The sequence below is a fragment of the Boleophthalmus pectinirostris genome, unplaced genomic scaffold (genome assembly GCF_026225935.1).
Source record: "Boleophthalmus pectinirostris isolate CB_2022bp ecotype Guang Dong unplaced genomic scaffold, ASM2622593v1 HiC_scaffold_6, whole genome shotgun sequence".
Lineage (NCBI taxonomy): Eukaryota > Metazoa > Chordata > Actinopteri > Gobiiformes > Gobiidae > Boleophthalmus > Boleophthalmus pectinirostris.
This window is the reverse complement of record NW_026571447.1, coordinates 37,507,765-37,579,853: the sequence shown is the minus strand read 5'-3', so window position 1 is coordinate 37,579,853 and position 72,089 is coordinate 37,507,765.

The following is a 72,089-nucleotide window of genomic DNA, read 5'->3' as shown; positions in this document are numbered from 1 at the left end:
AGTCGTGTGTACACAGTAAGTCGTAAGTGAAATTGTCAAAGTAAACTCAGTTTATACTCTGCTTTTCTTTTGTTGAATTCTGTCAACAGGATTAGGTTTTGTAAATACTTTTTACTTCAGCCTAAATCCTTTCGGTCATGATCCATGGAGGTTTGTTTTATGTCGTGCTGCAAAATGATCAAATAAATATTATTATTACAACTACTACGACCATTAACTACTACTACTACTACTACTAGTACTACTACTACTACTTGTACGACCACTACTACTACTCCTCCTCCTACTACTACTACTACTTCTACTACTACTACTTGTATGACCACTACTACTACTACTACTAGTACTACTACTACTTCTACTACTACTACTCCTCCTCCTCCTACTACTACTACTACTTCTGCTACTACTACTTGTATGACCACTACTACTACTACTCCTACTACTACTACTTGTACTACTACTACTAGTACCTGTACAATCACTACTACTACTACTACTACTACTACTACTACTTGTACGACCACTACTACTACTACTTGTACAACTACTACTACTACTACTACTACTTGTACGACTACTACTACTACTGCTACTACTACTCCTACTACTTGTATGACCACTACTGTTACTATTACTCCTACTCCTACAACTACTACTACTACTTGTACAACCACTACTACTACTACTACTACTACTTGTACGACCACTACTACTACTACTACTACTACTACTACTACTTGTACGACTACTACTACTACTGCTACTACTACTCCTACTACTTGTATGACCACTACTGTTACTACTACTCCTACCTACTCCTACTACTACTACTACTACTTGTACAACCACTACTACTACTACTACTACTACTACTACTACTACTACTACTACTACTACTACTACTACTACTACTTGTACAACCACTACTACTACTACTACTACTACTACTACTACTACTACTACTACTACTACTACTACTTTAGTCACTGTAAACTTCACTCTGGTCTCTGAAAATCATGAAACTTGCTCAAAAGCTGAAAACTGTTTAAACTGAACTGGTTCTGATTTCCACATTTTTATATAAACATGTGTCATGGGCAAAATTGTTGGTTCCTTCTGGCAATGAAAGAAAAATCAACAATCATCACTGAAATAACTTGAAACTGATAAAAGCCATAATAAATCAAAATTTACTGAAAATTGCCCAATGAAAATCAACCACTGTTTTTCAGCTGTGGTTCAAACAGAATTATTAGAAAAAACAAAATAATGAAACTGGCCTGGACAAAAATGATGGTTCCCTTAACTTAATATCTTGTTGCACAACCTTTTTGAGGCAAACTCTGCAAACAAATGATTTCTGTAACTGTCATGAGACTTCTGCTCTGGTCAACTGGTATTTTGACCCACTCCATGTGAGCAAACTGTTCTTGTTGTCTTAGGTTTAAAGGTTCCTTCTCCAGACGCATGTTTCAGCTCCTTTCATAGATGTTCAGTAGAGAACGCACAGCATGAATCTTGGACTTCCGGTCATTGCGCAATCCACACTGGGAAGGATTTTCCGAAAAAGTGAGCATCAAACCGCCATGTTTGTTTTCCCAGTGGGATGTGTCTATTGACAAAGTCGATCTTTTCAAGTCTTTTGAACCATATCACTTTTGTTTCTGGTTCTGATTTTGTCATATTTTAGTTTAGGGATTCGGACATCGTTAATTGTGTGGTTGTTGGATCCTAACAGCGGAAAATGGCTCAAGAAATTTGTTAACGAACTCCATAAATGCAAAAGGGAATCAGATGTGTGTGACTCAAACCTCTGTTCAAACTGTTTCCCTTCCCAACGGAATTAAAAAATAGTGAAAGGTGAAGGCGATGGGCAGGATTGATCCACGGGAAGGACCAAAAAGGAAACCTTTGGCTGCCTAAATCATCCTTGTCGGTCGGTCTCTTGTAACTCCAGACCCCGTCCCTCCTATAGGCGAGTTTCAGCTGACGTCATTGTTATTAAAAGCCCGCGTTGCTGCTGGGAAATATTTTGGTCGGAGGCAAGAAACACGGATAGCGTCAAACACAGTGCGTAACCTCGCGTATTTCTCCCCGATAATGGTAAATTCCTGCTGCATTATCGGAGATGCACAAATAGAAGCACAGAAGAAGGAAAATGTCTTTTTCGTATTCTGAGTGAAAAGAACCGCTAACGGTGAATTAAACGACTTTCAAACATCCGCAGAGCAAACGCAAACGTAGAAGATCCTAACAAACCGTGGACTCCAACAAGTTCAACAACACATCGAGACTCTTGGAGGTTTTCATCTTTTCTGCTGTGAATGGCCCAGGAGTTTCCACCAAGTCATTGTGGATATCGCCCAAAGTGAATATTTGTCCAGGTAGTTGGCGATTCTGACCAGAAATTTGGTTTGGTCCAGGCTTTTGTCGGGGTTGAAAAGGGTGATTTGGCTCCATCGATGCTTATGACCAATTTCTGGTCAAATCGTCTTGGGTCCTCTGCCGTTAGAGTGGATAAATAACCGGGATCAAGACCCTTTGTCATGTCATGTTGAATTAGTGTTTCTTGCCGCCGACCAAAATAATTCCCAGCATGCAACGCGCGCTTTTGTCAACAATGAAACTCGCCTATTCCCTCACTCTTTAATCCTCCTTTAGTCCTCCTTTAGACCTCCTTTAGACCTCCTTTTAGTCCTTTAGACCTCCTTTTCCTCCTTTAGACCTCCTTTAGTACCTCCTTTAGTCCTCAGTTTAGACCTCCTTTAGTCCTCCTTAGTCCTTTAGACCTCCTTAGAGACCTCCTTTAGTCCTCTCCTTTAGACCTCCTTAGACCTCCTTTAGTCCTCCTTTAGACCTCCTTTAGTCCTTTAGTCCTTTAGACCTCCTTTAGTCCTCCTTTCCTTTAGTCCTCCTTAGACCTCCTTTTAGACCTCCTTTAGACCTCCTTTAGTCCTTCCTTTAGACCTCCTTTAGTCCTTCCTTTAGACCTCCTTTAGACCTCCTTTAGACCTCCTTTAGTCCTCCTTTAGACCTCCTTTAGACCTCCTTTAGACCTCCTTTAGACCTCCTTTAGTCTTCCTTTAGACCTCCTTTAGACCTCCTTTAGACCTCCATTAGACCTCCTTTAGACCTCCTTTAGTCCTCCTTTAGACCTCCTTTAGTCCTCCTTTAGACCTCCTTTAGACCTCCTTTAGACCTCCTTTTAGTCCTCCTTTAGACCTCCTTTAGTCCTCCTTTAGACCTCCTTTTAGTCCTCCTTTAGTCTTCCTTTAGACCTCCTTTAGTCCGTTAGACCTTCTTTAGTCCTCCTTTAGTCCTCCTTTAGTCCTCTAGACCCCGCCCCTCCGTCCCCTTTACCCCTCCAGGTATCGCCCTGTTTCGCAGATCTATTTGAAATGCCGTTCTGTTGACGTTTAGGTGTTTAGTCCCATTTTAAACTCATTTCAGAATGTTTCTTATGTAACTGGAGGTCAGTACACAGAGTACACAGAGTACACAGAGTACACAACGTTCTGTGTATCATGTGTAATGTTTAGACCAGTGTTTGATCATGGGCTTGTTTTCTGTGTCTATCTCACAGTTTGTTCCAGACTCTTTTCTTACATAAATCGGAGGCACAAATGGTTTCCGGGTGATGGTTTTTGGCTGCTTCACTTTTAAACTGGATAATCTAAAAAGTCCGGCCTTTGCACTGTCACAATTAATCCTGCATGTTCTTACACAACACAAGAGGGGCGCATCACTTTTTAATATATACTCACATTACGGTTACAGGCAACATCAAATATGCCACGTTTACACAATGTTTTTAAATTCTGAATTAATTGTTCTGAATTAAATAGTTCGAAATTAAAACTCTCCTTCAAGTTTACATGGAAATAATAATTCTGAATCGAGGTTTACATGGAAAACTCGTTAAATCCTTTTTATTTTATTCCGTTCAGCGTCTGCAGGTGGGGAAAGGTTCTGATTGGAGCCCAACGTATTTACGTCGACCGGAAGAAAACACACACTTCAGCCGCTACCGTTTATTTCGTCGTCTCGGTTTGTCGTTACGCCACGGACACAAACATGATCCAAACTTTTGGCGTAGTCGTTCCGATGATAATTGTGCAGCAGCTGGAGAATTCTCTCATCGCGCTTTACGTCTGTCGGCTGAGGAGGAGAAGGGAAGAGCGTCGGAGAAGGAGGAAGAAGACAAACTGAGTGTGAGGCTGCTCTACCTCAGCCCACTCCCGCATCCCGCTCACAAATCCAAAGAGACGTGGATGAAAGTCCGAAGCCAGGACTGGTGGAGCCGGATCGTCGGGATCGCGTCAGAAGGGCAACTGTCACCAACGACCATGCGCTGAACGACTGGAATTATGTTTTAAGAAGAATAAAAAGGTTACATGATCGAGGAATATATTAATTTGGTTTTAAAATCAGAATAAACTGCCCACTTACTTCAGAATTAAGTTTAATTTCGAATAATAATTTTCCTGAAGAGTTAAATGTTAACATGGTCTTTTTAAAGCAGAATTCATTTTATTATTACATTATTTTTATTCGTAATTAAAGATAAATGAAAGAAGCATGAAGTAAAACACATGTCCTGGTGAGTGTTTGATGAGGGAACAATGCTACGATGCTCAGGACTGAACAAGGACTGGACCGGAACTGAACCAGGATTAAACCTGGACTGAACCAGGACTGAGTGTCGGGACGGGCCCAGAGGTGCACCCCCGTAGACCTTTGATTGGAAACTAAAGGAGCGGCTCAAAGGTCTGCACCCTGAAGGACTAAGCGCAGCCGTCGCCTGATCCCCCTTTGAGGACAACCTCCTCCACGGGCTGAGGGGGGTTCTGTCTCTCTCAAGTCCAAGATTTGACCTGGTTCAGTCCTGGTTTAGTCCTGGTTTAGTCCTGGTTTAATCCTGGTTTAGTCCTGGTTTTGTCCTGTTCAGTCCTAGTTCAGTCCTGGTTTAGTCCTGGTTTAATCCTGGTTTAATCCTGGTTTTAATCCTGTTTAGTCCTGGTTTAATCTTGGTTTAGTCCTGGTTTAGTCCTGTTCAGGCCTAGTTCAGTCCTGGTTTAGTCCTGGCTCAGTCCTTGTTCAGTCCTTGTTCAGTCCTGGTTTAGTCCTGGTTTAATCCTGGTTTAATCCTGGTTTAGTCCTGGCTCAGTCCTTGTTCAGTCCTTGTTCAGTCCTGGTTTAGTCCTGGATTAATCCTGGTTTAATCCTGGTTTAGTCCTGGCTCAGTCCTTGTTCAGTCCTTGTTCAGTCCTGGTTTAGTCCTGGTTTAATCCTGGTTTAATCCTGGTTTAATCCTGGTTTAGTCCTGGTTTAATCCTGGTTTAGTCCTAGTTCAGTCCTGGCTCAGTCCTTGTTCAGTCCTGGTTTAGTCCTGGTTCAGTCCTGGTTCAGTCCTGGTTTAGTCCTGGTTCAGTCCTGGTTTAGTCCTGGTTTAATCCTGGTTTAGTCCTGGTTTAATCCTGGTTTAGTCCTGGTTTAGTCCTGGTTTAATCCTGGTTTAGTCCTGGTTTAGTCCTGGTTTAGTCCTGGTTTAATCCTGGTTTAATCCTGGTTTAATCCTGGTTTAGTCCTGGTTTAATCCTGGTTTAGTCCTGGTTCAGTCCTGGTTTAGTCCTGGTTTAGTCCTGGTTCAGTCCTGGTTTAGTCCTGTTTAGTCCTGGTTTAGTCCTGGTTTAGTCCTGTTTAATCCTGGTTTAGTCCTGGTTAATCCTGGTTTAGTCCTGGTTTAATCCTGGTTTAATCCTGTTTAATCCTGTTTAGTCCTGGTTTATCCTGGTTTAGTCCTGGTTTAGTCCTGGTTTAGTCCTGGTTTAGTCCTGGTTCAGTCCTGGTTTAATCCTGGTTTAGTCCTGGTTCAGTCCTGGTTCATGTGATGGAGTCTATGCTTTATGTTCTGTAGCTGATCATAAACGGGTTTTTTTTGTTCTCAAAATGATGTGGAATCATGTTATTTACATTAATGCCATCAAATATTACAGATTTTTACTGGTCTGGCACTTTTATGTTTGTTTGGGAGGAGATCACATCGATGACGTCACAAATTGAGTACGACCACTTAAAAAATCCCCACTACGTCACTAATGCGTCGTCGTTGTTCGCCTTTAAGTTTTCGTCTTTCTTGCCTTGATAGTTGTGGATAAATTCTTCTTGTTTATCCTCTTTTTGACCTCGGTGGTTGAATATTTGGTGATGAGGCAGATTTATGAAGCTCCGACACATTTCCACCGAGATTTTGCCACAGAAAACCACGAACCCGAAGTTTCGCAAACCTTCCGTTCGTTGTGAAAAAGGTCTATATATCGCACTTTTAAAGCTCATAATACGTGTCCTTTTAATGTGGTACAGATTGAACACAGAACAGCGTGTTCCCGGAGACGAAAACAGCTGAAACGTCACCGCTTCAGAGGTTTTTTTTTTACTCCAGACGTCCCGAGAGAAGCAGCGCCCCGTAACCAACAGGAGCCCCACCTTCAACAAACTCGCTCCTGATTGGTTTTCCGGTTGCAAATATGGAACTTTATTCTACGACGTGACGGTGCGAGGAGCTCAAGGCCTCGCTCCCTCCTCTCCGCTCTTCACACATGTGGGCCCAGTCCTCACATGAACCTGCTCCGAGCCCGGGGGGGGGGGGGGGTGCAGAGGCCTTCACACACCAGAGGAGAATAAAGTGCTAATCTTTACGACACAGACTGAAGTTCGGCTTTTACGGCCGCGATTTTCACTTTGGCGTTTTATGGCCCCGCGCTGGTTTTGGTTTCTTCGGGGGGACAGCGGAGTCGCCTGCTGAAGCTCCGCGCGGGGGAAAAACATGTGGGGAAGTGTAGAGCGTTACGACGGACTACAAAGCGAAGCCACTGCGCGCTGGAACGCTTTCAAGTGCCGTGTTTTTCAGCTTTTCTTTCACGCACATTTGCTTCTAGATTCTAAATTTACAACAGCAAAATGACGTCAGTATTAGAAAAATCATAAAAACCTGTCACTTTAAAGAGCCTGGATTGCACTGTTTTCCGTTCTATGTTATTAAACGAGCTGTTAACTACCACTGCGTGACATCACAAAGTGGAACAGAGCCTTTTGCATCCTGCCTTTAGGCCAGTTAATAAGCAGCAATAATGTGTCCTACCACAATTATGCAGATTTACACTCAGATCTACGTCTCTCTGGCAGCAGGAGACTATGGACCAGTGGACTCACTCTGCCACTGCATCCAACAGATCAGTGTGTGGACGCAAAACAACTTTCTCCAGCTAAACTCAGACAAGACTGAAGTCATAGTGTTTGGTCCACAGAAACAAAGGGACAGTGTCAGCAGTCACCTCCAGTCTCTCTCTCTAAAACCTTCAAATCAGGCAAGAAATCTCGGGGTAATAATGGACTCAGACTTGAACTTTAACAGCCACATCAAATCAATAACATCTGCAGCCTTTTACCATCTGAAAAACATAGCAAAAATCAAAGGTTTACTGTCTAAATCAGACTTGGAGAATCTTATCCATGTTTTTGTCTCCAGTAGGTTAGATACTGTAATGTTCTGCTCACTGGTCTCTCCAAACGAGCTGTGAGACGCTGCAGAACATCCAGAACATCCAGAACATCCAGAACATCCAGAACGCTGCAGCTCGGGTCCTGACTCGAACTAGGAAGTACGAGCACATAAGCGTCCTGTGCTCAGGTCTCTGCACTGGCTCCTGTGGCTCAGAGACTTTAAAGCGTCTCTGCTTGTACAAGTGTCTCCATGGCCGAGCACCAAAGTCCATCTGTGACATGTTAGTGTCATATGAACATCTCACACTCTGAGGAGCTCAGGGACCGACCTCCTGCTGGTGCCCAGAGTCACGACTAAACAAGGGGAGTCAGAGTTTCAGGTTCATGCAGCTAAAACCTGGAACAGTCTGAACATGTGAGACAGACTCTTCTGTGACGCTGTTTAAATCCAGACTCAAAACATTTCTGTTTAACTGTGCAAATAACTGAAAGGTTTTCATTCCGCACTCTTCTCTCCAATTTATGTCTCTCTTTTTTAATTTTAATCTTCATGATTATTTATGTTTTGATTAGTTTTTATTATGATTTTAATATAGTTCTTATTCTGTAAAGCACTTTGAATTACTTTGTGTATGAAATTGTGCTGTACAAATAAACTTGCCTTTTGAGCTTTGGAGATGTAGACAGACTAATAATTACTGTAAGTGTTACTCAAACGTCTGAATGAAACTGTAAAGGTCAAGTTAGATTTTATACATGTAAAAAAAAACAGTCCATGGCATTTAAGAGTAAAATTATGCTTTTATTTTGGTGTGACAGGAAGTGATGGTTAAATGTTAAGTTGCTATACAGAAAAGACGCAAAGTAAAGACAGTAATGTTTAACAGTGAAAAACAAAAACCACATTAAAAAGTTATACAATCCCAAAGATCAGAACAATCAGACAGAATGTTTAAACGTTGTTTTGGGTTGATGGTTTAAACCCGAGTAGGGCTGGTATCATTAAGAAGTCGCCTGATACGATACATGCCTCGTTACAGTGCACTTTCCACTTTCGGTTCAATATGATATATTTCAAAATGATTCGATGGTTCAATAAAAAATGTCTAAATCATGTCTGTGATACTAAAAGTCTTTGTTAAACTAGGGATGTCCTGATCACATTTTTTTGCCCCCGAGTCCGAGTCCTTTGATTTTGAGCATCTGCCGATATCGAGTCCCGATCCGATACTTCTGTAAAACATTATGAAATTAACTAAGACCAAAGAATAAGATCCAGGATGTGTGCAGATCAGATTGTGTTGATTTCATGTGTAGTATTTGGGCTGAACTTAATGTGAGAAATCAAATGTCCAAAACTAAAATTTTATGAACTTTTCTAACCATGAACCATCATTGTTGAAAATCTTTAGTTTTACCACAGTCTGGTCTTGGAATGTGTAACTTAGTAAACTTAATGAACTGGACAAAACAGGAACCAGACCAGAACCAGATCAGACCTGAGACTCGACTCTGCACAATCTACACTTTGTAGATTTGATATTATATGTTTTCATGTGAATTATATTTGAAACATTTAAACTCGTCTATGAAATCCAAATAATACAAAATCTTACCAAATAAAAACGAGATGACAGAAGCTCCACAGCGTCTCTCCTCCGCACCAACACCACGTCCACAAACAACATCGGTCCCACCGCTCAATAAACACTTCATGCCGCTGGACCCACCCTCTCCGCCAAAAGCGCCAACTCCACAGCGCAACATGCAAACAAACAAACAGCACCGTGCGCCGACGCCATCGGCCGCACAGGTGTGAACACGGACTACAGAACCACAGGTAACAGCGCCCGAGTACGACACGGCCCAAAAGTCCAAGCTCCTGTAGTACAACAGACAAACGCCTCAAAAAAAACAACAAAACAAAAAAAAACAGTTGTATGCTGTGTGTCCTGTGTATTATAACGTATATTATTTATCCGATACCTGATCGGAACATAGCGGCCGAGTCCGGATCGAGTCCGCAGTCACGTGATCGCCGCTGGTTTCCGTTCACGTGATCGGATCGGGAAAACTCTACATGAAACACAAACATTTGAATCATAAACTGTGAAAATGTCAAATGTGTTGCATAAATGTTTCCTTCCTCTGAACAAACAACTAAACTGTCGCTCTGTAACTAAATAATTTAGTAAAATGCACCAGAAAATACTCTTGGCGATATATCGATACAGCAGCTCACGATATCGATACTGTATCATCACAGTAAATTATACAATATATTGATATTTTGATATTTTTGCACACCTCTAAACCACCCAGAGACACAGGGAGAACAAGCAAACTCCACACAGAAACTCCTGGGACCGTCTGTGAAGTAAAAGTTTTTGTCGTCATAGAAACAGGAGAAAAATGCTCCGTGTTGAATGTAGTGATGTGACGTTTGTGAATGAGTCGGATCTTTTGAACGGCTCCTTAACTTGAAACGTTGGAACTGAATCTCATTTTTTAAAAGAACCGAATTTTTTTCATATTTTTACACTGAACCAACCCAAGAATCAGCACAGAACTGGAGCAGGCAACACCACTGAGGCTTTGTGCACAATAAAAACAAAACAAAACCCATTTGACGTCTTAATAAATAAATAAAGTTATTACATCATTATTACTGTAGTCCAACTTTTTATTTAGATCATGCATCATTTCAAAGAGTAAACACACACTCTTAGTTTGAAGCATTTTAAACAGATCTGAGCCCGGGTCATTTCTCTGCGATGACTTAGTAGATAAAATGAGTTTTTCTCCTTTTCTCTTTTCTTCTGTCGTATAAATAAATATAAAACGAGTCTTTTGAACGGCTCTTTAAAGTGAGCCGATACTAAAGATTCAGATCTGATGAAAGAGCCTAAAGTCACATCACGAGTTTAAAGGTTTTTATGATTCTCAAATGTCTACAGAATTTGGTGGAAAAATAATAATAATAATATATGTTGTAAATATAAATGATCAAGAAAAGAGTTGAAAATGACAGAACGTAGAGAATTCTCCTTGAGAGATTCGCACACTGATAAAACCAGTCCAAATGTTTGGCACAGTTTACACAAAATGAACTTTTTTTTTCAGATAAACAATTGCTTCAACAAAATAAAGGTGTTTTCTTGTATTTTTATGTGTCAAACCGTGGGGGGCATCAGGGCCTGCGATGCCTAAATGCCTGCTGACCTAAAAAAAAAGAGAATATATTATTATTATATATTTCCAAATGTTCTGTCCGCTTCCTTTCAGAGCTTTTTCTGATACTTGTGCTGCTTCCACACATGGATTTTCATATTAAAGCATTCGACCAATCACATTTCTGCTGTCATTTGTTGCCAGGCAGAGTCAAAGTCAAAGACGTCTGAGGCCTTCACTGTCTGTTCTGCAGGAACTCGAGCACAAAACAAATGTCCATCAAACTGTTGCTTCAACCAGTCAGATTTTGAGTTGGTTTTGTCAGGGCCTTTAGCGGCGAATGACAACGTCACTGGATTCAGACTCACTGATTGGACAAGAGAGCGAATCAGCCTAAACCAGGACTAAACCAGGACTAAACCAGGACTAAACCAGGACTAAACCAGGTCTACACCAGGTCTAAACCAGGTCTACACCAGGACTAAACCAGGACTAAACCAGGACTAAACCAGGTCTAAACCAGGACTAAACCAGGTCTACACCAGGTCTAAACCAGGTCTAAACCAGGTCTACACCAGGACTAAACCAGGACTAACCAGGACTAAACCAGGACTAAACCAGGACTACAACCAGGACTAAACCAGGACTACACCAGGACTAAACCAGGTCTACACCAGTACTAAACCAGTACTAAACCAGGACTAAACCAGGTCTACACCAGGTCTAAACCAGGACTAAACCAGGACTACACCAGGTCTAAACCAGGTCTACACCAGGTCTAAACCAGGACTAAACCAGGACTACACCAGGACTAAACCAGGTCTACACCAGGACTAAACCAGGTCTAAACCAGGACTAAACCAGGTCTACACCAGGACTAAACCAGGTCTAAACCAGGACTAAACCAGGTCTACACCAGGTCTAAACCAGGACTAAACCAGGTCTACACCAGGTCTAAACCAGGTACTAAACCAGGTCTAAACCAGGTCTAAACCAGGACTAAACCAGGACTACACCAGGACTAAACCAGGTCTAAACCAGGTCTAAACCAGGTCTAAACCAGGACTAAACCAGGACTACAACCAGGTCTAAACCAGGTCTACACCAGGTCTAAACCAGGACTAAACCAGGTCTAAACCAGGTCTACACCAGGTCTAAACCAGGACTAAACCAGGACTACACCAGGTCTAAACCAGGTCTACACCAGGACTACATCAGGTCTAAACTGGGTCTATACTAGGACTACACTAGGTCTACACCAGGACTAAACCAGGACTAAACCAGGTCTAAACCAGTACTAAACCAGGTCTACACCAGTACTAAACCAGGTCTAAACCAGGTCTACACCAGGACTACACCAGGACTACACCAGGTCTAAACCAGGTCTAAATCAGGACTAAACCAGGACTAATCTTGGAGACAAGAGAGAGAACCCTGAGCCCGTGGAGCAGGGTGTCTGCAATGACAGAGGTGTGTCCGTGTAGACTGTCGGGTCCCGTACGGTGTGGAGCCCCAGCCCCGGCGCGGTCCTTTCACCTGCGGTCACCTGACACGGACACACCTCCGGGCCTCTGCCGACACTCCGCCCTGGTTTAGTTCCGTTTTAGTCCTGGTTCAGTCCCCCCAATAAATAGTTATTGAGGAGTGGATTGTTTCAGACGGAGCACTGCTGAAGGCCTCGTTGTGAAATGCACGATCTGCCACTGGTGTCAAATCATCTCTGCACATTAGAGGAAACAAACAAAAAAAAAAAAAGATACAAGACACAAAACACAAGTCCAAGTTCTGCCAAAACTACCTCAAGAAAAAAAGAACAAGATGGTGAACTTGTGCTGATGAACTGCCCCCACCGATGCATGGGGACCAGGTTGCCGTCTCTGATTGCGCTTGTTTCCTGCGAAAGAAAGAAGGTTGGGCACAGAGCGAGCGTCGATCCATCGGAATTAGATCGGGATCTATTCCACAACCCAGGAGGACGACTTAAACTTTATACCTTTCTAATGACGGTTGATGTAACGAGCTGGCGATTTCGAACAGTTTTACGACGTTTGCGCTGTTTAAAGTCGCCGTGATTATATTGTAAACTGAATAACACCATCCGGATCAACCCCAATCACCTAATCACCAATATGAACGGACAATGTGCCAAACAAAGAACCCGTCCATATATTCGCCGCGTCGTTTGATTGGCCGCAGGGTTCGACGTGCGAGAAAAAAGTAGCGGCTTAAACACAAAGTATGAGGAACACTAAAGTATGAGGAGCTTAGGCAAAACAACAACAAAAAAATCCAACATGTTAAAACCAGGAAACAAGAAGTGAAACCGCAAAAAACACATTTCACAATCAAGACAAGTCAAAACGTGACAACTGAAAGTTGAATGACCTCTTTTCCAATGAAATACCGAAGAATAAGTCAGTAATTTCAGATAAAGAGGAGGGGTCAAACTGTGAACGTGCGATGTCTGATTTCGGTTTGTTTATTACTGTGTTCATTATTATAAATATTATCGTTGTACTAATCTATTTTCTTTACTTATTTACTGCTATTTTATGGTTTTTGCTTTTATTTTTTGACTGGTTTTATTGTTTTAGGACTGGTGTGACCACATTTTAGCAATTTACCTTTTTGTTGTCTTTATTTTATGATCTCTGTGCAGCACTTTGTAAAATGTGCAATAGAAATAAAGTGGATTTGTATTTGCCATTCGAGACACTTTTTTAATAATTCCTGAAACAAACATGAATACACTGATTCGCTACCAGACACAAGTTCTCAATGCACACAGCTTTGAGCACATTTGTTTACGTTTTACACAAAAATGAAACTTAAAACCACATGGATAATTTGCATAAACTAAGGCTACGTTCAGACTGCAGGGCTTAACGCTCAATTTGGATTTTTTTGTGAAATCCGATGTTTTTGCGAGGTCGTTCACATTTCCAATTAAGTGTGACTTGTATGTGACTCCAGTGTGAACAGTAAACGGCCCGAAAGTGTCCCACATGTGACACTGGAGACACGACGACGTCAACCGCAGCGAGCGTCTCTGTGTTTACAGAAGTTGTCCAAACATGGACGCAGCATCGAGCACCTGGAGATTTTAAAGTTCCTCTCGTACTTGAACAACTTGCTTGTTTTAAGGAGATTGAGAAGGAGAAGGACGAGGTTTTTGGCCGTGGTGTTTTGTGGTTCAGTCCGTTGAAAGGAACGTGTGGATGTGGAGACGGAGCCAAGAGTGGTGAGTGGTGATGTGCTTCACTTCAGTGACACAGGAGTTCATTAACAATTTTCACCTACTTCAGCGCAGAATAGTGACGTTTGTGTCTTGTTGATAACGTGTAGGTGGATGAATGCACTTTGGCCGTTCACACTGAAGTCACATGTCAAAAGACCAGATATGTACCAGTTTCAGGAGCAAATATCCAAGTGTCCTGGGTCGCATTTGAAAAAATCGGATCTGTGTCGTTCAGACTGTCATTAAAAGATCAGATACAGGAACATAGTAGTCAAAAAATCTGATTTGGGTCATTTCAGGCTGCAGTCTGAATGAAGCCTAAGCGCTCAAAAAACAGCTCACTATTGTGCGCTGAGGCGGTTCAGCTTCAGTCGGACTAAAGGACACGACTCAGTGGAATATGAGTGTTCTTTCTGTGACAGAGGGGTGTTCTGCTGATGGTGAGTCTGTTCTGTGTTTCTGTCGCGTTGGAGATGGTTCATGTTAAACTTTTCAGAGATTATACGTCTGCAGGTCGTACACACAGACCATATATATGAATGGACATACATCCTAACCTCGTTTTGGCGGTGAATTACTTCATAACGCACAGACCTACATTATAGTATCAGCGTTTTCAGGCGTCCACACAGTGCTGGATCAGATCTGTACTCAGATGAACTCGTGGGAGCTGGAGGCACCGGATCGTTCCGTCTCTGGAGCCGTTTTCAATCGGATTAATGTGGACGAACACTGCACCCACCACGAAAACAACTCAAATACGTGTGAATGGAGATTTACATACACTCCCAGTCTGATTTGATATTGTATAAAAAGTATACAAAGTTGGAAAAAAAAATCAAAACCAACTCAAAACTCAAACATTTTAAAAGATACAAGATGAAATGGCCCCATATGCATTTTATGACTAAATAACTGATAATTCTGTATTCGATTTCTGTTACAGCGGCTGATTCAGAGCTCATCTTGGGTTTAATTGGAAGCTGACGAATTGAGGAAGTTTTTCTATTTACATATTAAACTGTAATTTCGTGCCAGTGTGTCACAGTCAGTTTGTTTGATCGACAATCACATTAACTCCTTTCCAGCGAAATACAGAAGAATAAAGTTGAAGGGGAGAGGCCTGTCAGACAAAAAATAAATAAAATAGAATCAGCCTGTGAAACTGAGACGTCTGATTTGGTTCTGATGCTTTGAGACACTTTCTGAATAATTCATGAAATAAACACTAATACACTTATACGCCGATACACTGGACACTGTATTTATTTATTTTTTTTTTTTTTTATAATAAATTACCTAATAATTGTAAACAGAAATGCATAAACCCCTGGAAGGTTTTATTGTTGTGTTCCTCATCGTGTCAGGATTCTTTGTTCCAAATTTCACGACTCTGACCAATGTTGGGAAGTTTACTTTTAAAATGTAATCCCCTACAGATTACAGATTACACACCCCAAAATGTAGTTTGTAACATTAAATTACTTAAAGTGAGTAATGTAATCTGAATACTTTGGATTACTTGATTTTCTGTAGAGAAGCAAAGACGAGGAAATCTTCACATAAGAAGTTTTGTCTGATAAAAGAAAATAAAAAGCCCAGACTTTAGTTTACTGTATTAAAAATATTATTGATAGAAGAAGAGGAGACACGGTTAGACCTGGTTTAGTCCTAGTTTAGTCCTGGTTTAGACCTGGTTTAGACCTGGTTTAGACCTGGTTTTAGTCCTGGTTTAGACCTGGTTTAGACCTGGTTTTAGTCCTGGTTTAGTCTGGTTTTGTCCTGGTTTAGACCTGGTTTAGACCTGGTTTAGACCTGGTTTTAGACCTGGTTTAGACCTGGTTTTAGACCTGGTTTGGACCTGATTTAGACCTGGTTTTAGTCCTGGTTTAGTCCTGGTTTTGTCCTGGTTTAGACCTGGTTTTAGTCCTGGTTTAGACCTGGTTTTAGACCTGGTTTGGACCTGATTTAGACCTGGTTTTAGTCCTGGTTTAGTCCTGGTTTTAGTCCTGGTTTAGACCTGGTTTAGACCTGGTTTTAGACCTGGTTTTGACCTGGTTTTAGACCTGGTTTTAGTCCTGGTTTAGACCTGGTTTTAGACCTGGTTTTAGACCTGGTTTAGACCTGGTTTTAGACCTGGTTTTAGACCTGGTTTAGACCTGGTTTTAGTCCTGATTTAGACCTGGTTTTAGACCTGGTTTTAGACCTGGTTTAGACCTGGTTTAGTCCTGGTTTTAGACCTGGTTTAAGACCTGGTTTAGACCTGGTTTAGACCTGGTTTTAGACCTGGTTTAGACCTGGTTTAGTCCTGGTTTAGACCTGGTTTAAGACCTGGTTTTAGTCCTGGTTTAGTCCTGGCTTAGACCTGGTTTTAGTCCTGGTTTAGACCTGTTTAGTCCTGGTTTAGTCCTGGTTTAGTCCTGGTTTAGTCCTGGTTTAGTAGTCTGGTTTAGTCCTGGTTTAGTCCTGGTTAGACCTGGTTTTAGTCCTGGTTTAGACCTGGTTTAGACCTGGTTTAGTCCTGGTTTAGTCCTGGTTTTGTCCTGGTTTAGACCTGGTTTAGACCTGGTTTTAGACCTGGTTTTAGACCTGGTTTAGACCTGGTTTTAGACCTGGTTTGGACCTGATTTAGACCTGGTTTTAGTCCTGGTTTTAGTCCTGGTTTTGTCCTGGTTTAGACCTGGTTTTAGTCCTGGTTTAGACCTGGTTTTAGACCTGGTTTGGACCTGATTTAGACCTGGTTTTAGTCCTGGTTTAGTCCTGGTTTTGTCCTGGTTTAGACCTGGTTTAGACCTGGTTTTAGACCTGGTTTAGACCTGGTTTTAGATCTGGTTTTAGTCCTGGTTTAGACCTGGTTTTAGACCTGGTTTGGACCTGATTTAGACCTGGTTTTAGACCTGGTTTTAGACCTGGTTTAGACCTGGTTTTAGTCCTGATTTAGACCTGGTTTTAGACTGGTTTTAGACTGGTTTAGACCTGGTTTTAGTCCTGGTTTAGACCTGGTTTAAGACCTGGTTTTAGACCTGGTTTAGACCTGGTTTAGTCCTGGTTTAGACCTGGTTTAAGACCTGGTTTTAGTCCTGGTTTAGTCCTGGCTTAGACCTGGTTTTAGTCCTGGTTTAGACCTGGTTTAGTCCTGGTTTTAGTCCTGGTTTAGTCCTGGTTTAGTTCTGGTTTAGTCCTGGTTTTAGTCCTGGTTTAGTCCTGGCTTAGACCTGGTTTTAGTCCTGGTTTAGTCCTGGCTTAGACCTGGTTTTAGTCCTGGTTTAGACCTGGTTTAGTTCTGGTTTAGCCCAAAATGTGAAAACAGGAAAATACTGCTGTGTAATCCATTTATTTCAACAAAGTAACAGTAATCCAATTACCACTCACTGAAACAGTAACTGTAACTGAATACAGTTTCTCAGAATTTGTACTCTGATTACATAACTCCGGTACATGTAATCTGTTACTCCCCAACACTGCCTGTGACACTGTATGTGATTATAGCAGCACTTTTAACAGACTTTTCTCATTTCACACAAGGTGGGTCCCAAAAAAGCGATTTTAAGTCCCAAGACCAAACAAAAAACCCTGAACTCGTCTTGTCCCGAGTTGTGACCATAAACTGTGTAAATATTCCAGAAAAATCACTGAGAAAAAAAGAGCAGAATAATCACGGCGGAGGGTCTGACTCCTGGACTATTTGTGTATAAAATGTAGAAAGTCGTAAAAATAAAGAAAAAAGAGAATGTGTTGATCCGTGTTGGTGTAAGTGATTTATTTTTATTGCGACATAGATTCTGACTTAACCCTTTACTCCCATAGTGACTCTTTTCCAATAAATGTGACCTCACTGTCGACCTCTGTGTCTGTGTCTGTGTCTGGACTCACGTCTGAGGGTTTCTCTGGGACCAGCTTAGGCAGATCCAAAAACCAAAGCCGGTCCAAACCAGGTCCCCTGACTCAGGACTCTCAAGTGTGCGTGAGAGGCGGGGCTTAGGTCATGTCATGTCATGTACTGCACGTCTCTGTGTTCACCTGATCTCTAATTATCCATGACTCAGATTCTTCACTTGGCTGACACCGTGTGGTTCTGTTTTGGTCCTGGTTTGAACCCGGTCTAGTTTAGATGTAGACAGGTAGGTTTAGTCCAGGTTTGGGATCAGGTTTGGTTGTTCTCTATGTATCGAAGTATGAACGCACTTTAAAGGTCCTATATTACACAAAATTGACTCTTGTGAGAATGTTGTTACCTAAAATCCACAGTGGAGCACTTCCTGTATTATCACCTGGCATCACAAGGTAAAAAAGATTGTTTTTAATTTGAGAGAAGAACTTATCCACAGAGAGTCAAACATAATAATAACAATAATAATACATCAGACGCTCAAAAACGTGTTACAGTTTGTTGTATTATTCATTCACTAAACTCTGTGGTGGTAACGTACTATTGTAGCCACAGCTGCCCTGAGACAAACTGATGGAAGCAAGGCTGCCAATCTGCATCATCAGCTGATCAGGCCCAGTCTTGCTCAGCTTCTGACGAGGAGGTTTGGTCACAACACGTGTGAATGAAACAAAACACAACTCCAGGTTTGTTTGGAATCAGAAAACAACATTATAACATAGATTAGAAAACAGAATAATATTGGCCCTTTAAATATGTGATTGATTTGATTGACTAAATGTGTATTAAGACTGTGGTGCAGTGGTTTAGACAAACCACAAGGTGAAAAAATACTGGGTCCTGGACAGAATCCTAAGTTTGCATGTTCTCCCCAGATCTTTTACTCTACAGATCTGTGGAGCGGTGACACTGTTCACCGTTCAAACATTATTTTGATGTGAAATGTTTGTAACAACATATTAAGTGCATGATTAAGTAAATGACTGAAGGAAAATAAACTACTACTAAAAACATGTATGTATGTCCATTTTTTTTTTTGTGTGCAAAATTTTTCCGGACACCATTTGAACGCGTATTGTGGGGTAGTAATTACACTGGGTTTAGGACTAAACCAGGTCTAAACCAGGACTAATCTTGGATTTAAGAGAGAAAACACTGAGCAGTTTGTCAGTTTGTCTTTAACTCCATGAGGTGCAGAGCTGAGCTGGTCCTTTCTCCTGTGGTCACGGTGAGTCCTGTTTCAGTTCTGGTTTACTCCTAGTTCAGTCGTGGATTAGTCCTCCTCTTCAGTCCTGGAATCAGTCCTGGGTTAGTCCTGGTTTAGTCTTGGTTCAGTCCGTGGCGTAGGCAGCGCAAAAGTTTGATATAATCTCAGGTTAACGGGCAGGTGCGGTCCTGTCCTGTGCGGTTGCGTTGTTGTACTGAGGGTCTCCAAAATGGGACCTGTGTAGGACTCTGCGCTCTAAGGCTCCATTACGGAATAAATGAATCTTCAGTTTGTTACATAAAGAAGGAGGAAAATAACACAAGGACGACAGCAGAAATAAGTTTTAAGAAGGAAGTAAAAAGGGTTGCACCTGTCGATCCTGTCTGAGAAAAGTGTATAAAGTTTGTGCTGAGGTTTAACAGCCTTAACACAGATAGAATAATTGTAAAATATAAAGTTGACTACTTCACGGATTTCACCTATCGAGGGACACTGTCCTCTCACCTCGCAACCTGTGCACATGGACTCACACTTGTCCCGACTGAGACGGAAAACAGAGAATTTCTTGTACAAGTCATTGTTAAATGTGCATTTGTGCTTCGGTATGTTGCAGACTGACCGACTGTTTGTGTCTCGCTCCTTCTGAGTCACAGACGCTACAAGAGACGCTCAGTTTAATGAGCGGTAATGAAAACCTGGACATTTGCATCACTTTATAAAAAAAAACTAAAAAACGGACGCCCAGGACATGACGCAAAATACGAACATGTCCGGGGAAAAACGGACGTTTGGTCACCCTATTGTATGTTGTATGTAGTTATAAACTCTGACACCAATGGATCGTTATGTTTGAATTTTAAATTCTGCTCGAAAACAATTTAACAAAAGAAACAGGTCCGCTGACTTTTGTGTTACAAAAACTGCAATGCCCAATGGGAGCTGGCAGATTTTTTTCATCCATCCATTCATTTTCTTCTACTTATCCGGGGCCAGGTCGCGGGGGCAGCAGTCTAAGCGGGGACTTTTTTTCATTTCTACCAAAATGACTATGTGACGCAGCCGAATCCTACATGTATCACAAATTAAAACAATTAAAATGGAGAACAAAGTGAGTACAGAGCAGTGGACGTTTACCTCTGGCAGTGAAAATTATAAAAATCAGTGACAGGCAACCTTAGATTAGTTAAATGAAGGTGTGACAGTGGGGTCCCTGCCACAGTCATTTTAAATGATTTTCAATAAAGTGATGCAAATATATATTGTATGGACATAAACATGTTCACGGTTCATTCATCAGGCTGTACTACAGTGCGTTCAGTTCACGTTTGCCCAAAATATGAACATTTTCAGGTACAACATTGGCTGTGGACCCTTTTAAAAGTGGGACCAGTGTCTTTTGTTTGCTAAAAGTGGAATAAAGCTGCAAGGTAAAGAAACTATCCTGGGCTGTGGTTCTTACACTGATGGATCCAAGACGCCTCGGCCACCCACAGAAAGTTCAAACTGCCAAAAAAATCCTATGTACGTGTATTTGGAATGAACGTTTCACTGCTGATGACACAGATAGAGGAATTCGGATTTAAAGCTCACCGCTACTTCCTGTATTTTTGTACTTCTTTTTAACTTTTTAACCACAAATTGCCGCTTCCCTGATGTAAAACTATCCCACCAAACCAAACCATGATTAGCACGTGAAAACCGGGAAGTTCAGCTCAAACTGTGGAATTCGCCATTGGGCTGCGAGCTCGTGCCGCACACTCCCGGTCTGTTCCTCTCTGGCCTTCAGGCTCTGGTGGTTTCCCTCGGTCTAATTGTCTTCCCGTCCTCCTCCTGAGTTTTCTGCAGCGATCCATCAAACGTGTCAAACGGCGGGACAGCGGCTCGCCCGGTCGACCTTCTCACGCGCTCAGACGCAGGAGGAGAAGACAGGAGATCTGATTTAGAAACGGAAGCAGCCGCGCAATGTCACGGTAAAGTCAGACTAGGCCGTGCAGAGCTGAGATTTAAACACTTTAATTCGATATCCTCTGTGTCTGCAAGGAATATGGATCATGGGAGCATTTAATTTAAGCATCAAGGACATATGAAAGCAGACAGGTGAATCTCAGACACTGTGAAAGGCCGTTTCTGTCTGAAAATGTGAAAAACGAGTTAATTTCAAATGGTCTGCAGTGATCCAAAGTTATTCCTCACTTCCCTTACATTGCAAAAACTAAAATATAGCCAAGTTAAGATCACTGGAATTAAGGTTTGTGTTGAGTAAAATTGAGTAAAGTGGTTATACGCTGCTGTTCCGCTGTGCATGTTCCCTCAGCCTTATGTTCTCTCAGTTCTAAGTTTGTTTTTTGTGTTTTTTTCTTTGCGAAATCAGGCTCTGTGTTTGTACATTTCCTTTATCATCAATTTGCTTCAGATTTTAACCCCATTTCTCCCAGTTTGGTCATCAACTACTAGCCTGATTCATCAGCCGGTTTCACTTCATGGAAACCGTCTGACCTTGCAGCATTACGATTCGTTCACTCGACAGTAGACAGGTACTTTTTTTATTTAACTAATCACTGCTGTTTGGTCATGACATGTGTAATGCTTCAGGAAGAAGGACAATAACGTCTTTCCCCTTGATAAAATTCACCAAACATTCTCTTTGTTCCGGCTTTAAATCCTCGATCTCGGGAATCGTTGCCAACACAGAATGTCTGTCTTTGTCTACATCCATCTCGACGCTTTGTTTACTAATTAATTAATTAATTAAATAATTATTAATTGCATTTGTATAGCGCCTTTCAAGATCCCCAAAGCCCTTTACAGATCATTATTCATTCAGTCCACACTTGGTGGTGGTAAATTACTATTGTAGCCACAGCTGCTTCTTTTTCAGACACAAATAAAATCTGCATGACATTTATTTTCACTTATTACAGAAAAAAAAATTACTTTATGTGTTATAGCTATGTATTTATGTTCTCTATGCATGTTCTATGTATTACTGTCCGAATAAACATTCATTCATTCATCTGGCCTGGGACAGACTGACGGAAGCGAGGCTGCCAATCTGTGCCATTGGCCTCTCCAACCACCACATTACTCACACACCACTTTCATACTAGGCAATGTAGGTCAAGTGTCTTGCCTAAGGACACAACGACAGTTATTGCCACTGATGCCTCACTCAGACAGACGCGACGAGTTTGACGTCATGACTTCACAGCTCTTCACTGATTGGCTGGTGCGCAGTCTACAACTTCCGGGGTTCTCACAAACCGTCTAGTGTGATTTTGACTCGTGACCTAGTCGCTAGAGAGAAATGAAATTGAGCAGAGGCACTTGTTGGCACCAGCCATCGATTATACCCAAACTCTTCTCCAGCAGCAGTGACTACAGATGTAATGTAGAGTCCGGGTGCCAAGGATCCTAGGTTGAAATTAAACCTGAATCATCCTTTTAAATGTGGTATACAAATAAAAATGACATGAATTTGAGTTTCATTTTGCAAAAAAAATTGAAATGAGGGAATATAGGACTGGGAAAACAGAATAATTTTCAAAATTTTCAGAGGAAAAAAAAAATCTTAGAAATGTGGGAACATACGTCTGACTCCATTTAGACACTGACTGACGTCTAATTGTCGGAGTAGCAGTATAAACATTTTTCATGCCTCCCACTACTTTGCCTTTTTTTTTTTCCATGCAGCACTTTAAAGGCCCAGCCTTTGGGAACAAACGGGGACAAAACACAGAATTCGTACTGAAGACACTGTACTGATGTCTAAAGTTCTACTCGCACAGGATTAGTATGAGCTGTGGACCTTTGGTGATTTGTAATAATTGTGGAGGATGCCTGAGATCTTAATCCTGCGCAAATGCTCCATGTCTGTAATTTGTCAAGTAAAAATTCCGCTGCAAATTACCTACTCTGTTTCGTCTCCTGACGCAGACGTCAGGTGATAAATAGTCCCGTGTGAATCTCCATCTCAGTGTTTGTTGTTGTAATTGTGCGGCTTTCTGTCGCTTTCTTTTCTTTCCACTTTCTTTTCTCTTTCAATTTCAGTCAATGTCAGTTTGCTTATCCCATGCAACTAACACAGAGGTGGGGCGATAATTTGCAAATTACCAGACGTCCCCAGGTTGTACTTATCCTGTGTGAATGTGCTGAGAGTTTATGAGGTAAATTCACAATTGCAAAATGGATTGAATTCTGTCAACTGGACCATTTGTTTTAGAGTAAACACGTTTCGCCGTTTATCCAAGAGGCTTCTTCAGTTCTGACATGAAGAAGGGCGTTGTGATTCCATCTGAAACCAAGCAAAGCACTAATATCTCCACTGGGACAAACAGGTGGAGAGTGTTAAATTGTACATAATACCACAACTATTACTTCAACTAATACTGGACGTACACTGTGCGATGTTTTTAATGGTTTCTCTCAGCCCCAGTTCAAACTGTACGACCAAATCACAGGGTTTAAAAGTTCACAGCTCACGATTCACGGTCACACACTGTACGAACGACTTCAACAGTGAAACCCTCACGAGAGGCGACTGGATTTCAAACAGGTTGGATATTCTTGCGACCTAAGATTGCCAATCGGGAGCTGGTCGTGAGGTATTAATCGGTTCTCGTTACCCCATGTTTACTACACGAAGCACGACACAAAACAGTAGCCAGACTTGTGTGAAGACTCCCTCAGTCGTCCAAGTAGAATCCATGGAGAGGAGAAAATTCAGTTTGTTGACTGGACAAAAGTTAGTTTGGTTGAAGACGTTTCACAGCTCATCCAAGCTGCTTCTTCAGTTTTGGACACTTCCTTATATCTGCAGGGAGGAGCTAATTAACTAACTAACTACTCTGAAACTAACACACCCACACTTGTTTACGGTTTCTGTTTGTTAGTTCGTTCTATTGACCTGTGCAGGGTGTGGGGTCTAATTATCAGAACAGTTCATGGCCATAATGGAGCTTCCACACCTCTGGACCTGACCTGGCTACACCTGTTGTTCTCTTGTTTGTTTTGATTTAGGTTTGAGGACGGAGTTGTAAATAGGAGATAGATGGTGTCTGAGTCTCCATTTCTGTTTAGAGAAGGATTTTCTTTCTTAACAAAAACGTCTTCTTTCACTTTCCTCTCAAACCAATTCTTTTCTCTGGCTAAAATCTGCACCTCGCTGTCCTCAAATGTGCGACCCGTGGTTTTTAAGTGGAGATGTACAGCAGACTGAGTATCCAGGCTGGCACCACCTAGTGCCTCCGCTCAATTTCATTTCTCTCCAGCAACTAGGTCAGGAATCAGAATACACTAGACGGTTTGCAAGAACCCTGGAAGTTATAGACTGCGCACCAGCCAATCAGTGAAGAGCTGTGAAGCCATGACGTCAAACTCAAGCGTCTGTCTGTGTCCCTTTTGTGGAAAAGCACAACAGTAAACAAAGCGTCGAGATGGATGTAGACGAAGACAGACATTCTGTGTTGGCAACGATTCCCGAGATCGAGGATTTAAAGCCGGAAAAGGAGAATGTTTGGTGAATTTTATCAAGGGGAAAGACGTTATTGCCCTTCTTCCTACTGGATTTGGTGCATTACATACGTCACAACTAAATAGCAGCAATTTGTTAAATAAAAAAAGTACCTGCCTACCGTCGAGCGAACAAATCCTAAAGCTGCGAGGATGAATCAGGCAACAAAAACAATCGCACGAGTGAAAAGTCGTCCCAAAAAGGACCAAAAATCAAATAGTGTACACCAGTATACTGGCCTGATCGATCAGCTGGTTTCACTTCGTAGAAACCATCTGACATCACAGCATTAGAATTTGTTTGCTCCACGGTAGGCGGGTACTTTTTTCATTTAACCAATCGTGACATATGTAATGTTAACGGGTCTAACTGGTGTATTAAACCTTTTCCAAATCCCGTAGGAAGAAGGACAATAACGTCTTTCCCCTTGATAGTGTCTGGGAGTAACAGATTACATGTCCTGGAGTTACATAATCAGAGTACAAATTATGAGTAACTGTATTCGGTTACAGTTACTGTTTCAGTGAGTGGTAATTGGATTACAGTTACTTTGTTGAAATAAATGGATTACACAGCGGTATTTTCCTGTTTTCACATTTTGGGCTAAACCAGGACTAAACCAAGTCAACACCAGGTCTAAACCAGGTCTAAACCAGGACTAAACCAGGTCTAAACCAGGTCTAAACCAGTCAACACCAGGTCTAAACCAGGTCTAAACCAGGACTAAACCAGGTCTAAACCAGGTCTAAACCAGGACTAAACCAGGTCTAAACCAGGTCTAAACCAAGTCAACACCAGGTCTAAACCAGGTCTAAACCAGGACTAAACCAGGTCTAAACCAGGTCTAAACCAAGTCAACACCAGGTCTAAACCAGGTCTAAACCAGGACTAAACCAGGTCTAAACCAGGTCTAAAACCAGGTCTAACACCAGGTCTAAACCAGGTCTAAACCAGGACTAAACCAGGTCTAAACCAGGACTAAACCAAGTCAACACCAAGTCAACACCAGGTCTAAACCAGGACTAAACCAGGATTAAAACCAGGTCTAAACCAGGATTAAAACCAGGTCTAAACCAGGTCTAAACCAAGTCAAACACCAGGTCTAAACCAGGTCTAAACCAGGTCTAAACCAAGTCAACACCAGGTCTAAACCAGGACTAAACCAAGTCAACACCAGGTCTAAACCAGGTCTAAACCAGGATTAAAACCAGGACTAAACCAGGTCTAAACCAGGATTAAAACCAGGACTTAACAATATGACACTAACAGTAGGTGGACATAGTTTAAAGCAGCAGTGATCTCATATAAAAATCATTTCTCTACCAATAATATTTTTAATATGTTTAAGGAAGGTCTGGGTTTTTTATTGTCTTTTAACAGACAAAATATCTTATGTTCAGATTTCTTAATCTTTTCTTCTCTACAGTAAAACAAAAGTCTGTTCATGGAGACTTGGGCTCAACAACCAATTTAAAGAGAACAAACATGAATTTTCAGGATGTGGTTGGTACATTCATGTAGTTTTAAAAAACACGACAATATCAAGTCATCCAAAGTATTCAGATTACATTACTCACTTTAAGTAATTTAATGGATTACATTACAAACTACATTTTGGTGTATGTAATCTGTAATCTGTAGGGGAATACATTTTAAAAGTCACCTTCCCAACACTGCCTCTTGATAAATTTCACTAAACATTCTCTGTTCCGGCTTTAAATCCTCGATCTGGGAAATCGTTGCCAACACAGAATATACGGCTCTTCGCTGATTGGCTGGTACCCGAACTCACACTTCTGGGGTTCTTGTAAACCGTCTACTGTATTCTGATTCCTGACCTAGTCGCTGGAGAGAAATGAGATATAGCAGAGGCACTAGGTGGCACCTGTCATGATAACAAATTTAGAAGAACGATTTATCACTACAGAGATAAACTGCGATAACCAATAATACAGAAACTACTTAAAGCCACTGACTCAGTAACAATAATGTAAGATAATCGTAGTAAACCATTTTTAAATAGATAGTATCATTAAAAGACACGAGCCGAAACAGATAAACAACAGAATGATCCAATAATGAGTCATGGACGTTACTCTACAGATCAGATTTTATGGCATTACAACAAAGACGCTCCAAATCTCCACACTTTTACAAACAAAATGTACACATGATAAATACTAAGCCCCAGGATATACTGTTCCACTTACGCATGTTTAACGATAAGTGGGTATAGTGATTATCGTGAATTACTTGAGTAAAAGTACGCAGACGGGCAGGATTAGAGCAGACACAATCCAGTCAATGATTCAGAAGAGGCATAAAGTTTGGTTGGTCTAAAACTGTAATGAGTAACTGCTGTTTACAGTTTGAATGATTCAGCACTATCACTGCTACCACAGAATCGGCCTGAACCTGCTGTGTGGTCCCAGACATGTACGCAAACGCCAAACGGGAAGTGTGTGTGTGTGTGTCTGTGTGTGTGTAGTGAACCATCATGACCAAATATTATCTCTGTCATAATGTAGTTTCCTCATCATAAACATGCTCGGAGTTGTGTTTTGTTTTGTTTTGTTCACATTTAACACACAAATGTTGAATATTTAGGCTGAGTTCTTCTTGAAAACGATGATACAGGAAGTGCTCCACACTTCACTAGAATCATTTGGATAATTTAATTGCCAGTCTTTACTGAACTAGCGGTAAAAGGAGCTGTTCACTTGAAAACGAACCCTGCATGACCTCACAAGGTGGAAAAGAGCATTTTGAGCTTTGGAAATGTAGACAGACTGATAATAAAAATATAATATAGGGTCTGTAGATTGTCAAAGGTACATATACTTAAGTAACTTAAAAGAAATTGTGCTTTTCAAAGTACTTTTCCAGCAGCATACTTTTACTTTCACTTGAGAAATATATATTTATTGCAGTAACAGTTACTTGAGTTTTGGTTCCTCTTCCCATTTTGAGCGAGTCTAAAAGTGTCAAAAGCTTCATGTGACAAATGACACGTTTACATGAGAGCTTTAATTCTGAATAAAATTGTTCAGCTTTAAAAAGAACACGTAAACACTTTTACTTTCATTTTCTAAAGAAAATGATTATTCAGAAATAAACTGAATCAGAAGTGGGTGGGTGGTTGTTACGATCCAGCTCGTTTGGGTGAGGGAAGTAACAAAATAAAAAACAAGATGTAAAATGGAATAAATTAAATAATGTTTAAGTAACAGGAATGTAAAGGTAAATTAACAGACTAAAATATACAGAAAATAACCTAAACTATGAAACAGAACAACAGAATAAACAGAGTTTTGTGCCACAAAAGGGTCACGCAGGCTTACACAAAAACGAGTGGTAAAACTTAGGGACACACACTAAACTAAACAAGTTCCCCAAATTAAACCACATAAACCCACAAACAGAATCGAGTGACCAAATCAAAAAAGGCACAAAACAGAACTAAACTAAACTACACACACGAAACAAAATGGCAGACTGTCCACCAAGGCCAGCAGCCCCGAACAGGTGCTGGTCGTCTCCTTAAATAGGGGGAGGTGGCTGCAGGTGAAGTGGGCGTCGACCTGCCCCACCAATCACGGACCAGGGCTCCTGCAGCAGGAATTCAGAGAACTCTGCAAAAATCACACAAACTAATTAGAACCAAGGCCTGGGGCCGTAACACCTTCCCCCTTAAATTACAAAACTAGTTTTGTAATAAATGTTGATATACTCACTGAAGGAGCAGGTGACTGAAAGGTGGAAGGTAAGTCAGTGCATGAGCCAGAGCTGTAGGTCACCAGGGAACAGTTCAAGCAGCAGTGTTAGCTGTTCCACTACTCCAATGAGACGAGCACCAGGAACCAAGCCCCATCCCAAGGAATCTGTGTGTGAACAGGTGATCAGGCCGGACACAAACCACACCTGGAGCAACTCAAACAGTCACACATAACTGGCACCAAACGTTAGCCACAGGCAAAATTAGCACCTGTTCCACCACCAAATCACCAAATACCAGACACCAAATTCAACATTTCAGAAAACAAGCCAATTGGAAAAACTTACCTGATACAAACCTATTAATCATTACCAGTTTATTTGAGGTGGGAATGGGTTTTACAATCCCGGACGAGCCCCCAATTTGTTACGTCCCCTTTGCTAGGGGAGAAAGGGAAGTAACAAAAAATAAAACCAAGATGTAAAATGGCCGTAACAGTGGTTTATTTAGATTTTAAGGCCAAATTTATTTATTCTTCTTAAAAATAATTCCATTCATTCAGCGCATGTTTGTTGGGTCGCCCTTCTGATGTGATCCGGCTCCACCAGTCCTGGCATCCCTCCATTTGGAATAATTATTTCCATGTAATCAGAACCATGTTAATTCAGAACAATTAATTCAGAATAAAAAAAAAAAAAAATCTGGTAAGTAATCTGTCAGTGAGATTGACAGGTGCAGCGTCTGCAGTGATGCGGTCGCTGTATCGGACCGTTGTGTCAGTCTTCGTTCCTCCCCTCACCTCTGGTCATGAGCTCGGGGTAATGACCAAAAGGACGAGATCGCTGATACAAGCGCTCGAAATGAGTTTCCTCCGCAGGGTGTCTGGGCGTCTCCCTTAGAGACAGAGTGAGGAGCTCAGTCACACAGGAGGAGCTCGGAGTAGAGCTGCTGCTCCTCCACATTGAGAGGAGTCAGCTGAGGTGGCTTGGGCATCTGCTCCGGATGCTTCCTGGGCGTCTCCCTCGGGAGGCCCCGGAGAAGACCCAGGACACTCTGGAGGGACTATGTCTCTCGGCTGACCTGAGAACATCTGGAGCTGCAGGAAGTGTCTGGGGTGAAGGAAGTCTGGGAGTCCCTGCTTAGACTGCTGCCCCCGCGACCCGGCGGAAGCGGAAGAAAATGGATGGATCATGTAAGTAAGTTTTTTATTTATATAGGACTTTTCACAAACATTTGTATTTGTATTGTCACAAAGACACTTTACATTATTCATTCACTTCACACCCAGTGGTGATAAACTACTACTGTAGCCACACCGGCCCTGGGGCAGACTGACTGAAGCATGGCTGCCGTGTCAATCTGCACCACCGGTCCCTCCACCACCATCACACTCACACACACACACACACACACTTTCATACTTGACAATGTGGGTGAAGTGTCTTGCCTAAGGACACAACAACAGTTTTTGTGACTGGCGCCCCCTTGTGGCTCCTGATTTTCCCAGTGTCTCCATCCAAGTCCAGACCAGGTCCACTCCTGCTGAGCTCCTGAGGTCTGACAGGATCAGGCTGTGATAAGTCGGTGTGGCCACTGTGTGAAGGTGTTCAACATGAAATGATCTGAACATTTGCTTTTCTTGCTGCTCCTTCAGATTTGATTTAGTTTGTTGTTTAGTTTTGGTGTCTGTCCTTAAAAAAACCAAACAAGTTTTTTGTAAATTACTGGTCTCAGGTCTCTGCACTGGCTCCTGTGGCTCAGAGACGTTAAAGTGTGTTATAACCAAGTTTTTTAATGTGACTTTTAAAATTAAGTTTTGAGTCAAGTAAGAAACCTAAATATTTAAATGCATCTACATTCCAAATTTTTTGTCCATTTACAAAAATTTCATGAGCCTGTGGGGATTTACGCTTATCAATATTTAAAGTAAAACAGGAATTTTGAAGCCAATTTACAACCTTTTCCATTTCTCTTGTTAATTTTTCTGTTACCTCCAATTCGTTTACATGAGCAGTCGGCGTTTCAGTTTTCTGCGGCTAAAACCTGAAACAGTCTGAACATGTGACAGACTCGACTTTTACTCTTTTTAAATCCAGACTCAAAACGATTCTGGACTCTTCTCTCTCATTTAATGTGTCTCTCTTTTTAATTTAATGATGATTATTTCTGTTTTGATTTGTTTTTATTGTGATTTTAATGTATTTCTTATTCCGTAAAGCACTTCGAATCACTTTCTGTACGAATTGCGCTTTATAAATAAACTTGCGTTGCCGTAGCGTCGCTGTTTAGCCGATATAATCCCACTTTGACAGAACTCATTCGATAATTCCAAGAAATTTCCGTTTTGTTTGTCGAGCAGCTGCTTCTACCGCCGAACGCACTTAAGTAAACGTAAGAGAAACTGCTCGGTGAAGTGGCACAAAGCGGTTGGCACTGGGCTGAGTGTTTGGACAGTCAAGTGCCCGGGCCTTTGAAATGGCAGAGGTAAAGACGGGAGGAATGCAGGTCAGAATAACACCGCGGAATAACACTGGAGAAAAACACTCCAGAGCGCAGTGTCAGCCCCCTCCTCCTCCCCTCGCCGAGCACGGACCGGTTTGAGGTCGGACTCACGCCGACACGGAAATTAATTTTGTGTTGTTGTGAGGCCCCGGACCAGCAGGGGGCGGTGTAAACCTGAGGCCCAAACGCCGGAGCAGAGGTTGGGTCGGTGACCGTTGGATCCGGGTCAGAGGTCAACAAGGGGGTTAAAGTGGGACTAAAGTCTGTCCACAAGCGCTTTTCAACCACCTGGCAGTACCAGGAGGACTAAAAGGGAGAGTGAAATGAGGTGAGGTCTGGAGACTAAAAGGGGAGAGTGAGGCAAAGATGGGTCAGGAGGACTAAAGGGGAGAGTGAAAATGAGGTGAGGTCTGGAGGACTAAAGGGGAGAGTGAATGAGGTGAGGTCTGGAGGACTAAAGGGGAGAGTGAAATGAGGTGAGGTCTGGAGGAGTAAAGGGAGAGTGAAGGCAAGATGGGGTCAGGAGGACTAAAGGGGAGAATGAAATGAGGTTGAGGTCTGGAGGAACTAAAGGGGAGAATGAAATGAGGTGAGGTCTGGAGGACTAAAGGGGAGAGTGAAGAGAGGTGAGGTCTGGAGGACTAAAGGGGAGAGTGAAGGCAAAATGGGGTCAGGAGGACTAAAGGGGAGAATGAAATGAGGTGAGGTCTGGAGGACTAAAGGGGAGAATGAAATGAGGTGAGGTCTGGAGGACTAAAGGGGAGAGTGAAATGAGGTGAGGTCTGGAGGACTAAAGGGGAGAGTGAAATGAGGTGAGGTCTGGAGGACTAAAGGGGAGAGTGAAGAGAGGTGAGGTCTGGAGGACTAAAGGGAAAAAAAGGAAGGAGAGATGGGGTCTGGGGGATTAAAGCGGCGAGTGAAAAGAGGATAGGCAGGGTCTGGAGGGCTAAAGGGAAGAAGGAAGGAGAGATGGGGTCTGGAGGACAAAAAGGGAGAATGAAGATGAGGTGAGGTCTGGAGGACTAAAGGGGAGAGTGAAATGAGGTGAGGTCTGGAGGACTAAAGGGGAGAGTGAAGAGAGGTGAGGTCTGGAGGACTAAAGGGGAGAGTGAAATGAGGTGAGGTCTGGAGGACTAAAGGGGAGAGTGAAATGAGGTGAGGTCTGGAGGACTAAAGGGAAAAAAAAGGAAGGAGGGATGGGGTCTGGGGAATTAAAGCGACGAGTGAAAAGAGGATAGGCAGGGTCTGGAGGGCTAAAGGGAAGAAGGAAGGAGAGATGGGGTCTGGAGGACATAAAGGGAAGAATGAAATGAGGTGAGGTCTGGAGGACTAAAGGGGAGAGTGAAAAAAGGAGAGGATGAGGTGAGGTCTGGAGGACTAAAGGGGAGAGTGAAGAGAGGAGGAGCAGGGTTTGGAGGGCTAAAGGGAAGAAGGAAGGAGAGACGGGGTCTGGAGGACTAAAGGGGAGAAGGAAGGAGAGATGGGGTCTGGAGGGCAAAAAGGAGAGAGTGAAGAGAGGGTGAGCAGGGTCAGGAGGACTAAATGGGAAAGTGAAGAGAGGTGGGCTCTGGAGGACTAAAGGGAAGAAGGAAGGTGAGGTGAGGTCTGGAGGACTAAAGGGGAGAGTGAAGAGAGGACAGGTCTGGAGGACTAAAGGGAAAAAAGGAAGGAGAGATGGGGTCTGGGGGATTAAAGCGGAGAGTGAAGAGAGGAGGAGGGGTCTGGAGGACTAAAGGGAAGAAGGAAGGAGAGACGGGGTCTGGAGGGACTAAAGGGGAGAAGGAAGGAGAGGTGAAGTCTGGAGGACTAAAGGGGAGAGTGAAAGAGAAGAGGAAGACTAAATAGGAGAGTGAAAAGAGGAGAGCAGGGTCTGGAGGACTAAAAGGAAACAGGAAGGAGAGATGGGGTCTGAAGGATTAAAGGGGAGAGTGAAAAGGGGAGAGGCAGAGTCTGAAGCGCTAAAGGGAAGAAGGAAGGAGAGACGGGGTCTGGAGGACTAAAGGGGAGAGTGGAAAAGGAGAGAGAGAGGGACTAAAGGGGAGAGTGAAAAGAGGAGAGGAAAGGTCTGGAGGACTGGAGGGAAGAAGGAAGGAGAGACAGGATCTGGAGGACTAAAGGGAAGACGGAGGGAGAGACGTGGTCTGGAGGACTAAAGGGGAGAGTGAAGAGAGTTGGGCTCGGGAGGACGAAAGGGGAGAGTGAAAAAAGGAGAGGAAGACTAAAGGGGAGAGTGAAAAGAGGAGAGGAAGGGTCTGGAGGACTGGAGGGAAGAAGGAAGGAGAGACAGGATCTGGAGGACTAAAGGGAAGAACGAAGGAGAGACAGTGTCTGGAGGACTAAAGGGGAGAGTGGAAAGAGGAGAGGAAGACTAAAGGGGAGAGTGAAAAGAGGAGAGGAGGGGTCTGGAGGGAAGAAGGAAGGAGAGACAGGATCTGGAGGACTAAAGGGAAGAAGGAGGGAGAGATGTGGTCTGGAGGACTAAAGGGGAGAGTGAAGAGAGTTGGGCTCGGGAGGACTAAAGGGGAGAGTGAAAAAAGGAGAGGATGAGGGGTCTGGAGGACTAAAAGGGAGAGTGAGGAGAGGAGGGCTCTGGAGGATTAAAGGGGAAAATGAAGACATGTGGGCTCTGGAGGACTAAAGGGAAGAAAGAAGAAGAGACAGGGTCTGGAGGACTAGAAGAGCCCACGGAGGCTCGGAGTGGATCCATCTGTAGTTGAACAGTAGCCAGTGATTATTAAACAAATATATGAAGTAAGTGAAAGTGTGATTTGCTTCGTTTAGTTGTTTTTTTGTTTTGTTTTTTTTAATAAATGATGTCATCATAGCCACCAGTTGGTCCTACTGAAGGCCCAGGGTCCAGGTTCATGGTTCGCCACTGATGAAAACTGAGGTATGGTTGGAATTGTTGATTAGTCGAACATAACAGAACACTACAGTGACATTTAGATGAAGAAAACCGGGCCATTTTCTCATTTATCCAAGATTTTGTGAGATTTATCACTGCAAACAGAGCCCGTCGGAAGTTGTAATCGCATGTTTCTAAACGTCTCCCTGCTTTGTGACATAAACGTGAACAGAGCCTATAAATCGGACAAAAGCAACGTATTTATTTTGTACAGTTTAAACACTTAAAGCAGTGTTTTCCAAAGCCCGTGAGCAGAGTCAAATCTCCACTCAACACTTGTCTCATAAACAAAACATTATCAATTATTAAAAACATGACTCCTTGTTAAAGTGCCTCCGGTTTGAGCGTCTCCTCCACAGCTGTGTTTTGGTTGGACTAAAACTACAGTGACTTCTTTTGTCCAGCGTCCAGTCACGTCCCTGAGCACATGGACCGACCACGATGAGGCTCCATGACTCACCACTATCACTACTACCACAGAAATGCACCATCACGGCCAAATCATCCCTCACATCAAATAGAAAAGTGATCTCATTCACAGCCCAGGAACAAAACAAAAGAGACATTGTTAAAATCACAGTTTGATTAAAAAAATTTAAAAAAAGTTGTTCATAAAACCAAAACATTTTGCAAAGGTCCAAAGTTATTCCCCCCTCATCTTTTATGTTCAGAGCGTCTTAATCATTCACATATCATCACATATAACTCAAAGCAGAGTGACACTTGTTTCTCAGGCTGGTGCTGATCATATTAACAGACATTTGAGGACAGCCAAGACAACACACAGTTTCCCGAGGGAGGAGACAGTTGTGTCTGCTGAGCCTTTACACATGTTAATGACTGGTCTGGTCTCGGGCAGAAATCACATTCATTTACACAAAGACAGATTGAGAGAAATCTATCCACAATATATTATCCATCCATTTTCTTCCGCTTGTCCGGGGTCGGGTCGTGGGGGCAGCAGTCTAAGCAGGGATTCCCAGACTTCCTTCACCCCACACACGTCCTCCAGCTCCTCCGGGGGGACCCCAAGGCGTTCCCAGGCCAGCCCAGAGACATAGTCCCTCCAGCGTGTCCTGGGTCTTTCCTGGGACCTCCTGGTGGGACATGCCCAGAACATCTCCCGAGGGAGGCACCCAGGAGGCGTCCAGAAGATATGCCCAAACCACCTCAACTGGCTCCTCTCGACATGGAGGAGCAGCAGCTCTACTCTGAGCTCCTCCTGTGTGACTGAGCTCCTCACCCTATCTCTAAGGGAGCGCCCAGACACTCTGCAGAGGAAACTCATTTCGAGCGCTTGTATCCGCGATGTTGTCCTTTTGGTCATTACCCAGAGCTCATGGCCACAGGTGAGGGGAGGAACAAAAACTGACCTGTGAGCTTCGAGAGCTTTGCCTTTTGGCTCAGCTCCCTTTTCACCACAACGGTCCGATACAGCGACCGCATCACTGCAGACGCTGCACCGATCCACCTGTCAATCTCACGCTCCGTCGTCCCCTGACTCATGAACAAGACCAAGAGATACTTGAACTCCTCCACTTGAGGCAGGGACTCTCCACCCACCTGGAGAGGACAAGACACCTTTAACTGGTCGAGAACCATGACCTCGGACTTGGAAGAGCTGATCCTCATTCCAGCCGCTTCACACTCGGCTGCAAACCGCCCCAGTGCACATTGCAGGTCCTGATCTGATGAACCCAACAGGACAACATCATCTGCAAACAGCAGAGATGATCCTGTGGTCCCCAAACTGGACGCCCTCTGGCCCCTGACTGCGCCGAGAAAATGAACAGCTACTTTTTACCTTTTGTTCAGTATTGGGAATTCCAGGGCTGGATTAAGCCTGCGTTCGATTATCCTTCTGAATTGGTTTTCCGAGGAGTTGCCAAGCGACACACGTGACACGCCCCTTTTCCTGGGACGGCGCGACTCGGACCTTGGTGGTGGAAAAAGTAGACTGAGCAAGGAGTGAGAATCCAAGTTGGCTGCGCCGACTGTGATGTGTAAATATGTGTTTTCATTTTGTTTGGACAATTTCAATGACAATTTCAGTCACTCTTTACTTTACCACTTCTATTTCACTGCCTGTGGGTTTTGGAGTTGGTGTTGTGGTGAGGCCAGTATCGAACAAACACTTGATTTAACGGGCGATAATATCCCTAAGTTTGTAACAGAAGAGAAATCATAACATAAAATGAAGTGCAAATTCCAAAAATGTTATTAATTAAAGTGGCAGCGTTTTCATAACATGAGGAAATAGTCATAATCATAATCCACGTAGTCCGACATGCCAAACACAATAATACACTTCACACTCGGACGTGACGTCGAATCCGAGGTCCAAGTGGGAGTCGGAAGATAATGGAACGCAGCGTTAGTACCAAGCACTTCCTGTATTACCACATGACATCACAAGGTGGAACAGAGTGTTTTCTGTTTGAGAGAAGAACCTAAATGTGCAGGGTTTGTGTGTTAAATATGTGTGAATCTGTATATATAGAACAAAGATAACACACAGGGCGCAGCGTTCTGAATACAGGAAGTTCACAACATGTGGCTCCTTCTGACCCTGGCTCCTGTCGCAATATCGTGTCCCCTTAGATTATTCCAAGGAACGTCTTCACCTCCTACGGAATCCTCAACTTCCAGGAAAGATCACGGAGCTGAAGCAGAGTCCATTCCATCTTATATGAGGCGTGGCGCTTTTCCCCAGTGAAACAAATAAAAAGTAAAATAAATGTGGTTTAAAATACGGCAAATCCGTGACATTATCTGCTTCCACATTTTGATGTCTTTTTTTTTTTCTCTGAGATTTGCTCAATGTTTCCCCCAAATGGTAAATTATTAACTTAACTCCATGTTTGAATCGAACTCGAGCGAATACCGTCGAGCGAATGAATTCCAACGCAGTGAGGTCAGACGGTCAGTGTTGGGGAGTAACAGATTACATGTACCAGAGTTACGTAATCAGAGTACAAATTATGAGTAACTGTATTCAGTTACAGTTACTGTTTAAGTGAGTGGTAATTAGATTACAGTTACTTGTTGAAATAAATGGATTACATGGCGGTATTTTCCTGTTTTCACATTTTGGGCTCTATTCTTTTTTTCTTTTTTTTTTCCCGGTAATTCCACTCATTGCCGGAAACTAAACGAGGTCTAAACCAGGTCCAAACCAGGTCCAAACCAGGTCCAAACCAGGTCTAAACCAGGTCTAAACCAGGACTAAACCAGGTCCAAACCAGGATTTAACAGGACTAAATCATGCTGTGTGGACGTGTATCCTCCTCTCCTATCAATAATATTTTTTAATCTGGTTAAGTAAAGTCTGGTCTTTTTTATTTTCTTTTATCAGACAAAACATCTGATGTGAAGATTTCCTCGTCTTTGCTTCTCTACAACAAATCAAGTAGGTCTAAACCAGGACCAAACCAGGTCTAAACGCAGGACTAAACAAGACTAATCTAGGAGTAAAACCAGGCCTAAACAATATGCCAGTAGGTGGACATAATTTAAGGCAGCAGTGATCTCATATAGAAAATAATTTCTCTATCAAAAATATTTTGAATGTGCTTAAGGAAAGACTGGACTTTTTATTTTCTTTTAGCACATAAAACATCTCATGTTAAGATATTCTCGTCTTTGATTCTCTATAGTAAACAAATGTCTGTTCACGGAGACTTGGGCTGAACAAGAAGTTTTCTGGATGTGTTGATATATGTAGTTTTAAAAAGCATTGTATTCAGATTGCTCACTTTAAGTAATTTAATGGATTACATTACAAACTACATTTTGGGGTGTGTAATCTGTAATCTGTACATTTTAAGATTATATAATACAAGTTTTTTTTCTGTGAAAACTCGGACACCGTTCTCTCGATTTTTTTTTCTGTGCAATTTTTTACAGCATATGAACGTGTATTGTGTATTACAGGCGGGTAGTAATTACACACGAGTGGGTCAGGACTAAACCAGGTCTAAACCAGGACTAATCTTGGACTTAAGAGAGAAAACGCCGAGCAGTTTGTCCTCAAAGCGCGATCGGGCAATTGCTGCGTTTAACTCCGTGAGGTGCGGAGCTGAGCCGGACCTTTCTCCTGCGGTCACCTCTGAGCCCGCCCCGATAGTGAGTCCTGTTTTAGTTCTGGCTTAGTCCTGGTTTAGTCCTGTTTTAATCCTAGTTCAGTCGTGGATTAGTCCTCCTCTTCAGTCCTGGAATCAGTCCTGGGTTAGTCCTGGTTGAGTCTTAGTTCAGTCTGTGGCGTAGGCAGCGCAAAAGTTTGATATAATCTCAGGGTTAACGGGCAGGTGCGGTCCTGTCCTGCGCGGGTGCAGTGTTTTACTGGGGTCTCCAAAAATGGACCCGTGCAGGACTCTGCGCTGTTGGCTCCATTATGGAATAAATGAATCTTCAGTTTGTTACATAAAGGAGGAAAATAACACAAAGACGACAGCAGAAATAAGTTTTAAGAAGAATGTAAAAAGGGTTGCACCTGTCCTGTGTGAGAAAAGTGTATAAAGTGTGTGTTTTACAGCCTTAACACAGATAGAATAATTGTAAAATATAAAGTTGATACTTTGGATTTCACCTATTGCGGGTTATTTTTAGAACATAACCCCGGCGATAAACGAGGGACACTGTCCTCTCACCTCACAACCTGTGCACATGGACTCACACTTGTCCCGACCGAGACGGAAAACAGAGAATTTCTTGTACAAGTCATTGTTACATGCGCATTTGTGCTTCGGTATGTTGCAGACTGACCGACTGTTTGTGTCTCGCTCCTTCTGAGTCACAGACGCTACGAGAGACGCTCAGTTTAATGCCCCCAGTGAACGATACTGAAAACCCGGACATTTGCATCACTTTATAAAAAAAAACCCCGGACATGATGCAAAATACGGACATGTCCGCGGAAAAACAGACATTTGGTCACCCTAATACAAGTATGTGATGTATGTTTTGGTGAAGTCGTCAGACCCTGACCAGTCGTGTGTACTTTCATTGACTGGTTTCTGCCGACTTAAAAATTATGAATTATTTGTACATTTTGCCTACACACAGAAATCTTATCTTTGGTTTTCATTTATTTATTGAAGAAAATGGGGAACAGTGCAGACGTTGAAGTGTTTTTGGTTGATCTGGAGAGTCACAGTACACAGATATTAATCATAAACCATAACAAAACATCAGCATTTTACAGTGCTCAGTAAATTCTAGCTTTTTTACTTTTGGACATTCAAATAACGTCACGTGAATCCAACCTATTCATTCATTCATGGTATAAAAAGAGAATAGGATCCATGGTCCGTGGCGGCGCAAACAAACTTAAAGTGAGAGTAATCCATCTGATTGAGGAGGGGCCCAGAGGTAAAGCCGCTTTGATCCCAAGATTAGCTCGAGTTTAAGCTCCTTAACTTCATTCAGCACCAGCTTTAAGGACTTCAAAACCACTCACATCAAGTTGTCTCCTCTTTCTTTACCTCTGCTGGACTTTTCTGTGAGTCAGAGAGGGGGAGGGAGACTTCACGCTTTAATGGCACCGACTACAGAGTCCAGAGTCCAAAATTTCATCTTCTCATGTTGGCTTGTTGTCACAGAAGGCAACACACGTACGTCTTACGGAAGCCGAGAGGGGTCACAACAAACGCAAACGCCGCGACAAATACAAATGCGACAACACAACAAAAAGCCACAACACACCAAAAAAAGCCACGACACATTAAAAAGCCACAACGAAAGTGACCGCGGGACTCTATTTTAATGCAAACGCCGCAGCAAATACAAACGCCACAACACAAACGCAAATGCCACAACACATTAAAAAGCCACAACACATCAAAAACCACAACACAAACACACATTAAAAAGCCACAACACATTAAAAAGCCACAACACATTAAAAAGCCGCAACACATTAAAAAGCACAACACACATTAAAAAAGCCACAACACATCACAAAACCACAACACACATTAAAAAGCCAACACACATTAAAAAGCCACAACGGAAGTGACCGCGGGACTCTATTTTAATGCAAACGCCGCAACAAATACAAACGCCACAACACAAATGCAAATGCCACAACACATTAAAAAGCCACAACACATCAAAAAAGCCACAACACATTAAAAAAGCCACAACACATCACAAAACCACAACACATTAAAAAGCCACAACACATTCACAAACACAACCACAACACATTAAAAAAGCCACAACACATTAAAAAAGCCAACACATTAAAAAGCCAACACATTAAAAAGCCACAACGGAAGTGACTGCGGGACTCTATTTTAATGCAAACGCCGCAACAAATACAAACGCCACAACACAAACGCAAATGCCACAACACATTAAAAAGCCACAACACATTAAAAAGCCACAACAAGCCACAACACATTAAAAAGCCACAACGGAAATGACTGTGGGACTCTATTTTCCGACAGACCGATCAAGCGGCAAGTGAAGAAGAAGAACTACAACGTGAAAAGTAAAGGAACAAAGAAGTTGAAAACGTAAGTCAAAGTAATTTATTGTTTTATCATTATTTGTTTCATGTTGTAGTTCTTGTTCTTTATGAAGACTTTATGAAAAGCCCGTTAGCCACAAAACATATCCAAGATGGCTGCCATAGTATATATGTACAGTGTTGGGGAGTAACAGATTACATGTATCGGCGTTAAGTAATCAGAGTACAAATTATGAGTAACTGTATTCAGTTACAGTTACTGTTTCAGTGAGTGGTAATTGGATTACAGTTACTTTGTTGAAATAAATGGATTACAAGGCGGTATTTTCCTGTTTTCACATTTCGGGATATATCCTGAGGTCTAAACTAGATCTAAACCAGGTCTAAACCAGGACTAAACCAGGACTAAACCAGGTCTAAACCAGGACTAAACCAGGATTAAACCAGGTCTAAACTAGGACTAAACCAGGACTAAAACCAGGCCTAAACTAGATCTAAACCAGGTCTAAACTAGGACTAAACCAGGACTAAAACCAGGCCTAAACTAGATCTAAACCAGGTCTAAACTAGGACTAAACCAGGATTAAACCAGGTCTAAACCAGGACTAACCCAGGTCTAAACCAGGACTTACACCAGGTCTAAACTAGATCTAAACCAGATGTAAACCAGGACTACACCAGGACTCAACCAGGAGTTAACAGGACTAAATCCTGCTGTGTGGACGTGTCTTCTTCTCTTCTATCAATAATATTTTTAATTTGGTTAAGTAAAGTCTGGTCTTTTTATTGTCTTTATGCAGACAAAACATCTTATGTTATGATTTCCTCCTCTTTGCTTGTCTCCAGCAAATCAAGTAATCCAAAGTATTCAGATTACATTACTCACTTTAAGTAATTTAATGGATTACGTTACAAACTACATTCTGGGGTATGTAATCTGTAATCTGTAGGGGAATACATTTTAAAAGTCACCTTCCCAACACTGTAAATGTATAATAACTACATATGTATAAATGTCGAAGCATAGGTTTGTTATTTAATTAATTATTTCTATTTTGAGTGAAATTATTCATCAAATCATTTTTGATGGTTATTTATCACCTTATGTTTTTGTTAGTATATATGTGTTTATTCTAGAAATGGGTGGGGTCGTAGCACAACCAGGGCCTACTGTGAAACTCATGGGGTTCAGTGTCGGTGCTGTAGTGTTACTAACATTCTATTATTTAAAGTAGTTAATGTAGCATGTTGTAGTGTCCCAAATGCTATCTAATTATCCCTGTAAATACACCAGCTAATAGTTTTAGTATTAGTTATACTAATATTAGTTGTAGTATTAAAGTTCGATAGCCGTACCTGAATTGACAGGATATACCAGACTGAATGATGGTCGTGGCTTTGAAGAAACGCTAATAAAAAATTTAATCATCAAAGCTGCAGATTATTGTTCAGTAACAGTAAACTTGAACGGACAAACAAAAGAGCAGCTTGTGATACAGTAACCCAGGTGATAAACCCTGTAAAACGTCTCTGTCTCTCTCTCTCTCTGCATCTGCACCTGTGTCTACAATCTCCCACTATGGGAACTTAAAACTCGCAGTATTTCGGCATGTTTTCGCGGGATCTCCGCGTCACAAAATCACGTGGGTCCGCCAGACCAATCATCGCAACGCTCTTTGTGACGTCATACGATCACGTGACGCTGCGCACCAGTCGCGTGAGCTTATGATGCCGCTGTGATTCAGTGCGCGTTAGGTGCATGGATCTATTAAAATAACTGGATACAGTATTGCTGCTTGTAGCTGCCTCCAGTTGACGTAGTGTCACTCACTGGAACTTCAGCAGAAAAAATCCCATGGGCCGAGACAAGATTTTTCTCATAGAGGCAATGTGATCACAAACTGCTCGTGTTCGTCTGACAGATCATCTACAGCTTTCAAAAATGTAGGATTTGCTGGCGATTTTTACCTATTTTTAGATCATAAACTTTTTCTCAGCTCAAAATCCTTCAGTTGTCTTAAAAAACAGTTTATATTCGTTAGCTTCGGCTACACTCTGCTCCGCTTTAGCTCCTCTCGCTCTGATTGGTCAAAGTGATCACGTGACACACGAGCCCGCGCACCGTGCGTGCGGTCACGTGCATTCGCATGTGCCCATGGGAGAAAAGAGCACTAGTGCGCATGCTCGGTCGGCCCACAGCCGCCAGAAGTACCTAGCCGGGCTTGGCTAACCTGGGATCAGGCGCCGTTGAGCTCAGGACATTGACTTGAATGGGCGGCCATTTTGGAATCTGGGGGCTTAGTTCGGTGCTGTTGGGGCTGGATGAGAGTCGAGCTGCAGGTCAGTTTGTGTAATCCTCGTGCTTTAACCTCAAAATTTCGCCTGACAATCAATGAACTATATTGTGCATTCACAGGAGCCTTCTACCAAGTCCCAAACCCACGTCAAAGAGTTTATATGCACGGTGTAGTCCGCGGAAACTGGTGAGATTTCCCAATTCATCACCAATTATAGCAGTTGATAAGTTTAAATATCTTGGTTTATGGTTTGACCCGTCGCTCTCCTTCAGCTCCCACATACAAACTATCACAAACAAAACTTCATAACGCTTAAAATTACTTTATCAGTCCAACAATTGTTTTAGTTTTTCTGTTAGGAAAAAGATGATCTCACAACTAATACTTCCCGTTTTAGATTACTATATCATTTATCAAAATACGACAACTTCTGTCCTCCAACTACGCAACAATTTCTATAAGAGTCTGTGCAGATCTGTCGCTTCAGAACTCACCACTGTACAATGTTCCACCAACTGTCCTGCTCACTCTGTCCTCCCGACGTCAGCTTCACTGTTATTATTTATCTTTAAATGCATTAATCTCAGTTTTCCTGAATATCTCAAACAGTATTAAGTTCCACTCAGATCCTCTAACAGTTTACATCACTTTGATCAGATCTTTTCTATTGTCCCGACTTCTGTCCCTTCGTTTAAAAATGCTTTGGCTCAACATTTACAGAACCCATGTCATCGTTTTTGATCATTTTGTTGAATTTTGTTGTTCATCTTGTTGTATTTTGTGATTATCTTTGAACTCAAATTTGTATTATTATATGTCAAACAGTCAAGTGTGTGTGAGTGTGGTTGTGCTGATTTTCTTGTTTTGATGTTTATTTGAATTTATGTTGTATTTATGAGGACCCCCTCGAAAAAGAGATGGTGAGACTCTCAAGAGGCTTATCCTCCAAACAAATCAATTCAAAATTCACCTGAAGACGCACACACACATACACACACACACACACACACACGCCACAAATGCTGAACCGTTGACCCAGAATCTCTCATATTTACTACTGCACCTCAAATACAACATGCATATTATATGTATATTATTGTTTTAGCTTAGTTTTAAGTATTTATCTCCCTCAGCCCCTGGCACTTTACACACACACACCTGTTATGGAAACTTTAAACTGCGATATGTTTTCTAACCGGATTGTCTCAGGGATGTGTGGATGGATGTGCTGGGGCGAGGAGGTTGTGACTGTGTTTTAAATTATGTTCTTTTTATTGATATAACAAAAAAAAAAATGGATTTGATCCTTTCTATTATTGACAAGACATGAACATTAACTCTTTCCACCATGAAGACGACATTTGACGACCTCCTTGTTTCCTTATGACGTGTTTTGACTCCTCCGCTGTTTCACTAAAGACGTGATTTGACGACCATTAGAAACGGTTCCTGTTTTTCACATGTAAACAGAGGCTGTGAGAGGTGAGGGCCACTACGACCCACACTAGACTGACCAAGAGGATTCAAGGATACGTTTTCGCCGAGTTTTTCCGAAGTTAATCGAACACGAAGTTAATCGAACATGAAACGCATGCTATGGAAAGACTGCGGAGCACAGTTTTAGAAATAATGAGGGGCGGACGTGTTTTATGGATAAGATTAGAGAAAGTAACTTTTATAGATTTCAAAGTGATGAAGTTGACATCAAATTTTCTAGTGGAGAACAACCACCTGCTCATCTCCATGGAAATGTTCTTCCTTTCTCTAATATGTTCCACAGTGTAGATTAAACCTGTCACAAGGAAGATAAGGCACAGTGGCTGAGTGACTAGCACTCATGCCTCACAGCAAGAAGGTTCCGGGTTCAATCCCTGGGTCGCCCAGCTGTAGAGTTTGCATATTTCTCCCTGTGTCTGGATGGGTTTCCTCTGGGTGCTCTGGTTTCCCCCATCAACCCAAAATATGTATACAGGTCTCCAGAACAGTTGATAGTCAAGTTCAGTTAAATATAATCAATCTATGAACCTGCCAAGGGACGACAGGTGGAAATTAGCACTGATGGTACAAGCTGATGTACAAAGCATCTCTCCTGTTAAGGTTAATGCAAAAATTGTGCGCTGTCCCTGTCTCAAATAAATAAATAAATACATGAGCAAGCTACCATTTTCTTCTTTCTTGAACCGTGTGTTTGGGGACATCTTGAGGTGTGCTTCAAGGTTCCTCATTGGGTCCCCTTTTATTTTCTATTTTTATTAATGACCTTCCCCTTGCCTGCACAGCCTGTGACATCCAACTCTACGCCGATGATACAGTTATTTATTCATCCAAATCTAAGTTAATCGAACATGAAACGCGTGCAATGGAAAGATTGCGGAGCACAGTTTTAGAAATAATGAGGAGCAGGCGTATTTTATGGATAAGTTTAGAGAAAGTGACTTTTATAGATTTCAAAGTGATGATGAAGTTGATTATAAAGTGGAAAACAGTGAAACTTGAAACTTACGAAGGTGAGAATGCCACTGATGCGTCTGTGTGGAGTCCTGCAATATCCCAACAAACTATCAGAGACTTTATACTCGATTATGAACCAAAATTGCCCTGAAATCTGGATGTTGCCCAGGGGAGTCCTTTGAAATATTTCAGTCATTTTTTTTTTTCCCCAAGATGAGATGTATGACAGAATCACCACAGAAGCAAACGGTTATGTGGAGCTCTGCACACGAGAAAGTAACCAAGATGACAAATACTGGACACCCACTGACGAGGAAGAGTTTTATTATTATATTATTATATTATAATAAGCTAAATGAGTTGAATAAGTTAAATGGAAAAAAACAAATGAGGTCCACACAGGTGAACAACAGGTAAAAACAGGTGCACACTTGGCTTTACTGTATCTGGTGATATGAAATCTGTTTAAATACTTTGACAAATATATTTTTACTTTTTTTTTAAAATTTTTATGAATATAGTACTCAGAACATGCAAATATCAGATGCTGAATGTGACTAAACTAAACCAGGACTGAACCAGGACTAAACCAGGACTAAACTAGGACTAAAGGATCTAAACCAGATAACACCAGGACTAAAACCAGTGATCTCATATATAAAGTATTTCTCTATGAATAATTTTTTAAATATGGTTAAGGAAAGACTGGGCTTTTTATTTTCTTTAAGCAGATAAAACATCTTATGTTCAGATTTCCTCGTCTTTGCTACTTTACAGCAAACAGTTGTTATTCATGGAGACTTGAGCTCAACAGACAATTTGAAGAGAACAAACAAGAATTTTCAGGATGTGGTTGGTACATCCATGTAGTTTTAAAAAGCCTGACAATATCAAGTAATTCAAAGTATTCAGATTACATTACTCATTTTAAGTAATTTAAAGGTTGTATGGAGGATTTTTTTTGTTTCAAATTGTCAATGATAGATTATAGAGATGCAGTAGCCTTGTAATTATGATGACCAAAAAAAAAGAGAATAAAAATTCATCAACTCTGGACGTGGTGGGGCTAAACATTTGCCAATAGATAACGACACTGCCTCGTTATCTGTGAGCTGACAGGCTGTCAATCAAACTCCCTACGTTTCTAGTGTAACTGACTTGCCTGCGCCGCCGGTTACGTGGTTTACGTACGACTGTCACGCAGTCCACAGACGCAAGACGCACAGACGCTGTTTACTCCACCAACGCAACAGTTTCTTTTTTTTGACCTATATCTTCCTCGCAGTTCGCACAAAGTTTGTTGCAATGGCGACAAGAATCCAGGAGCAGTTCGCCGCAAAAGAAAGTCCGTTTTTGAGATTGCTGAAAGAAGAAGACAAGGGGAAAAGCAGCGAAGCCAAACTAAGGTGATTCTTGAAGATTCATTCCAGCGATGGCGCAACTGAAGCAGACGCAGGGTCTAAAGACTGACGCACTGGTCCACAAATTACTCCTGGACAGGAAAACTTCTGCTTATTATGAAAACTTACTTTATTTCCAAGAGCTAGACAAACGTTTTTTCAGGACACGAAAGCGATATCCTATGTCTGAAAACGTAATTTTCAAGGCAAAGAAAGAGTCCGCTTGCTGCTGCGTGTTGTAGCTAGTTCATTCGCACTGAATCTCCGCGCACTCTTCTCTGCACCCCTTTCCTGCTCCTCTCCTCTCTCCCTGCTCCGCTCTTCTCCCTGCTCCTCACTTCTCGTCCGCAAACGAAATGTCCGCTCCCCCCGCTCCTCACTTCTCCGTCTTGCCTAACCAACACTGTAGTTAGTTGTTTACAAGTCATGTGCAGCACCGGCTGTAAACAAACCTGTTTCTGGCGTAAGGAGGAGGAGGGAGGAGGCGTTTCTACGTAGGGAGCTGATTAAATTACAAACTACATTTTGGGGTATGTAATCTGTAATCTGTAGGGGAATACATTTTAAAAGTGACTTTCCCAACACTGTATATGATAAGCACTAGACACAGACAAATCCTTGTAAACCTCACAGTAAAACTCACAGTAACTGAGACCAGACAGTGGACCGAAGCAGGACTTATGCAACAGTTTTGCTTCCACATGTACCACTGCCCTGAACTGACAGCTGCCAATCACAGGTGGATCATCAGCCCAAGTGGAGCTATTCAAAGAGTTTTAACCTTATTCTGCTAAACAGGTTAAGCTGTGCTCTAATGCACTCAAGCACTTATCTGTGTCTGTGTCTGTGTGGGGAATCAGCGTGAGAACCACTATTCTGGGCCACTGTCCTGTGACTTTCTCAGTAGTAGGTCAGTAGTGGTGGTGATAGTAACAGTCGTAATATGTGAGAGACGTTAGGGTGACCATATTTCCGTTTGTGAAAACCCGGACACCTGGGTTTGTTTTTTTTTTTTTTTTTACAGCGTATGAACGCGTATTGTGTATTACAGGCGGGTAGTAATTACACATGGGTGGGTCAGGACTAAACCAGGTCTAAACCAGGACTAATCTTGGACTTAAGAGAGAGAAACCGAGCAGTTTGTCCACAAAGCGCGATCTGGCAATTACCGCGTTTACCTCCGAGAGGTGAGGAGCTGAGCCGGTCCTTTCTCCTGTAGTCACCTCCGAGCCCGTCCCGACACTGAGTCCTGTTTCAGTTCTGGTTTAGTCCTGTTTTAATCCTAGTTCAGTCGTGGATTAGTCCTCCTCTTCAGTCCTCGAATCAGTCCTGGTTTAGTCCTGGGTTAATCCTGGTTGAGTCTTAGTTTAGTCTGTGGCGCAGGCAGTGCAAAACTTTGATATAATCTCGGGTTAACGGGCAGGTGTGGTCCTGTACTGGCGGGTGCGGTGTTGTACTGAGGGTCTCCAAAAATGGACCCGTGCAGGTCTCTGCGCTGTTGGGCTCCATTACGGAATAAATGAATCTTCAGTTCGTTACATAAAGAAGGAGGAAAATAACAAAAGGACGACAGCAGAAATAAGTTAAAAAGGATGTAAAAAGGGTTGCACCTGTCCTGTCTGAGAAAAGTGTATAAAGTTTGTGCTGAGGGGTTTTACAGCCTTAAACAAATATAATAATTGTAAAATATAAAGTTGTCTACTTCGTGGATTTTACCTATCGAGGGGTATTTTTAGAACGCAACTCCCACGATAAACGAGGGACTCTCACCTCACCACCTGTGCACATGGACTCACACTTGTCCTGACCGGGATGGAAAACAGAGAGTTTCTTCTTTGCACTTCGGTATCTTGCAGACTGACCGACTGTTTGTGTCTCGCTCCTTCTGAGTCACAGAGAACTACGAGACGCTCAGTTTAATGAACGATACTGAAAACCCAGACATTTGCATCACTTTATAAAAAAAAAAAAAACGGATGCCCAGGACAAGACGCAAAATACGGACATGTCCGGGGGAAAAACGGACGTTTGGTCACCCTACGATGTGATCAATAAATTTTCAGTTCTATGTGATTATTGTGAATTAATGTACACTTTAATTGTTTTGAGGTTCACTGACACCCTCCTATTGTTTTTATGGTGTTATTATTTTAAATTCTGAACATTGTTGTTTTTATGAGGTGCATTTGAACGCCCCACACTGTTTTTTTTGGGGGGGTTTTTTGTACGTGTGAACTAGACTGGAGTGTGTTTTTACCGCGGCAAGGCACGGGATGAGAGCGGAGACTGTTAGAGCCGGTTTAATTTTTTTGTGTGGCTTTATAATAAATATCCCCTGTGGAAGAGACAACCTGAATCGTTCTTGTGCCTAAAGATCTGCACAAATAGGACTTTGAATTTCTTTCTGAAAAGTTCATCATGAAAATGTGTTTTGCCTGGAATGTTCCACAGTACAGCACCATACCTACCTTGTACAAATTCAGTTATTTTAGGGTGCACTCAAACTAGGGCTACTTTCACACTGCAGGGCTTAATGCTCAATTCAGATTTTTTTGTGAGGTCGTTCACATTTCCAATTAAATGTGACTTGTATGTGACTCCAGCGTCAACATGAAACGGCCCAAAAGTGTCCCGCATGTGACACTGGAGACACGACGACGTCAACCGCAGCGAGCGTCTCTGTGTTTACAGAAGTTGTCCAAACATGGACGCAGCATCGAGCACCTGGAGATTTTAAAGTTCCTCTCGTACCGGAGCCAGAACATGAACAACTTACTTGTTTTAAGGAGGAGATTGAGAAGGAGAAGGACGAGGTTTTTGGCCGTGGCGTTTCGTGGGACAGCGGCAGCGAAAGGAACGTGTGGATGTGCAGACATAGCCAAGAGTGGTGAGTGGTGATGTGCTTCACTTCAGTGACACGGAGTTCATTAACAATTTTTGTTTGTGTCGTTGTTGTGACTTGTTGATAACGTGTAGGTGGATGAATGCACACTTTGGCCGTTCAGACTGAAGTCACATGTCAAAAGATCAGATATGTATCGGTTTCAGGAGCACATATCCAAGTGTCCTGGGTCACATTTGAAATAATCGTATCTGTGTCATTCAGACTGTCATTAAAAGATCAGATACAGGTCACATAGGGGCCAAAAAATTGGATTTCGGTCACTTCAGGCTGCAGTCTGAACGCAGCCTAGGACTTTAGATCTGCTCAAGCACGACTGCGTAGAGTTCTGTGTTCCGCACTCATGCACCTGCACAACCGAACTGAGCCACAGCTCGAGAGAAAATAAGTCCAGTGGCAGAAATATCTATTAAATAGTGCGACAGATATGAGTCCTGCTGCGATACTCTCCTCAGTGAGTTTATCGAATTAATAACAGCACAGAGGAGTGAGGACAGCTGGAGAAGAGACTCAGCAAAACTCTGTCTCTGTCACAGTCCTTATTGAAGGTGAGCACAGGTTTGCTTTAAGTTTTGGAGTGGAGTTTATTCACGGTTTTTCCTCGTGTGACTGACATCAGGCAAGGCAAGGCAAGTTTATTTGTACAGCACAATTTGTACACAAAGTAATTCAAAGTGCTTTACAGAATAAGAAATACATTAAAATCATAATAAAAACTAAATCAAAACATAAATAATATGAAAATTAAAAAAAGGTAGACATAAATTGGAGAGAAGAGTGTGGAATGAAAACCTTTCAGTTTTATGCACAGTCAAACAGAAATGTTTTGAGCCTGGATTTAAACAGCGTCACAGAAGAGTCTGTCTCACATGTTCAGACTGTTCCAGGTTTTAGCTGCATGAACCTGAAACTCTGACTCCCCTTGTTTAGTCGTGACTCTGGGCACCAGCAGGAGTTGGTCCCTGAGCTCCTCAGAGTGTGAGATGTTCATATGACACTAACATGTCACAGATGGACTTTGGTGCTCGACCATAGAGAGACTTGTACAAGCAGAGCTGCTTTAAAGTCTATTCTCTGAGCCACAGGAGCCAGTGCAGAGACCTGAGCACAGGACTTATGTGCTTGTACTTCCTAGTTCGAGTCAGGACCCGAGCTGCAGCGTTCTGGATGTTCTGGATGTTCTGGATGTTCTGGATGTTCTGCAGCGTCTCACAGCTCGTTTGGAGAGACCAGTGAGCAGAACATTACAGTATCTAACCTACTGGAGACAAACGCATGGATAAGTTTCTCCAAGTCTGATTTAGACAGTAAACCTTTGATTTTTGCTATGTTTTTTAGATGGTAAAAGGCTGCAGATGTTATTGATTTGATGTGGCTGTTAAAGTTCAAGTCTGAGTCCATTATTACCCAGAGATTTCTTGCCTGATTTGAAGGTTTTAGAGAGAGAGACTGGAGGTGATGCTGACACTGTCCCTTTGTTTCTGTGGACCAAACACTATGACTTCAGTCTTGTCTGAGTTTAGCTGGAGAAAGTTGTTTCGCGTCCACACACTGATCTGTTGGATGCAGTGACAAAGTGAGTCCACTGGTCCATAGTCTCCTGCTGCCAGAGAGACGTAGATCTGAGTGTCGTCTGCATAATTGTGGTACGACACGTTATTGCTGCTTATTAACTGGCCTAATGGCAGCATGTAGAGATTGAACAACAGGGGGCCCAGGATTGACCCCTGAGGCACCCCACAGGTCAGGGCCATGTGATCTGAGACACAGTTTCCAATTTCAACAAAATACTTCCTGTCTTCTAGATAGGACTTGAACCAGTTTAGTGCAGTACCAGAGATGCCCACCCAGTCCTCCAGTCTCTGTAAGAGGATCCCATGATCGACAGCGAACATGAGCAACAACACGTGCAGTGCTGTGGTCCACTTCCTCCAACTGGACCAAAGTCCCAACCGTGCTCGACTTCGCTCACACTGGACAAACGTACCGCGCTTTAGGAGCGATCTGTGCCTGGACACAGTTGTGAAGTCCTCGTGTGAGTGCCCCTCACTGCTGAAAAACGACGTAGATACATTCAATACCATGAATTCACTGATTTCAGAATGATGAAAAATTGACTGTGACTATAATGATTAAATGGTAAATGGTAAATGGTCACATTTTTCTATAGCGCTTTTCCACCTTCAAGGCACTGTTACAACAAGTTACAACACATTCATACACCAGTTACGCAGACACTGTGGGCAAGGTTTAAGAAACAACGTTCATCTGTGGGAGCTGGAATCACACCAGCCAACCTGTGGGTCAAGACCGCTAACAATTTAAATGTGTTACAAACCATTTCTAGAGATAAAAGGAAGTAACACAGACGCAGGGGTAACGGGTAATTAATATCTGACCTTTTTAGTCAATAGGCAAACATAGGACATAGGGCAGGACAAGAGTAAAAGTAAAATAAGCAATAAATTCAAAAATAGTCTAAATCAAACTCAATTACAAATGGCAAGTTAGTTACAGAACAGGTGTAGTCCGCTAGCGACCTCTAGTGTCTCGATTACACAGCTACAAACACAACATCAGATTCAAGGAGACACAAACCGAGGCGAGTTGCTCAAAGTGATCCGGCCTCGCGCTCCGGCAGGTCCACGGCACTTTTATGATGGCAGTGGCAAAAAACGTAGATTGGCGGCTCGGGAGACGGGACACCAGAACTAATCCAGGCGAAGAGTGGAAAAGGGATTGTCAGTCAGGAGTTGGAATCATCATCGCTGGCAGGTTTGCGTTTATAGAACTAAGGCACAAAGCGAGTGGACGCCAGGGGGAGCGCAGGGCGAGGCAGGCACAGGGCAAGCGCCGTAACAAAATAAACAGTTTTATCTTTAGAATGGGAAAAATCTAACAGAACAAATCTAAACTGTTTGCAATCCTTCACTTTGCTCTTTTCGTTTACACAAACATGGGAGCGGGCCTGTTTCCTCAGCCTCATGTTCCCTCATTTCTAAGTTATTTTAGTTTTTTCTTTCCATAACTAGGCCCTATCCTCCCACGTTTCCTTTATCATCAGTTTGCATCAGATTTTATCCCCATTTCTCCCAATTTGGTCGTCAATTACACCCAAACTCTTTTTTTTCTCAGTTTCCTACAGATGTAATGCGGAGGTCACGGTGCAAAGGATCCTAAGTTGAAATGACTCTGAACCGTCCCTTTAAATGTGGTATAAAAACAAAACATGGCTTGATTTGGGGTTTAATTTTGAGAAAAATCTTAGAAATAAGAAAAATCTTTGAGGTGATGATCCCCTCAAACATAACCCCATAAATAAATGTCTTTATAACAGCACCTCTGCATTTCCTATGTTTCCATGGAGATAAACAGTTAAAATCAGACTTCGGGACATTGGCCATGGAGACAGAGCTTTTTTTTTGTCTATTCTCTGGAATGTTCAAGGTAACATGAACTTGAGCTAAACGAAAATGTAGAATTTTATTATTTCACCATCCCTGAATGTTTAGTTTTAATTAACTATTAACAATCACAACATCCAGCCAGTAAATCTTTCAAAGTGGAGGTCAAACACTTTTTATCATGTTCCTTTGGCTACGTTCAGACTGCAGCCTGAAGTGACCCAAATCCGATTTTTTGGCCCCTATGTGACCCGTATCTGATCTTTTAATGACTGAACAACACAGATCCGATTTTTTCAAATGTGACCCAGGCCACTTGGATATGTGCTCCTAAAACCGATACATATCTGATCTTTTAACATGCGACTTCAGTCTGAACAGCCAAGACGATTCATCCACCTACATGTTATCACACGGTGGACTTGGCTATGCCAAGAGGTTGGCTATTGTGCAGTAACAAGCACCTGTTGCAAGCCAATACAGCCCAACACCGACGCGTTTGCTCACAAAAATAGGCCGACGAAGATGTGTTTCCTCCTGTAAGAGTGGCACAAGTGCACGCGCTCACAAATGTACACAAACATTCTTCTCATCATACGAAAATTGTTAATGAACTCTGTGTCACTGAAGTGAAGCACATCACCACTCACCACTCTTGACTACATCTCCACATCCACGTTCCTTTCAACAGACTTTGCTGCCGCTGTCCCACAAAACACCACGACCAAAAACCTCGTCCTTCTCCTTCTCAATCTCCTCCTTAAAACAAGTAAGTTGTTCATGTTCTGGCTCTGGTACGAGAGGAACTTTAACATCTCCAGGTGCTCAATGCTCGCGTCCATGTTTGAACAACTTCCGTAAACACAGAGACGCTCACTGCGGTGACGTCGTCGTGTCTCCAGTGTCACATGCGGGACACTTTTGGACTGTTTAATGTTCACACTGTAGTTCACATACAAGTCGCATTTAATTGGAAATGTGAACGAAATCGCAAAAACATCGGATTTCACAAAAAAAATAAATAAATTGAACATTAAGCCCAGCAGTCTGAACGTAGCCTTAGTCCTTATGAAAAACATGCCTGAAGAGGTTTTAAACTTCATCCATGCATGTTTGACTGATCTGGCCCTAGTCTGTAAGATTCTGTCCAAGGCTCAGCCCACAGCCTTCGTCTCTCATGCTCCCAGGCTTTCCATAAATATACAAAACCCTGATGCGAAACAATACACTACAACTGTGTTATGATAGCGCTCTGAAGGGGGAGTGACAGGAGGGGAGAAACAAAACTTACTGTATTTTTCAAATTATAAGTTGCACCAGCCAAAAAATGCATAATGAAGAAGAAAAAAACATATAAATCGCACTTTTTGGGGAAATGCATTTTATAAAATCAGAGACCAGGAACCGACATTTCATCTCGAAAGTCAAGTTGTAGTAAAAACAATAAAAGAGAGAAAAACAGACTGTTAACGTCACATATGAACAGTTCTTCAGATAAACTATAGTAAGTAAGTAAGTCTTTATTTATGTAGCACTTTTCACAGACATGTGTCCCAAAGACGCTTTACAGAGCATTTATAGATTCATTATTCTTTTTCTCCACACCCGATGATGGTAAACTACTGTTCTAGCCACAGCTGCCCTGGGGCAGACTGACGGAAGCGCGGCTGCAATGCCAATCAGCGCCATCGGTCCCTCCAACCACCATCACTCACACACACACCACTTTCATACTAGGCAATGTGGGTGAAGTGTCTTGCCTAAGGACACAACAACAGTTTTTTGTCCCAGCGGTCTCCCATCCAAGTACTAACCAGGCCTGGTCATGCTGAGCTTCTGAGATCTGACGGGATCAGACTTTGACAAGCTGGTATGGCCACTATAACATAAACAACAGAACAGAACAAGTTTACCAAACTCTCCATCTCACTCCAAATCACTAAATCCATTCAGTTCCTCATCCTCGGTGTCACTTCTGAGCAACTCCACAACCTCTGGAGGTAAACATCGCCGCTTCCACTTCTGTGTCGCTGTCGTCAGACTCAGCATCAGTTCCAGTTAGAATTATTCTGGTCTTTCTGAATCCCGACAGGATGGTTTCGGTGTCACTGAAGTCCAGGCTTTGTCCATCCATCCAGTGACTTCAGGAAAGTTTCATGGTGCATCCTCCCGCTGTCAGAAGTTTCTCTCTCACTCCAAACTTTCTTTCTGCTGCTCGATTATCGTTTTCAGCTGCAGATTTCACAACTTGCAGTTTGTGATCTGCAAAATATGATTTTCTTTTTTGGGGCATTTGTGTTCAGTCTTCTCAGTCATCTTTATAAGTTTGTTTAAATGTTAAATTGTTCAGTGGCGCAGAAGTAACGGTGCGATCGACTGACATGATACAGACAGGACAGAGGCTCTTTCTGCAGGAGACATGCGCAGTAGAGCCAAGTGACAGTGGTACAGGAGGAACAGGAGCAGCAGATACTCACACACAAGACTAGATCGCTGTCTTGTGGCGGTCAGATTTTAATATATGAGTCACACCTGAGTACAAGTCACAGGAAATATCCAAAGCATGAAAAATGGTGTGACTTATAGTCCGAAAAATACGATATATAAAACATGTTAATTTGTTGATTTCAGTGGATACAGCATTTTTAAAACAATAAAATGTAACATGGTGATCTAAATATGTTACGTGTTTGCATTTAATAGCCCGTTTTCGTCTGGACCGCGCTCTGATCCTTCCTGTGCAGAAATTTCCTTGCATTTAAGGAGCATTAGTTTCATTCACTTATGTCACATGTTGTGCCTGAGCAAAGGCCCGTTCTGTCCAAATAATCTGTCCTAATCCAGCAGCAACCTGTAAACACAGCGATTTATGAATAAACAAACACGCCACCCAAGCTCTTATGTAACGAAGGGATTATTCAGTTCACTTTAATAGACCGAGGGGAACTGGGATATTAAAGTTACACCGCAGTTTTTCAAGTCGATCAAAACTGCAGTGTTAATTTAGGCTCCAAAAACACATTGATCATGAATTAACGTTAAAAGTAGTGTACTAAAGGAACTGTATGTAGCCTGTGCTCTCATAATTTCTGGTTCTACAATCAAAGCTGAACTTCTGCTGCCAGAGCCTTAACCAGCAGACAGAGACACGTCCAAGTTTGTCTCATTCTCAAAATATGGACAGGATTTACCACAGCAGCAGAGACACTGATTCATCATTGGCACAGATCCTGGGGTTTGGGTCTTGAGAACCAAAAAACACCAAATTAATCAGCATTACTAAGTAGAGATGTAACAAGAACTGAAATATCATAATATATTTCCTCAAATATCTATAATATCGTCAAAATCTCACAATAATATTGTGGACCATCACAACACATCAGATTAGAAGCCTCTTTGCTTAAATTCATTCTGAAGACTATATCAAGTAATAAAGTATTGTGAGTGTACCACACGCATGTATTAAATACTGCAATTATATATTTGTTTGAATATTACACAATGAGTTAATGCTTAACCACTGAAATCTGATATATATGTTTTATGGTGCAGCAGTAGCTAAAAAACAGAGGGAACTATGTAGACCATGATCCTTTGCACTTTTAAATCTTAATTGTTTGAATTCTGATGAGAGAAAAGTAGCATATTCGCAATTTTGTTAAAATATTGTAATAAATATAGTACCGCGAGATGCATATCGTGAAAATATCGTATTGACAGAATCGGATATCGTTACATCTCGATTACTAAGGAAATGATTGCTCCTTTAACAGCTGGAGCTGAGGCACTATCACAGTGTATTTAAGAATGTTTTATTCATAATCATGGATCAGCAGAGTCACAAACATGCATCTTTTTAGTCAAGCGTGATGGAGGAATTTAACTAATTGTTTATGGAACAAACTTACTCTGCACCGGAACTCTGTAACACTTTATTTAATAATTGTGTTTTATATGTTTTTATCGTACATAATGTGGATGAATGAAATGTGAGATGTGGGACCTGCCTCTTAAATCTGCAAAACAAATTTACCTACGAGTACGAATAAAGCAACCAAACCTGACCTAACCATCCATTTTCTTCCGCTTATCTGGGACTGGATCACCGGGCAGCAGTCTAGGCAGGGACTCCCAGACTTCCTTCACCCCAGACACGTCCTCCAGTTCCCCCAGAGAGGACCCCAAGGTGTTTCCAGGCCAGCCCAGAGACATAGTCCCTCCGTGTGTCCTGGGTCGTCCTCAGGGCCTCCTCCCAGTGGGACATGTCCGGAATAGATGCCCGAGCCTCAACTGCTCCTCTCGATGTGGCGGAGCAGCGGCTCTACTCCGAGCCTCCCGTGTGACTCCTCACTCTGTCTCTAAGGAAGCGCCCGGCCACCCTGCGGAGAAGTGCCATAAACCAGCACTTTTATCAATCTTTTCAGTTTTTCTTTCAGTCGTGTTGTGTCCAGTTAAACACTTGTCGCTGTACACTGTTGTTTTCCAGACTCTCACTGCTTTGTGGGCCATATTGACCGCACCCACTACTTTTCAAGGTGCATTTTGGGAAATTTCGAGTGCACTGCTTTTTCACCAACTGGACATTCGGACTCCCCTGAAAACAGCGTGACCTCTGTATAGTGAAGTAGAAAAGAAGCAGAAAACTTCTACTTGTTTAAGAGCACAAATTATTTCACCCGTTGCAATTTCAGCTTAATCAGTTCTTTCTTGGTGAGGTTGTGTTAAAATAAAGCTCAGGTTAAAGTCTGACAAACCCTGAGACGGAGCAATGCCTACAGTTAGCCTCACACCACGGAGGACTGTCGATGACGTCGGCTGCAAAGTCTCAACAGAGGCCTGCAGAAAAGAATCTAAAGTACCATCGAGATAGAAGAGTTAATGAACTATTAAACTGTACATCGAGTTCTTCTGCAAACTGAACACTGCCTGCACATTCTCGCTCGTTTTCCCTTTTTATTCATATAGTTCCTTCGTCTGTTTTTGTGAATGGGCATGGGAAGAGTTTTATTGGCTCCGTCTTTGCACCATCTGGCCCACATCCTCCTGTTACTTTGACAGAGTCGTTATCCGGTCTCCTCCTCTCCGTAAGAAGGTTGTGGGTTAGACTCCTGATCTCTCTGACTGGTGTGTGCATGTCCGTGTGCTACTGCGGCAGCCAGGGACTTTCTCCTGTGTGTGTGTGTGTAGGTTTTATGTCAGATGCCCTTCATTCCTGTCTTTCAAACACCTCGTAATGTTATATAATCAGTGTGTGTTGATTCAGTTGGGTCTCGGAGCTGCTCTTTGGCCCTGTGTGCCGTGGAGCGATGGTGGCTCTCTCCTCCACAGCTGCGGACAGTGAATCCTTCTGGACAAAACTCAGGAAATACTACGGATGGGACAAGATCGGGTTACGAGATCCCGTGAGACTAAACTGCCACAAGATCGTGCACACAAGAGAAAAAATATCTTGTGAGATTTTTTTTTTTCTCCAAGTGTTCACATTTGGATTGGACAAACAAAGGTTACGGTTTGGTGAGTTACATCTCGTGAAGTTGGCCCCAAACGCACACCTGCACAAAAACTGTCAACTGTTACGCTCCGTTTGTGCTGCAAAAAGTTTTGTTTGTGCTGCTTTAGTTACATTAACAATTCTTTCATAGGTAAAATCAGGGTCAGCCAGTCCGCAGGAAGCTTAAAAATGCTCTAAAACGGCACAAAATGATGTCAATAATTTGTGTTGCAATAAGTTTCATTTGTGCGATTATGGTTCTTAAGATATTAACAGTTTTATTTTCAGCAGATGACGTCATCCAGCCCCTCAACATGTTAAATTGCCTCAAAACAGGCAGAAAATTATACAAAACGGTTGTATTTCATTTGTGCTGTGGCAGTTTTCATTTGTGCTATTATATTTCTAAAATGATTCATTATAGGCGAGTTTCATTGTTGACAAAAGCGTGCGTTGCATGCTGGGAATTATTTTGGTCGGCGGCAATAAACACTAATTCAACATGACGGACGGAGCGAGAAAACACGTAAAGGGTATTGATCCTGGTTATTTATCCACTCTAACGGCAGAGGACCCAAGACCATTTGACCAGAAATTGGTCATAAGCATCGATGGACGACAAATCACCCTTTTCAACCCCGACAAAAGGTGGAACAAACCAAATTTCTGGTCAGAATCGCCAACTACCTGGACAAATATTCACTTCGGCGATATCCACAATGACTTGGTGGAAACTCCTGGGCCATTCACAGCAGAAAAGATGAAAACCTCCAAGAGTCTCGATGTGTTGTTGAACTTGTTGGAGTCCACGGTTTGTTAGGATCTTCTACGTTTGCTCTGCGGATGTTTGAAAGTCGTTTAACTCACCGTTAGTGGTTCTTTTCACTCAGAATACGAAAAAAGACATTTTCCTTCTTCCGTGCTTCTATTTGTGCATCCGATAATGCAGCAGGAATTTACCATTATCGGGGGATAAATACACGAGGTTACTCACTGTGTTTGACGCTACTGTGTTTCTTGCCTCCAACCAAAATATTTCCCAGCAGCAACGGGGGCTTTTAATAACAATGACGTCAGCTGAAACTCACCTATTATTTTTGGAAAATGGAAATTATTTTCCACTCAGCTGACGGCAGCAGCTGTAGCAAAACTCTTCAAAATTAGTGAAGAAGAAACGATCTCAGACTGTGGAAAAGTTTGTATCCGTTTTTAGTAATTTGCTTTTAATTCATATTTTATATAATAATACAGACTTTTCAAAGTCTGAGATCATTTATCTTCACTAGTTTTGCTAAAGCCGCTGACGTCAGCTGAGCAGAAATGGCATCATATAAATTCCACAAAAATAATAATTAATTCACAAGCAAGGACCACCAACAATGAAAAAGTTTACTGATGATGTACGAGGCGGGGCGGAGGTGGCCGGGTTGAGACTCTGGGTGTGGTCTCCGTCTCCAGCCGGAACAGGACCCTCCTCGAAGGCGTCTTATGGCTGAAATACGAACAACATGGGGGGTGGGAGGGTGGGGTCGAGTTTGCGGAGACAAACTGGGATGACGGGAAAGGCTGATACAAACAGGCTTCTGGGAAATGAGACGAAGTGAGTTGTGGTCGAAGTGAGTTGTGGTTCGCTGAGACGGTGGTCAGGGCGTGGTCCTGCTCCTGAATCTCACTTAATCATATTAACGCCACTAATTTATGAAATATACTACCACAAATGAAATTCATATATCGCTATTTAACATTTTGAAGGGGTTGGATGACGTCACTGGCCGAAAATTAAAATGCAAATATCTTAAGGACCATAATCGCACAAATGAAACTTTTTGCAGCACAAACGATTGACACAATTTTGGGCTGTTTTCGAGCATTTTTAAGCTTCCTGGGGGACTGGCTGACTCTAATTTGTCCTATAAAAGAATCGTTAATATCTCAAACTAAAGCAGCACAAACTAAACTTTTTGCAGCACAAACGGAGCACAAACGATTGACATAGTTTTTGTGTAGGTTTGCGTTTGATTGGGGCCAATTTCACGCAGATATCAGTTACAGAGATAAAAAATCATGAGGCCAAAACTGTAAACTGAAACGTGAAATGTATATATTAGAAATTATATTAAAAGCTCATCTTGTCTCGTTCTTGTGGACCCAGTCTCGTGTCTCATCTTGCTGAAACTGTCTGGATTATTGAAGACCTGATTTCACTGCACTGGAAAGGGGAGATGTACTGGACTGCAATGAGAATTTTTAGGGTTTTCAGCAGTTTGTACTTTTCCCCTGGATAAATATAGTACGTCCCCGAACCAAATATAGTATCTAGTAGTGGATTACCAAATTTGTAGAAAGGCCCTCTGAATGTTTCTTGTTTCTTGTTGTTCACCGTCTCAAAAAAAGCTGCAACTCACTTATTTTCAGTCAACTCAACCATGTTCAATCTTCTCTCTATTGGATGATCCGACCAGACACCAGCTCAAAATCCGTTTGATTGAAATCTGCTGTTCCTCTGTGCAGAGCCTCTTCCCAGTTATAATGAGAGGAGATGAAAAAGCGGAGGCCAAAACGACAGAGTCTCAGTTTTCAGTCATTTGTGTGCGTTCCAAAGGGCTCAACGGAGTCTGTTTGAATGGTTGGAATTTTAAGCTGGTTACCTGCTTGTCTCCAGGCAGAAGTTCAAGCTTTGCCGAAGAATGGAATAGAGCTGATCCATCTTCTCCGTGGAGAATGTTCCAATAATTTGGTTTAACTTTCGGTCCTCGTGGTGATATGAAGGTGCTGCTTTAAATAATGGTGTGCTCGATTATCCGTCCGTTTCCCTCTCGGATCTTGGATATGACAGTGACGCCAACTGGAAAACTGTTACTGTTGTTGTTGATCTTCTGTTAGTGACCCCAGGGACATTTAGCAACACCGGTTTAAACAAGTCTTTGTTCAATATTGGCTTCACCACAACACCGACCACCACACCCACAGGCAGTGATATGGACACACCAAGGTCCTGCAGTAATAAAAGTGACTGAAATTACAATGTAAACCACCAAAGTGTCCAAACATAATGAAAACAGTTCATACAAGTGACACTGGGCACAGCCGTCTTGGATTCTCGTTCTCCTCTGAGCTCTTCCAACTGGTCCGAGGTAAAGGGGCGTGTCAGTGCGTGTCTCTAGGCAACGTCCTCAGACCTCCGATTATCCGGCTGGATAATTGCCATAACGCACCATAACATTTTGCTTTTTCAGGATTTTTATGGTACGTTCCAGGCGTCTTTGAAGGTTGGATTTTCAAAGTTTTACTCCAAAGTTAGAAAATCTAACCTTGCTGCACCTTTCATTTGGTGAGAACCCCACAGTTGAGCACTGATCATGTTATTTTCGTGTTATTCAGTTGCTCCCCTCTGTCCTGCACAGAGGTTGAGCCGCTGCATTTCGGTCAGGTCAGGTTAGGTCGCTTTATTCGTACCCGTAGGTAAATTTGCTTTGCAGATTTGAGAGGCAGATTCCACATTTCACATTTCATTCATCCACATTATGTGCAAAAAAAAACATATAAAACACTGTTACAAAATAAAGTGCTCCAGTGCAGAGTAGGTTTGTTCCATAAACAATTAGTTAAAATTCATCCATCGCGCTTGGCTAAAATCACAATAAATATTAAATATGTTAAAAACACACAACCTTTAGATAAATAAGTACGATGGCAGCCGCAACAAAGCTCCTTTTAAAATGATTTGTTCTAGATCTTGAGACTAAAAGCCTCTGACCAGAGGGAAGCAGCTGAAACTCTGAGTTTAGTGGATGTTGCTCGTCTCTTAAAATACTACATTATAAATGTGCTGTTATGCTGATGTAGATAACTTGTATAAAGAGCTTATGACTTTATTAACACTCTTAATGTTGTTATAATGCGAAGAGTGTTTAGTTTGATCGATTTTATTACTTGATGTTCATGTTCAGTAAGACTCTTCCAAGTTTTAGCTGCATAAAACTGAAACCCTGACTCCTCATGTCCCAGTTCAGTCCTGGTTCAGTTCTGGTTGATCTTTAGTCCTGACTCTGGGCAGTTCCCTGAGCTCCTCAGAGTGCAGATGGTTCACATGGCCCTAACATGTTTGAGATGTACTTAAGTGCTCGGCCATGGAGAGACTTGTACACAACCAGAGCTTCTTTAAAGTCTTTTCTCTGAGCCCCAAGAGCCAGTGCAGAAACCTGAGACCAGGACACATGTGCTTGTACTTCCTTGTTCTAGTCAGGACCCGAGCTGCAGCGTTCTGGATGTTCTGCAGCGGTCTTATGCTGCATTGAGCCCGCGGTGTCAAAACTCAGGTCTCTATTCTGATGTCTGATGTCATTCTGATCTCTCGTTGGATTTGCATGAACGCACCACATGAACACTGGAAATGTGCCACAGAAACATCAGACCTGCCTAAGGTTTATCCTCCGTAGACTTTGCATATAAACCTGACGCCCTGACGCAGCGTTTACAGCGAGCAGGCTGTTGTTTAACCCACTGAGACAAACTTGGAGAAATCTCAAACATACATCAGTCAATCAAAATGCAACTTTGACTCCAAGCAGCTGATCGACCCTTGAGGGAAGACACAAAGCGCACTTTTAACACAATCCTTTACCTTAAATGAGCCAACAAACACGAATAAATGGTTTAACTTGAAAACTCAAACAACATTAAATCCAGAAACACATGTGGATATTGTTCCTGCAGTGTTAAACATGAGGCTCAGGGCCAGACTTAAACATGGAGCAGGTCTGGACTGAAGAGCTGCGCAGATGTTTGGAGCAGATGTAGAGTGTGGGAAAGTGTCTGAGCAAAGACACAGGCCCAGATGGGAAAAGAACACTTGTACTTCAGCGTGTGCGCTCAGACTGAAACATGTTTAAACGAAGACGCTAAACACAAAATGTCACGACAGCTTTAGGGCCCGTGATGTGGTTTACCATCAGAGACGAGACGCAAGTGAACAAGAATCAAATATTAATACCAAACATGTGTGTAAAAGCCCAAATCCAAATCCAGAATCTGAAAATGCATACGTCTTTGTTTAGGTGTGACAGTTGAGAGACTCTGCGCTGACAGTCCAGGGGTCAGTGAGGAGGCTCCATTTTAAGGTAAAGATTGCATCGCGTGTTTTCCAAGTATTACGATTGCGATTAGATTTGTGATTTATGTTCAAAAAGTAGGATTTTGTTCAGAGTGCACATTGTAAACCCGTCCAGGAGCATGAACATGTGAGAGAAGACTGAAATATGGAAAACTAAAACAATAATCCCAGGCTTTTCAGAACAGTTTTGCAGAGGTCTAAACTACAGCTCCAACAGGTATTTCTACAAAAACACAGCTGCCTTTGTGACTTGATCACTGCCTCAAGTCAAAGAGATTTGGATTCTATTGTGAATAATCTTGCAGTCCTAGGCTCAAGCTTCCGGATGTTTCCAGGACGCCTCTCTGGGGAGGTGTTTCACCAAGGAGGCCCCGGGGAAGCCCCAGGACACTGTGGACGGGCTGGAGGGGCTGGAGGGGCTGGAGGGGCTGTGTCTGGCCTGGGAACGCTTTGGGTTCCAGGGTGAAGGAATTCAGGGAGTCCTTGCGTAGACTGCTGCCTCCGTGACCCGTCCCGGGACGAGGAGATGGGAGTTTAAAACAAAATAGTTCATCTCTTGCGTAGCTCCCCTGGTTTTCTGCGCAAATAAAGGACATCACGCTCTGTACTGATGATCATGTGCGTCAGTATTTATCTCATCAATCTTCAACTCCATCAACACACTGAACACTGTAAAAACTAAAATAAGGACAGACAGAGAAAATGTCACAGATTTACATAAAATACCTTTGAATAAATACAGAATTTAAAACAATATATTTACCGTAAGGCGGAAAAAAGGATGAGAGACACTCTGATTTGTGGTGAATTTATTAATAGTCACACCAACGCGTTTCGACTACTCAGTCTTCATCAGGGCTGAGTGAGTGAGCAGCAGGTGTGACCATTTATTGTGACCCAAGACATGTGAAAGTTAAAAAACACAAACAAAATCTCCCAAAACATTTGCATTTTGAATCCAAGTACATTGACAACAGATAATATGTAACCTAGATAAAAATGTATATACAGTAACAATACAATAATAGAAGATCATAATATAAGTTACAGTTTAAAATAGTTAAAAAGCATAAATAAGTTATAAGTTACATAAATATTGTTAAAAGTATGTTTCATTTATTAAGTAATGTGTTTAAAAACAGTTAAAAGTACCTGGAAATAAATTAAAGGAGCTGTACAAGGTATATTGCAGTCGACGCAGTTTATTTAATCTTATTTTGAAAATCTACAGGAAGTGCTATGAATGGGTTCTGCTGCTGCTGGCCATTTTTTGTATTGACTTTACACACGTTGAGTTAAGTAATGTTTCTTTTAAGTTTGACGTCTTTTCTTTACACCTTTGCTGTGTTTCTCTCGAGCATCTTTTTCTCTCTTTCGCGGCTTCTGTTCCCAGTCAACCCTCTGCACTACATTTTTCAGCACCAAAACCGGCCAGTATCTCGGCTCACCGGACGGAAGTCAATGTGGATGCACGACACTGCTGACGGGGATGCCATACAGATTCATGTCAAAAAAAACCAGAACTATCCCTTTAAAACAGGGGTGTCAAACTCATTTTGGTTCCGGGGGCCGTATCCAACCTACTTTGATCCCAAAGGGGCCGGATCAGAAAACTCATGTCACATAAACCCCAAAAATAGCAATAACTTCAAATATTTGTACAGAGAAATGCAAATCTATTACAGAAATCTTTTTTTAATTGATGAATTCTTTCTTATTATAATATTATGAACAACTTGAAACTTGAAGAAAAATTCAATTTCAACACAATGTTTTAACATGAACTTGTATGTAAACAGGAATAAGTCCAATTTTTGTTGTAAAATCCTGCACTCGGCTCCACTTTTCTCATGTTGGACATTTTTCTGATGAGGGTGTCACGGTCAACAGTCAAAACGATCGTCCTTTAAGAGCGTTTGGAAAGAGACAAGTCTTCATTTGTGCTGCTCTGGTGGGAGGGGCCACGTACAGAGACGCTGGAGACGCTGCTGTGATAAACACCACAAAAAATTAACAATATTTTAATAGAAAATATAATTAAAATATTTTAGTAGAAAATCAGCCAAGGGCCAGATTAAAGGTCTTGGAGGGCCGGATCTGGCCCCCGGGCCTTATGTTTGACACCTGTGCTTTAAAACTTTATATCTTCACTTCACAAATCCAGGGGTAATAATGGACTTAGACTTGAACTTTAACAGTAAAACCAAATCAATAACATCTGCAGGATAAAACAGGATCACAGGTATAGTGTCTAAATCAGACTTGGAGAAACTTATCCATGTGTTTGTCTCCAGTAGGTAACGGTCTCTCACTGGTCTCTCCAAACGAGCTGTGAGACGCTGCAGAACATCCAGAACACTGCAGCTAAATGGTAAAATCGCTGACCTCCGAGGCTCGTTCGTCTCTGGTCATGGATATGAAACATCAGCTGTGTGTGCAAATGCAAACACATCAAAAGTGAAATTTGAACCAGAAGTTGCTGCTCTGACTGCTGCTCTGAATGCTTCATCATCATCATCATTATCAGAGCAAAAGGAAATTCAGTTTGTCGACTGGACAAAAGTTAGTTGGACAAAAGTCAGTTCATTCAAGCTGCTTCTTCAGTTCTGGTCAGATGCTGGTGGACACTTCCTCATATCTGCAGGGAGGAGCTAACTACACTGAAACTAACACACACACTTGTTTACAGTTTTAATTAGTTAGTTTTGTCTATTGACCTGTGCAGGGTGTGGGGTCTAATTAGCAGAACAATTCATGGCCATAATGGAGCTTCCACACCTCTGGACCTGACCTGGCCACACCTGTTGTTCTCTTGTTTGTTCTGAATTAGGTTTGAGGACGGAGTTGTAAATAGGAGATAGATGGTGTCTGAGTCTCCATTTCTGTTTAGAGAAGGATTTTCTTTCTTAACAAAAACGTCTTCTTTCACTCCCCTCTCAAACCAATTCTTTTCTCTGGCTAAAATCTGCACCTCGCTGTCCTCAAATGAGCGGCCCGTGGTTTTTAAGTGGAGATGTACAGCAGACTGAGGTCCGCTGCTGCTCTCTCGTCTGTGTTGGTTCATCCTCTTGTGAAGTAGCTGTTTAGTTTCTCCAATGTCGCATTCACTGGAGTCTTCACTAAACCGAATAGAGTCGACCACATTGCTTTGTTTGTGACTCGGTGTTTTGTCCTTTGGGTTGGACCAGTTTCTGTCTTAAAGTGTTTGTAGATTTGAAATAGACCGAGAAAAAAAAATCCTCTGTAGTTTTTCAGAAACACCAGCCATGTATGGAATAGTTACCCCCTTTCTCCTGGGCTCTGATTCTCTGTTGTCCTCTTTTTTTGTCCTCTTGGTTTTGCTAAAGGCCCATTTTGGATATCAAACAGAATTTTCTCCTCGCCATGGATTCTACCTGGACAGCTGAGGGATTCTTCACACATCAGAGCAAAAGGGAAACGCTGGTCGCACTTTTGGCGCAACAGCTCCTAAAACTCCATTTATCTCACTTTACACGCAAACGCCAAAGTGTAGTTTTCCAGAATCTCCACTCTAGCCGGAGTTTTTAGAAAGATTCATTTTCAAAGCTGTTTGCGTGTAAAAGATTGGACAAACGATGCAAAATGTTTTTAAAAATTCCCATCCACGTAGATTAAAAAAAAATAAAAAAATTACAAAACAATTAACAAAATAACTAAATAATAATAAAATAAACATTTATACATTTATAATGAGTTTATGTGTGGGGAAAACAAAAAAAAAAAAATAGGACATGTATATTGTGATTTATGTGGACAAAAAAGGACTGAATAAATTGCAAAAAAAAAAAAAAAAAATTCCCATGCACGTAGATTAAAAAAAAAAAAATAAAAAATTACAAAACAATTAACAAAATAACTAAATAATAATAAAATAAACATTTATACATTTATGATGAGTTTATGTGTGGGGAAAACAAAAAAAAAAAAAAATAGGACATGTATATTGTGATTTATGTGGACAAAAAAGGACTGAATAAATTGCAAAAAAAAAAAAAAAAAAAAATTCCCATGCACGTGTAAATGGGGCCTAGTCATTGTTCTTGTGTCATAATCAAACTCCAAAGATCAAAATACTCAAAATACCTGCAGTAGATTACAAAAAAAAAGCATTAGATACTGATACAGAACATTTTGAAACATCAATGCCAAATGTGTCCAAACAGCAGTTCAGAAAATGTGGAGTAAGATTAAAAACATGACCCGTACTGCAGGTTAACCGCCCCTGACCTCTGCCTGTGAATCTGGGTCAAATGCTTCGCTCTGTGCGTTGCTCCATCAGGTCCATTACTGTGTTGGCCTCACACTGGGGCGCCCCCTCTTTGTGTAAATGACATATTTGAATCGGCTCCTGCGGGGGGAGAGGCTTTGTCCTTCTGAAAGAAAGAAAGAGGCTGAGACGGGGTCAGCTGAGGTAGCCCCTAATATATGTGTATGTACAGACAGGAGCAGACAGGAGCCGACAGGAGCCGACAGGAGCAGGGGAAGAGGAACAGACAGAAGCAGAGTTAGAGGGACTTACCGTATATATGGCAGGATAGTGAATATGGGTCCTGTCAAGTGGTAACGGAGGGAAACAGGGGCAGATTTTTTACATTCAAATGTCTCTTATTCAGAAACTAGAGGAACTATTGAAATAAGTAAAGTATCAGAATGTAGGAAAGAGTTACACTCCAACAGGGTAAAGTTAAACCTGTGATATTCTTTCAAGTTGTTGACAAAAAATGTAAAAACTCATGTCGGTAACAGAGGGAATGAAATTTGCAGCACTTTTTGGGCAATAAATCCAAACAGTGATAACTCTTGGTTCTCACTTACATATCCTTAACAAACTGGTTTGAATATTTGCTTCATATAGTTTTCTACCATATGGTACAAGATTAGGTGGAAAAACCTCTGACTTTTTGAGTCATGAGATTTTTTATTAAGAAAGGTCATGGTAACGGAGGGAAAAGTAACGGAGGGAAAATTGTACAAACAAGTAGAAGGTGCAGGATTTTACATCATTTGTCGTTTTTTCTTTCCGAATACTTTAATATTACTTCAAAATGAAAGGAAACTATTTCTATAAAATATGTCAGTCCTTCCAAGCAAATTTTTATCATTTTAAATATTTTTTTTTTTTGAAAAATCATGAACCTTCATCAACAGTTCAAAGATCAAATAACACAAGATATGATGAAATACATCCGTTTATTTACATGATTTTCAGGTCTTTGAAATTTGGGAAATAATTTTTGTTCCATGTTTCATACATGGTCTGTTTAAAACGTATGGAACTTTAGAACCAAAACTGGTACAGAAAAAAGGTAAACAGTTTCATAAACTAGAGTACATATGTATCTGTTCAATACATTTTTATATCAGATGCACTAACCTGACTTTTTGGCCTTGTTGCTTGACTGGGCCCATATGCCAATAAATCTCAGGCCTATAAGACCAAGGACACTTATGTAGGTGTGAACGAGGACATTAAAGTATGTATGGTTTTTATAAATCTCTAATTTGTACTTAATCTGGTGTGGTAATACCTGATGTAAATATAAATTATAGCTTTAAACCAATCAAGAAGGAATTTGCGAAGAAAAGTAGAAATATTCTAGTTCACTGTGCTTATTCTGCTCCTTTTCTCACTCTGAGTTTTCGTGAGTGTTTATAGAGTTTATGGTCACACCTCGGGACATTAACAGTTCAGGGTCTTTTGTTTCAGCTCAGCCTCGTTCAGTCTCAGAATCCAAAAGTCTTTTTGTGGGACACACCTTTGGGAGAATTGTATGAGTTTGTTAAAAGTGCTGCTCTAGTCACAGTGTTGGGGAGTAACAGATTACATGTACCAGAGTTATGTAATCAGAGTACAAATTATGAGTAACTGTATTCAGTTACAGTTACTGTTTCCATGAGTGGTAATTGGATTACAGTTACTTTGTTGAAATAAATGAATCACACGGCAGTATTTTCCTGTTTTCACATTTTGGGCTATATCCCTTTTTTTTTTTTTTTGCCGGACACTAAACCAGGACTGAACCCAGGTCTAAATCTGGACTAAAACCAGGTCTAAACTAGATCTAAACCAGGTCTAAACTAGATCTAAACCAGGACTAAAACCAGGTCTAAACTAGATCTAAACCAGGTCTAAACCAGGACTAAACCAGGATTAAAACCAGGTCTAAACCAGGACTGAAACCAGGTCTAAACCAGGACTAAATCAGGATTGAACCAGGACTGAACCCAGGTCTAAACCAGGACTAAAACCAGGACTAAACCAGGACTAAACCAGGTTTAAACCAGGTCTAAACTAGATCTAAACTGGGGCGAAAATTCGGTCTAAACCAGGTCTATTTTTAATACGGTTAAGTAAAGATTGGGCTTTTTATTTTCTTTAATCAGACAAAACATCTTATGTGAAGATATCCTGGTCTTTGCTTCTCTACAGAAAATCAAATAATCTAAAGTATTCAGATTACATTACTCACTTTGAGTAATTTAATGGATTATATTACAAACTACATTTTGGGAAATGTAATCTGTAATCTGTAGGGGAATATATTTTAAAAGTCACCTTCCCAACACTGCTAGTCACATAGTGTCACGTAGTTATTCAAGTTTCAGAAAAAATAATACAGACATGATGATGAATACAGAAATATCTTTTTATTGGGTTTATACATTTCTGTTTCCAATTATTAGACCATTTGTAGAAAAAAAATATATTTAAAAATGCATCCTCTTGGACAATGCCACTCAACAACACATGGCAGTGTGAAACAGCAGCACGGAATTAGAGTTTCATATGGAAATAGAAAACTTTGTCAATTTGTCAGTTTTAAATGAGTGCGTATACATGCACATCAATAACCCGGTTATTAGCCATATCCCGGTTATGTCAGTATTCGTGTTACTGCGTTTACATGTGCACTGAGAAACCGAGGTACTCATATCCGCGTGTACATGATCAAATGGAGTATCCCGGTTTCTTGACATAATCTTACAAATGCGCAGGCGCAAAAATTAACTTAAATCAATTTCATAAACCAGGAAAAATACAAACCGTGAGCTCCTTTAGCATAAGAAGCTAAGGAGCTACGAGATCTCCCACAATCCACTGTGCAGATTCTTCATTAAAATCTTCTGCATAAATAAACTCAACTTTACAACATATAAACCATAAACACTATAGACACATCAGCCCGTTTGATCAGATCATTCAGCTCTGATCACATTTGTTTACGTTTTACAGAAACGAAACTTAAGACCGTTTGGCTAATTAGCACAAACTGTTAGCGCTCCTTGCGCCGCTGATGCGATCAGTTTCTTTTGGACTAAATGACACGACTCTGTGGATTATGTGTGTTATTTCTGTGACAGAAGAGGCGCTAATGATGGTAAGTGTGTTTCGTGCGTATAGAGTTTAGGAGATAGTTCATGTTTTAGCTTTTCAGCGTCACACGAGTGCAGGTCGTACGAGTGCAGGTCGTACGAGTGCAGGTCGTACGAGTGCAGGTCGTACGAGTGCAGGTCGTACGAGTGCAGGTTGTACGTGTGCAGGTTTAGCGCAGCTCTTTATTTTACAGTCATTTCACTCGTTTGGTCACTTTATTTATGTTGGTCAATTTATTTATGTGACTACTGTTGTGGTGAAAGGCTGGAAAGTGTCTTTTGGACGCATGCGACTCAACTTTATGTTGCAGTAATCGGGATACTGCGTTTACATGCCACAAGTATCCCGGTTATTATCGGAATAAACCAGCTACAGTAACCCGGTTTCTAATAACCGGGATACTGCCATAACCGGGTTACTGAAACCGGGTTACTGCGTTTACATGCACCATCAAGAAACCGGGATACTCAAAAAACCCGATCATAACCGGGTTATTGATGTGCATGTATACGCACTCAATGAAGCCCAAGATGAGCTCTGATCACCTGCTGTAACAAAAACACTGTTTCACACCCCCAAACAGATGGACAGAATTCTCCTTTATTTGGCCACAGAATCCAAATGGAACCATTCCATAAAAAAATTACAGATTTTCGGAAATAACCTCAATTTGTTTTTATTTTGTTCAAACGTTGCACAGCTCCCAACCATAAATGGATCCTCATGTGATTGAAAATTCTGACTAAAATCCTCTTGATTTTAATAGACTTTGGGGTACAAACTAATGCCTCATCAAAGTAAGAGCCATTTATAAATTTCAGATAAAAGTTGTTGTCAGTTGTTGCTATGGCGATTGCGGATGTAAAACTTCAGATAAATCAACAGAAAGAACAAGAAAGAGCAACTTCCCTCAAATCTAAGTATAAATCAAAGCTAATTTTATTAAGGAATAGTTTGTGAAAATGTTTTATAAAATCACTTTTTCCTGCTCACATACAAACTAATATAAAACTCCTGATTTCTCTAAAAGGAAGAAACATATTGGATGAAGATGAAGATGTTTTTGAGCTGAGTGTGAGTTGTAAATCCCCATGTTCATATACTCTAGTCTAACAGATCTGTTGTCTAGATTCAACTCACTATAAGCCACAATGATCAGATATTTTTCTTTTTTTTTTCTTTTTTTGGATCATTTGCAGCATTACAAAACAAAAACAGAACGTAGACCACAACCACATGGATATGGATCAAGACAGAAAGGGTCCAACTGAAGCAAAGGCACCAAACACATGAACAACAAGTTTACATTTACAACTTCACTCACTGAACATATAAAAGACAAAATATAAATGAAAACAAACTAAATTTAATACATAATTCATTATATCCAGAGCTCTGTATCGTTCAAAACATAACATTTTATACTAATGATAAGACATATTCAGTGGACACTGAGGTAAAGAATTTAAACACTAGTATCTATAATATATCATTTAGACTGGTAAATTACCTATTTAG